Below are 68,398 nucleotides of genomic sequence, written 5' to 3'. Positions count from 1 at the left end.
AACATGGGCGTGTCACACAGTCTGAGAAGACTTTTCTAAGCTCCCTTTTAAGCTATAGGAAAATAAATCGGAGTCACCCGCAGCAGCCTGATCACCACGCCTTCCAGACCTCAGTCAGCCTCTGGAATTCTCGTGAGGAAGGAGACTTTCAAATCTGGGATGTGAGTTTGGATCCCACCAGTGGTGGTTCACTTTGCAAAGACATGCATGAGGTTAAAGACATACATGAGGTTAAGACACAGGCTTTCGGGTCAAGCAGGCAGAGGCATGGATAACGGGCCTTTCTCTTAATGGTCTTGTGAACCTGTAGGATTCATAGAGCTTCCTTTTTTTCTTTTTGGTGCAGCTTGTAGGATCTTCGTTCTGTGACCAGGGATTAAACCCAGGCTCCGGCAGTGAAAGCGCCACACCCTAAACCACTGGACCACCAGGGAAGTCCCCATATAGCTTATTTTTTTTTTTAATATATTTATTTATTTTGGCTGCGTTGGGTCTTTGTTGCTGCGCATGGGCTTTCTCTGGTTGCGGCGAGTGGGGGCTGCTCTTCGTTGTGGTGTGCCGGCTTCTCGTTGTGGTGGCTTCTCTTGTTGTGGAGCACAGGCTCTAGACACACGGGCTTCAGTAGTTGCAGCACGTGGGCTCAGTAGTCGTGGCTCGCGGGCTCTAGAGCGCAGGCTCTGTAGTTGTGGCGCACGGGCTTAGCTGCTCCGCGGCATGTGGGATCATCCCGGACCAGGGCTTGAACCCGTGTTTCCTGTGTTGGCAGGCGGATTCTTAACCACTGTGCCACCAGGGAAGTCCCTTCCCTGACCATGTTGCTCTTTCTCTGCAAACCAACCTCCTCCTCTGGTCCACGTGGTGAGAAATGTGGCCCTTATATCGTGGGCTGTCCTTAGCCGCCAGAGCTGTGGGCTGTCTCTCCGTCCCAAGCCCAAACATTCTCTGGCCCTGCCAGGGACAAGTGCCATCCCATTAGCCATGGTCAGGGTCACCCGGGTCTGGAGGCTGACCTATGAACTAATGACAGATAGGGAATTGGTGGGCAAATTCCCGAGCTTCCCTGGCTGCAGGTTAGGACAACGCTGATGCAAAACTGAGGAAGCAGTTTACAGGGAAAGGGGACAGGGAGGGTTACACTGGTACATAACATGTTATTGGCAATAGGTAATACGTTCCTGAGTTGGGTGAAAGGTACACGGGTATTCATTATATTGGAATCATTTATAACTAACATATATTTCATATAACCCTGTGAATGTATCAAATGTTCTTTTTCAAAAGGTAATTAAAAGTAGTCCAACAGCATCTCCTCAAGAAAGGAAATATAATGTTAGTGATTACTAGCTCTGCAATGAAAGATATTTATACAGTCACAGTATGTAAGGTAAACACTCTTCATCGAGTTTCAGTTTTTAGAATCAACAGATGGACAAAGCACGGAAAACTTAACTACAGCTATGAAAGTAAACATAGCTGTTATCAACCTTGATGTTGCCACAGTAAAAGCCTAGAAGAGGTAAACTAGAAGGCGGAAGGAAGAGAAAGAGCCGAAGGGAAATGTGGGCGACCTGACAACAGAGTCTCCACGTAAGGTTGTGCAGGATGGGCACTGCACAAGAGCACGCAGCAAAGGAGGTGAGTGAGAACTGAACTCCAGCCAGCATTCTGCTCAACAAGCCGAGCCCCGCCAAGGGGGCTCCAGGGGCCTGGAGGAAGAGGCGCCTTGTTCTGTATCTCATAAAAGTGCTGTTCTCTGCCAAGTCAACTACCCCTCCATCTATTCAGAAAGGCTGCCTTTTATTAAAGTGGGGATTTTTTGTTTTGTTTTTTTGTGGTACGTGGGCCTCTCACTGTTGTGGTCTCTCCCCTTGCAGAGCACAGGCTCCGGACACGCAGGCTCAGCGGCCATGGCTCACAGGCCCAGCCGCGCCGCGGCATGTGGGATCTTCCCAGACCGGGGCACGAACCCGTGTCCCCTGCATCGGCAGGCGGACTCTCAACCACTGCGCCACCAGGGAAGCCCAGAAGAGCTGCCTTTTAACAACAAGGTTAAAGGCACAAAGACCCCTTATGAGCTAGCAGCCGTGCTAGCCAATTATCTTTTTTTTTTAACTTAAATTAAATTAAATTATTTTTTGGCAGCACCGCGAAGCATGAGTGATCTTTCCCTACCAGGGATCGAACCCGTACACCCTGCAGTGGAACCGCAGAATCTTAACCACTGGACCGCAGGGAAGTCCTGGCCAATTATCTTGCAAGGTTTTGTATCAGTGAGAGTTCTTTGGTTGCAAGCGCAAACCCAGACGAAGTTAAGAAAAAAGGAATGTATTGAGGTGATACTGAATAAACACAGACTTGGGGCGGGGCGGGGGGGAAGCAGAACATCCAGGCCTAGAACTAAACAGAGACCAGGGGAGCATGGACGTATCATTAGCATGAGCTGGTCTCTCTTCCCGCTGTTTCCCTCCTGTTCCCCCCAAACCTCCATCCTTGTCTCTTCCTGGGCAGGGTTCCAAATCCCAAGAGTCTGATTGGCCAGGATGCCTTGACTGACAGCCCATCAGAACCACATGGATTTGGGGAGGGATCGTTCCCCAAAAGAAAGGAAGCTGAGTGGTCAGCAAATAATGATCACTTGCTCACACAGGTACAGAGATGCAGCCAGAATGGAGTGCAAGGCTGGGAGCTTTCTGAGAAGGACGGTGCCCCACTGTTCCATCCGTAAGGGCAGGTGCTTAGACATCCTTAGGGGACAATAGCCTCTCAGTGCCCATGGGCAAAGCCGACCTGGAGAACATGGACTTGGGCTTAGAACATGGACTCGAGAACACAGGCTTATTGGTCACTCCTTGACTGTCCACGTGGACGTGCTTTGCTACCTGCATTACATTCAGAAACAGTCCTACCCCAGGCCAGCTCATCCCGGTACAAACACCAGCATGAATCTCCTTTGTGGTGAGCTCCCAGACCCGTGGCATTGCTAGGACATTTCAGTGGCCAGAATTCATTTCAGTGGCTGCAATGTTCCCTCCCTTTCACATCTATGAAATATGCATCCTTCCTTCACGTGGGCCTGTCGTTGCTGGTGTTCCTCAAACTCTAATGTGTGTACTCCTGGCCTGGGCATCTCATTAAAATGCAGACGCCACCCTTCGGACGGGCTCCCAGGTGGTGCCCATGCTGCCAGCCCAAGGATAACACACTGAGTAAAGAATGAGACTGTAAAAGATCTGAGTTGCTAGGTCCACTCTCCTCCCAGGATGCCCTTTGACCTTGAGGCTTTGGGCACATGGGAGAATGATGGGCAGACCCACTTGCCAGTGTGTGTCCTGCTTGCTTGGTTCTGCCCCTGTGGGACATTCCTTTCCTTCTATATACCAACTAAACAGAAGTAGGAAGAAAAAAATGGCGGCTTAAAACAAAGCAAGAAGTGACTGCAGGGACTTCCTTGGTGGTCCTGTGTCTAAGACTCCATGCTCCCAATGCAGGGGGCCTGGGTTTGATCCCTGGTCAGGGACCTAGATCCCGCATGCCACAACTAAAGATTCCATGTGCCACAATGAAGATCCCACATGCTGCAACTAAGACCCAGCACAGACAAATAAATAAATATATTGTTTTAAAAATGACTGCAAAATTAAGAATTTCTGCTCTTGGAAAAATGCAGTTAGAAGAATGAAAATATAAGTAAGCCACAGACTGGGAGAAAATATTTTCAAATCACATATCTGATAAAGGACTTATATCTAGAATATTTAAAGAACTCTTAAAACACAATAATAAGAAAATAAACCCACCCAGTTTTTAAAAGGCCAAGATATTTGAACAGACACTTCACCAAAGAAGATATGTGAATGGCCAAGAAGCACATGAAAAGATACTCAGCATCATTAGTCATTAGGGAAACACAAATTAAAACCACAGTGAGATAGCACCACACAACCTAATGGACCGGCACGCAAAACAAAAACGACAAAACTGACAACACCAAGTACTGGCCAAGACACAGAGCAGGATACCAACCAGAACTCTCATACATCGCTGGTGGGAATGCAAAATGGTACAGACACTTTGGAAAACAAACGGCCAGTTTCTAATTTTTCTTTTTTTAATTAATTTATTATTTATTTATTTATTTTTGGCCGCATTGGGTCTTTGTTGTTGCACACAGGCTTTCTCTAGTTGCGGCGAGCGGGGGCTACTCTTCGTTGTGGTGTGCGGGCTTCTCATTGCAGTGGCTTCTCTTGTTGCGGAGCACAGGCTCTAGGCGTGTGGGCTTCAGTAGCTGTGCCGTGCGGGCTCAGTAGTTGTGGCGCATGGGCTTAGTTGCTCCACGGCATGTGGGATCTTCCCCCACCAGGTATCGAACCACGGCTAAGGTTACAGACCTAATAAGTGGTAGAGCCAGCATTTGAATCTGGACAGTCTCACTCGAGAGTTTTGGGTATATTCAAAGCATCCTAGAAAAAAATCAGCAATATTAGCTTTATGGAAAATCAGTCTCTGGTCCTGCTCCTGAATCCAAGGCCTCTTTGCCTTTGCAGGCCAGAATCTGACCCCTGCATTACTAAGCCCTCCCTCCTACGTTTCTTCTCTCTCTCTCTCTCTAACCCACTTTGTCTTCCTCTTTCTCCATTCCATCCTTCTTTTGACTTGGGCACTTAGCTGAGATTCAGGAAATGTTTATTGGTTTTAATTGACATTTCCCCAACACCTGTCAGCACTTCTCTCTGATTCTCACCTCTTCTCATCTTACTTTGTTTCTTTTCACCCTAAATATGAATAGAAAACAAATTTTCAGAAATGAATCCCCAAGAGAAAATGCTTCTGAGCTCAGGGTAGTTCTGTGGCCTGGGCAATAAACTGAAGGACACAGACAGGCTGCCTCTATGCATTCTTAGTTTAGAGTCGGCTAAACTCAGGGTTGCCTCCCTTTGTGAATCTGGAAAAGCATCAAGGCAAGGCTGAGTTCCCAGTGACAGAGGTGCGTGCAGGGACCGATGGAAAATGCCAACCCGGCCTCCGATTATCGATGCTCGGGAGCTGAGCGCCCAGGTGACCAACAGGGTCCGAAGTTGATAATCTGCTAAACGCCTGCCCTGGGAAGGTGGGGCGACAGCAAGAGTTCGGCGGGTCAGCGCGGGGAGGGGGCGTCGGCGTGCGGTTGACTGCAGACGAAGAGCTTGCGCCTCAACTTCGTGAGGATTCCTCCGTGGGGGCGGAAGCAGGAGACCGAGCCTGGCCAGATGTCCTGCTAAGGCCGGGTGCGGGAAGCTCTCCTCGTCCAGTAGGTCTGGGTCCACCGCAGGGAGAGGGAGAGCTCAGCCTCACGGGGAGAGGCGGAGCTCGGCCTGGAGGCGGGGCCAATCCAGGGGGCGGGGCCGTGGAGGGTCCTGGCCACGCCCGGGGGTGAGGGGAGTACGGGTTGGGTCCCAGTGAATCCTCGGGGAGTTCTGCCCCTCTGCTTCCCTTGTTCTGGCCTGGGACGCTCTCGGGCCGCTGGAGGGTGCAGAGCGGGTAGTTTGGAGAGGGCGTACTGGGGAGCCAGGACGGGGCGGCCTCCGGGAGTTCTCTGGAGACGCTGTCGGAGGAGAGGTATTCCTGCACGGGGATGCTATGCCTGCCTGGGCGACTGGCCAACACGGAGGACAGGAACCAGCAGATACCACTGTAGCTGACGAGATGCGAGCCCTGCGAGGAAGGAGGGAGAGAGAAAAGCTTTCAGGGATGGACAGAGAGCCAGGTTGAAGGGCTGTGGAATGGATCGCAGGAAGTGGGCTGGAGGGGTCGGTGGGGCTAAAAGGAGAGGAGAGAACGCTAATGAGCAGGCTGTGGGGAGAAGCGGGCTCCTCTCAAACACCTGTTGCTTGAGGTCATGATTGCAACCAGCCTCACCTGCGACAATGGCCACAAGGATGTTGGCCCAGAGCCCATAGAAGGGCCAGTGCAAAGGGAGGTCGGAGCCCTATCCTATCTGCATTATCATCGACTCCCCAAATATGGAGGCCACAGATATGAGGAGCAGGGCTGTGAGTGCAGAGAGCACGTACTGATTCAGAGGAAGCCTCGCAACCAGAGCCCGGCTTCCCCAATCTGTCTCCCCAGTCACCTCCGCCACCTCACGTGAGCCTTTCCTAAGCCTGTGAAAATGTTTGTTTCTTCCACCTCCCCAGAATGATAGAATATGAAGGAATGGGGCAATGGCAGCTCCAGGATGCCCCAAGCCAGTCAGTGTACCTCTCTACCACCTGGGATGTTAGTAACACCACCGTGCCTGGAATGCCAGACAGGGCAGCACTGAGAGAGACTTCTCCCATGGGTCTTCATGCCACACCTACAAGGAAATTGCTGAAGGCAGCCAGAGGGGCAAGAAAGGGGAGGAGCAACACAGGATGGAGCGGATGATGGACATCAGGAGGAGGCTGTATACACAGAGAAGTTGATGCCTGGCAGAGGGTGTTCAGGAAAGGGAGCGAGAGAGCTTAGGGGAACTAATACTAAGTTACTTACTGCCACCTGTACCCCCTCCCTTTTTTTTTTTTTTTTTTTTGCCACGCTGCGAGGCGTGCTGGATCTTGGTTCCCCAACAGGGATCAGACCCACGGTCCCTGCAGTGGAAGCACGGACTCTTAACCTCTGACTGCCAGGGACATCCCAAACCTTCCCCCGCCCCCACCATCCATTATTCCATTTTCTCTGTCTTTCTTACCAGGGCCCCATTCCTTCTCCCATCCACTTTCTCCATGCTACTGGTGGTCCTCGCTCCCTCACATCTGCCTCTTTCATGCCCCTCTACCCTCTCCAACAGGCTTGCAGAATGCAGACCCCTCCAGGACCACACACACACACTCAGGTCACCCCAAAATGGAAAGGGGCCTCTGAGATAACAGAAACATGACAGTCCCCTTCACTCCCTGTCTTTCCATCCCTTTGGAACAATGTGGTTATATTTTGTGTCTTTACTTCCCCCAAACAATTCTTAACTGGTCTCCATCTCCCCATCATCCCAATATTAGAACCTCTGACTTGGAGCCTGGAGGCTGCCTTAAGTGGCAGGACTCGGGGAGAGAGTGAGGAGTTGAGATGGAACATACATGGGGCACATGTGCAGCTTTGTGTCTGCCTCTGGATGTGTGTCTGTCTCTCTATGTCGGGGGAAGAGGGGAGTTTGTGTGGAGGGACTCCCGCACTAGGAAAGGAAGGAGCCTGTAGGCCAGCTCCCTCCCCATGCCCTCTGCCTTCTCTTCCTGGACTTCAATCCCCTTGAGACCACCCCTAGAGTGCCATTTGCCCAGATCTTCCCAGATGCTCCCTTCTTGTCTCAGCTCAGTGTTACCTCCTCCAGGGTCTTCCCCAAAGCCACACACACACACACACACACACACCCACGGCACTCTGTATCATAGCCTTTGCTATATTTTCTTCATAGCATTCACTGCTACCTGATCTTTTCTTATTTACTAACTTGTTTACTTAGTAACTTCCCCCCACCTGCTCCCCCAGAATGTAGGCTCCTTGAGGTCGAGGCCTTTGTCTGTTTCATCTCTGTGTCCCCAGATCCTAGAAGAGTGCCTGGCACACAGAAGGCACTCAATAAATAGGTGTAGAATTGAAATAAATTAGACACAGAGATGCTTGGCTGGTCAGTAAAGGATCTTTATTGCTGACTGATTGCCCTTTGTGTCCTTCCTGCTGCATCTTCATCCCCTACCAGAGCCCCATCCATATCTGGCTCTGCCAGTCCTCTTCCCCAACCCGCAGCAGCTCTCTGCTTCGGCATCTGCAACCCTCCTCCCATCACACCGCCATAGATCCCTCAGGAGCTATGAGTGCGCCAACACACCTTGCACCTGGTCTCCAAGCCCCAGTTCCCAGCAGAGCTAACCCCTGCTCTCAAAGGATCCCTTTTCAACCAGCCCCTCCCCCCTAATAAAGTCACATTTGGAAGCCACTGCTCCTTTAAGCACATGCTCCCAGGAGAGCCTCAATGCAGCTCCACCATTTATTGAGGGTTTCTCATATGTCAGGCACTGTGCTAGGTGAATCCCCAAAGTCATGGACATGCCAAAATGCCAGTGCCTTTCTCCCTCTCAGTCTCCCAGAGTCCTTGCACCTCCAGTGGTCGGCGTGGCAGTTTCTGTCCTGGGCAAGTTGCCATGCATGAGCTGAAGGGAAGGTGTGATGGCTTAGCTCAGGGATGACCTTGTGCCAGGCCCGGGCCCCCACTTGCCAGCAACTGTCTGCTCCGCTCTGTCTCCATTCCTCACCTCCTTCTGGCATTGTGCGGGGGCAGTCTCTCATCTGGAAGCAGATGCTCTGGGTGGGATTAGGCAGTAATGCTGGTTCTCTGTTCTCTCCCCACTGCTTGGCCCAGTGTTTCTGTGAAAGGACCGGGATGAAGGCAAGAAAGCCCTAGAGGCTCAGCTGGCCCGAGATCCACGGCTCCCGTTTCTTCACTCAACCCTGGGACCCAGAGCCGGTCTGAAGCCCGAGGCTGAGCCTAATGGCTGGTTATAGTTCAGGTTGGAGGATCTGCAGGTAGGGATTATGGAGGCCGAACCCAGGCCTCTCATCCCCAGCTCTGGCCTCTGGCTGCCAACCACACCCAGCACATTCTCCTCTGGGGCTCAGACCTAGTGTCTTTCCTGAGGAGACTAATAGGAAAAATGGGGAGTGAGGGGAGAAATCGAGGATCCAATCATCTGGGAAGGGGGCAAGACCACACACACACCATGTTCGGCAGAATCACCTTCCTTGATACAGACATATGCACACACACACAGATTCTCTGAGACACACACTCTGGATTCTTCTAGAAGAGAGGCAGTGGCTTAAGAGGACACAGGAGGCACCCCAGGAATGGAATCTAATACTTCCCAGACTCAAAAGGCAAGACGGTCGTTGCTATAGCACCAAGCAGGGTTCCTACTGGTCTCTTGGGCCCAGATCACCATCTTCTTTGGCTGGATGTGTCCCTGCTGTTGGCTATTTTATCCTAGGACTTTATCTCCAGTGCAGCCCTCTTTTAGCTGCACTGACCTAGCTTCCTCTTTCTTGGATGTGAGCATAGCAGGGATACTCATTGGCCAGAGGCTCAGCCAGCTCAGCACCCACTGGCCACTCTGCACTGAGCCTCTGTCTCCACTGGCAATCCACTCAAGCCATCTTCATTCTCCCTCATGCGTGGGCTCAGACGGCCCTGTTTTCATTGGCTGCCCAGTCCTGAAGCTCGGTCCCTATTGGTTGCCACTGAGGTAGCGTTTCCACTGACAGCAAATCCAATGGATGGATGGGCTCTGTCTCCTCTGTGCCAGGCTGCCAGCTGTCCCAACTTGTGCCGCCACCCCGTCCCCCCAGCCTGCATTAGGGCTGCGGGGCACTGGGGGAGCCTGAAGAGGACCCAACAGCCTCCAGGAGCCTCTGGTGCTGACGAAGGTGCTTCCTCCTTTCGTGTTCCCCCGTGACTTCACACACCAACTGGGCAGGGAAGGCCCCAGGAAGCCCCTTCAGCCAGCCTGGGGAAAGAGAGACAAGGGCCTAAGTGGGACCGGGGCAGGGGGCAGGTCAGGACGGAGAGGAGTCCCAGTGGGGTCTAATGCCTGAAGGTCATGGCGGGTGCGGGGATTAGTGGAGAAGCCTTGGAGAATTGGTAAAAAGGCCATTAGAGGTGGAGGAAACATCAACATCAAAGAGGGTCGGGGTCCTTCTGCTCAGTGTTATGTGGCAGCCTGGATGGGAGGGGAGTCTGGGGGAGAATGGATACATGGATATGTATGGCCGAGTCGCTTTGCTGTGTACCTGAAACTATCACAACATCGTTAATAGGCTCTACTCCAGTAACAAGTCAAAGAAAAAAAAGAAAAGAGGATCAGGCTCCCTCCTCTGTCAAGCCCTGCGTTGACTGCCCATCTCACGCAGTGTGAGAGCCAGACTCCTTACAGGAACCTACGAGGACCCACGTGATCTGGTCCCCGTTACCCCTATGATGTCATCTGCTTCTCCCCGTTTTCCTCACTCCCTCTAGCCACACTGGCTTCCTTACTGCTCCTCAAACACACCGGCCTGACTCCTGCCTCCCTCTGGGACACTCTTCCCCCAGACACCATGTGCCTAAATTCCTCACCTCCACCAAGTCACTGCTCACACGGTGCCTCCTCGACAAGGTCCCCCTTGACCTCTCTACTTAAACATGTAAGCCTACCCAACCCCGGGACTCCTGACTCCCCTTGACTCTGCTCCACTTTCGTTTTCCCACAGCACTTACCACCTTCAGACAGTATAATTTACTTACTTTTTTTTTTTTAACATCTTTATTGGAGTATAATTGCTTTACCATGTGGTGTTAGTTTCTGCTGTACAACAAAGTGAATCAGCTCTATGTATTCATATATCCCCATATCCCCTCCCTCTTGTGTCTCCCACCCTCCCTATCCCACCCCTCTAGGTGGTCCCAAAGCACCGAGCTGATCTCCCTGTGCTATGCGGCTGCTTCCCACTAGCTATCTATTTTACATTTGGTAGCGTATATATGTCAATGCTACTCTCTCACTTCATCCCAGCTTACCCTTCCCCCTCCCCTTGTCCTCAAGTCCATTCTCTATGTCTCTGTCTTTATTCCTGTCCTGCCCCTAGGTTCCTCAGAACCTTTTTTTTTTTTTAGATTCCATATATATACGTTAGCATACGGTATTTGTTTTCCTCTTTCTGACTTACTTCACTCTGTATGACAGACTCTAGGTCCATCCACCTCACTACAAATAACTCAATTTTGTTTGTTTTTATGGCTGAGTAATATTCCATTGTATATATGTTACTTATTTATCTTGTTTATTCTTTATTGTTTCTCCTCCACTAGAATGTATAGTCCAGCAGGGCAGGAATATCTGCGTGTTTGGTTCACTGGTGCCGAGAACAGCGAGTGGCACCTCATAGGTGCTTAATAAATACTTATTGAATGAATAAGTAAAAGAATCTCTCACCTTCGGGGCTCTTGTATAGGTGCTTGTGGGGAGCCCTGGACTCCAGATTCCGTCCCTCAGTCTTGGCAGGTGTGGAAGTCTCTGAACAGAGTTCCTGGGAACAATCTGGTCAGGGTGGGTGACATTACAGTGGGATCCAGACTCTTTTTAGCTTCTCCCCATTTTCCCCTGAAGACTCACTTTTCCTTCCCTCCTCCCCTCTAGGGAACACTCACCACAGTCCTCATAGATGGTGCCTGGGGAGCAGGGAAGGGGGCCTGGGGTAGGGAAGGCTCCCAGCCAGCGCTGCATGTCTGATCTGGTGGGAATATAGGGAAGGGTCACAGTTGGCCCCGGAGATCCTCCTGGGGGTTAGTTAGGCACGGGCTTCGGAGAAGAGAGATTAGGGAGGAGGGTGGTGGACTCGGAGAGGTCAAGTGAGGGTCCCCAGGGTGTTTTCTGAAAGAGACACAACTCACAGGGATGAAGCTTGGAGTAGCCGGTGGGTGGGACGGCCCTGGTGGTTGCTGAGAAGGGAGAGGCGGAACGTAGGTGGTCCAGATGGGTCCGGGACCTGCTGGGCCTGGACCAGGGAGCGATGGGCATAGTCCAGAACCTGTAGCCGCTGCCCACTGCCCAGGGAAGAGGAAGTTCAGAGGGAGAGCAGGGGTCCAGCTGGAATCCTGCCTGGGCTGCCTCCCTCCCTGAGACCCACCTCTTGGGCTGAGTGATGAGCAGCAAGTCACTGAAGAGCAGCAGGCAGAGGGGGGTGAAGCGGGGGCGGGAGGCGAAGAGCACGCCCCCCCTTCTGCATCCTAACTCAGTCAGCTCCCCCTGCAGCTCCAGGCGCCTGGACCAGGAGACCAGGGGCAGGGCCTGTGAGGAAGCAGGGAAAAGGTTCTGACTTCCCTGCAGCGCGAGCACCACCACGGGGGAAAGGGAAGCAGGGAGCCCGGGCAGGATCCGACCTTGACTTTGTGGAAGCGCAGCCTCTGCGTGAGCCGGATCAGCTCCTCTGTCTGCTTCATGCGCCCCACCTCGGCGCTGCACCGCTCGATGATCTGGGTAAGGGGAGCCAAGTCACCCACCCCCACTCCCTTCCACCCCTTCCATCCCTCCCTATCGCCTCCTCACCACCTCCAGCCCCAGCATCCCCCTCCAACCTTGCTGACAGCACCCAGAGCCTTCTGGGCATTCTCCTGGCGGTTGGACCCCTCCTCTGTCTGGCGCAGGATATTCTGGGGATGAGGAAGAAGGGTAACTGGGCCCCTGCTCTGTGGCTCTGGGATTCAGAGGGGCTGCAGCTCAGAGGACCCTGCCTGGCTTGGCATTTGGGGGTTCACAGGGCTGGGGGACCAGCCTCACCACTCGCTGTCTGCATAACCCTGAGCAAGTCAGGTTACCCCTCTGAGTCTCAGTTACCCCATCTGTAAAATGGGGAGAACTCCCACCTTCCATACCATTAGCATTGTTGTGAGGATTCTGCAAGCAAATATACGTAAAGTACGTAGCATAGTCTTTGGGACATGGTAAATGCTGAAAAGAGGGTTGCTATTATTTTAATAATTATTGACCACAGCTATTAGTACAAACAATATAGCGTGGGGTTAAGAGTGCCTGGATTTAAAGTTTGTCTCCATCAATTATTATCTGTGTGACCTGTGGCAAGTTATTTAACCTCTCTGAGCCTCAGTTTCCTCATCTATAAAGTGGAGTCAATAATAGTTCCTACCCTCACATAGTTGTTGGTAAGGTTAAACGAGCGTATTGCACTTAGAACCATGTCTAGAACAGACACCCAACAGTTGTTTAGCTATTATGATTAATATCATCATCACTATTATGTTGTTGTTGTCTACACTGGGGATATATAAAGCTGAATAAGGCAAGCGCACTGATGATCTAGTTGGGGACTCTTCATATTGAGATCCCCACATCAGGAGACCTAGTTTAGGGAGAAGCTTCTACTCTGCAACAGAAGAGTGTTTCTCACCCCTTTTTTCAGAATCAACCCACTAAGGAATCTTTTTAGACATTTTTTCCCTAATCGTTCCCCCCGCCCCCATCAAATTTTAATACCACAAATATACTGTATATCTATTTATACACCCTGGCCCTTTGGAGTACCACAAACCATTGGAATATTTAAGATTTTTTCGCCCCCCAAAGAACGAGTTTTTGCCTCCTTGAGGGTGATATCACCCCACTGGGAAGTCGAACGGTCAAAGACAGGACTGAGAGGACCTCAAAGACCACTCATCACATTCCCCCCGAGACCTGGAGAGAGAAAGGGACTTGCCCAAGGTCGCTCAGCCAGTTAGTGGCAGAGCTAAATCTAGAATTCAGGTCTCTAGCCAGAGGCTCTTTGCCTGCACCCAGACGGCTCCTTGAAACGTTTGGGTAGCTCCAGGTAGGGCTTGGTGGGTCCTGGATGGAGAGGCCCCGATTAGGAGTCCTGACTTAGGGGATTCTTGTGTTTGTGGTGGCGTGAGAAATGGTGATGGTGGGGCAGGAGGCCCCTGGGGTGAGCTCTCCAACGGGGTTGGTGGGGCCGAAAAGGGCCCAAGCCAGGACGGGTACCTGCAGCAGCATACGGAGCCGCGTGATGCGCTGAAAGGGCAGCAGCAGGAAGGACGGCAGCGGGAGCCGCTGGCATTTGGGGAGGCTCTGCAGCCGCCGCAGCTCCGCAGAGAAGCGCACGTTCGTGTCCCTGTAGAAGCAGGCGCAGGCTGGCATCTGCCTCGAGGCCCCGATCTCCCCGCAACCCGCCCTGGCCTGGACCCCGACCCTGCTCCCCATCTCCCGCCAGCACGGGTGACGTGGCCCCGCCCCTGGGACGCTCACATCAGGCGGCTGTACGTCTCCTCCTGATACTGCTGGTTCCGCACGTAATCCACGTACACGGAGAAAGGCCCCACGGCGTGGGCGTGCACCACGTCGCACAGGTCGCTGATGTGGGGGGAAGAGCGCACACGGGACAGTAACTTCCCTAGAAACCTGGGGGAGTGGGCGACAAGTAAGGGAGGGGGTCAGAGAGCCAGGTGTCCCGGCTTCTCGAGGGAAGAGCTGGGCACTAAGTGGGCCCTGGAGGGGAGGCCCGGGGACAGGAGAGCGCTGAGGAGTGCTTCCTCCCGAGGCCCGCTTGCGGAGAGGTGGCGGCCCCACTGACCGCTCACTGACTCCCTGGACGCGCTGCACGTTGGAGAAGAGGGTGTGGTGATCCCGGGGGGTGAGCGTGTCCCGGAGCGCCTGGCTCAGCACAAAGGTGTCGGTCAGCAGCCGCAGGGAGCGCAGGTACGAGGCCTCGGATGTCACCACCTCGAACAGGCTCTGAGGAGGAACAGCAGGGCCTTAGCGGAAAGCCCAGCTCCCAGGCAGCCCAGGCGCCGGGTGCCAGGCTCCTCCCCCACACCCCACCCCACCCCACCCCCGCCGCGCCCGACCCCAGGTGCATCCACCTCCTGCATGCGCCTCTCCTGGGGGCTGAGGGTGTCCAGGAGGCCGCTGGCTCGCACAGCCGGAAGCTCCTGCCACAGCGTGTTGCGAGGTCCGGGGGGCCGGGCGAAGGGGGGAGCTTCCCCAGGATTTGCTGAAGAGGGTCCCCCATCCTCACTGACCCCCCACAGCTCCTCTGACAGCACGGCTGCTCGATAGGTCTGGTACAGGGGTTCTGGAGAGCAGATGTCGCACATCAGCGAAGTCCAGTGCCCCGGAACCCTTGCCCACTGCTTGACGGTCTCAGCAGGGACGCCCCAGGTGCAGAGGCCCTCACCGTCCTGCAGGGGCAGCTCCCAGTTCTGCCCCTTCAGCTCCTCCAGCTCCTCAGCCTCCCTGTGGAAAGAGAAAAGGATGGAATGCTCCTCACGTGACAGTGTAAGGGGGTACACGGCCTGCATGCAGGTTGTGTGCAGGGACTGTGACCAAAGCCCGGATCGTTTTATGTGCCTGTTGTATGTGAGGCCCTGTACTAAGTGGGCCCCATCCATTCCTGCAGTCTCAACTACTGTGCACCGGTGACTTCCAAGCCTCCATCTCCAGGGCTCTCATGGAATGACCATTGTCTGGAATGTCCTATGGGTGCCTCGGTACAACTCAACATGGGCAAACCCAGCTCTTATACCTCCCCGCTCTGCTCTGGTCATCGGCACCACCATGCACCCTTTCACCCAAAGTAAAAGCCCGGGAGAATAAACTCCAGTGAATGTTTGTTGAATAAATGGATGGCCTCAGATTAACTCTGATAATGGTGGTGAAATGATTAACAGGCCCAGATAACACAGGAGAGATGTTCCCGGTTGACACATGGATTCGCAGGCAATAATTTCGATAGAAGCTCAAAGTGGGGGAACTAAAATGGTTTCTTATGGCCCTGGCTCGTCACCGATATCAGACCCCAACAACTTTATGAAGTATTTGGTATGTTTACCCCCATTTCACAGGTGAGGAGGCTGAGACCCAGAAAGGTTAAGTGACTTGTATAAGGTCACACAGCTGATAAGGGACAGAGCTGGGATTAGAAACCGGCACTGCTTGTCCCTAGAGGCCTAGGCCTTCTTCACTCCACACTTGTGGGGGTGGTATTCAGGTGGACCCGAAGGTTAGTCTGCTCTCAGGTAGGAATAAGGGTGGGAGTGTTTGGTACCTGCCCTCCGTGGTGGCTGGAGGATCGTTCTGAGGGGCGCCATCGGGACTGTTCCCTAGAGAGAGAATCCAGAGAGGAGAGAGAAAGCCTCCAGGATCCCCAGCCCAGGACTCCTGACTCCCGCCCAGCAGAGACTGTTACTGTAAAAACTACAACTCCGGTCAGTCCCAGAGCAGCAGCTGGTGAAGGAACAAGAAGCCCAGGGCCTGCTGGGGGCTGTAGTGAGTTTGTGTTCAGAATGCTCCACCTCCACCCAGTGGAGCCCAGAGGCTCCTTCCCAGCCCAGAGGTCCACTCCCTGGGGACCCTGTACCTGTCTGGATTCCATCTTCGGAGGGCAGATCGAGATCTGGCTGTGGGGCGTCCCCGGAGCTGGTGACGTCCTGTCTGACCCGAGTTGGTTTGGGGGGCTTGAGGGGTGGCAGGAGTTTGCGCTCGGCTGTGGAGCGGTAGGACGTGAGGACGACTGGGGGCTGGCTGAGGCTTGGAGGGCTGGGGCGGGAGCGGGAGGTCCGCAGTGGGGAGGCCCGGCAGGGGACCCTGGGGCCGTCCTCATAGCCCCCCAGTGGCACCCATCGGAGCTCCAGGCCGGGCCGGGCTACGTGGCAGACACAAGGGCAGCAGGGAGGGCAGGCCAGCGCAGCATCTGTGGGAGACAGGGGCGTCCTCCCTTAACCTGCCCAGCAGCAGGAACGTGGAGGTCAGCCCTAAGCATCTATCCCCTCTACCCTGATTCTCTTCAAACCCCCCGAAATCTGAAAACCAGATTTTCCAAACATGGAATCCAGTTTTTAAAAAGTAGCCCCTTCAAGTACCCAATCTTAAAGCCCTGAAAACAAAGAAGAGGAGCTGGATTGAGCCAGCCCGGGCTTACCTGGAGTGCCGTTCTCCTGGGACCCACTTCCAGCGAGGATGCCCTGCGTGGTCTCTCTCTCCCCATTCACATCCAGTCCCCCAGGAGGACCCGGCTCCAGGGCATCTGGAGCCTGGACCTTGCCTTCAACCCCCCATTCGAACCTGCCAGCCAGTCTCCGCACGGTGCCTGCGGCCGAGGCAGAGCCATCCTGGCCAGGGGCCCGGTTCGAATGGAGCAGGGGCAGGGCCGTTCGGGGTGACCCGGAGGGTTTGGGTGGGGGCACTGGAGACCGGGGAGCGGGTTCTGGGGAGATGGAGCGCCGGGACACTGGGCTGGGGGTGCCGGAAGGCGAGTCTGGGGAAGTCTGGGAGTCGAGGCTGGCTTTAGAAGCTGACGGGGGCAGAAGGGCTGGGGGCTTGAGGGACGAGGCTGGGGGCTCCCAGAAGATGGGGGTGCACATCAGCGTTGGTGCCTCGTTGGCAGTGAGGGGAGGTTCTTGTGGAGAGGAGCCGTTGTGGTGGGCCCCCGGGGACTGGGCAGCCCGGGGGCGAGAAGGGGGGCGGGGCCGGATGATCCGAGGGGGCTTCTGGGTAGGGGGTGTTGCTGCAGGAAGAGACTGAGCTGACATCTTCCTCTGAGCTCTTCCAAGGAGTGGGGTACACTGCTGGAGTCATCCCCTGAGGAAGAGGGGCAGAAAGAGAGACCCTTAGTGCCCACGAGGAGACTGAGGCCTGCGAGCAGAAATGTTTGCAAGTAAATGAGCCGAGATTTCAGAGTCAGGAGGGAAGGCGGGTGGGTACACTTCCTCTCTTCCCATTTCCACTGTCTTCTCCCTTTACCTCTCACCCCTCCTTATTCCATTCCCTGAGGACTCTGAACCCTCCCTGGCACCCCCAGCCTCCATTGCGCTCTGTCTTTCAGCCTCTGCTGCCCCAGTCAGGCCAGAGGAGACAGTGAGGCCAGAGTTGGGGCACCTGGGTAGAGACCCAGGCTGGGGGAGGGGCGCAAGAGAACTGGATCCGTAAGGGCAGTGGGGTGTGCCGGTAGAGCCGCTATGTGTCTACCTGATTTATTGTGTTTTGTGTCTGTAGTGTGTGCTGTGGAGGTTTGTGTGTGTGGTTTAAGCGTGAGTGGACATGGTGTGTTTCTAGTGCTACATGACCGGGGTGCTGGATGCTGTGTTTCAGAGTGTATCTGTTACACGCGAGTATGCAGTGGGAGAGTGGAGTACACAGTGTGTCTAGCGCGTTGTGTGAGACGGGGCTGCAAGGGTGTGTGTGTTCCGTGCTGTCGTGTGGGGCGTATGTGCGGTGTGCGTCTGCCTGCGCGCCCGCCCGTGCCTGGGCCGTGAGGGATGCATCACTATTTCCCTGCTCCAACGGGCCCTCCGCCCCCATTTCCCAGTTCCTCTCTCTGGACTCTCCCTTTCCGGATTATTTTTAGTCTCCTTTTCCTGCCATGAAGGTTCCTGGAGCCTCTGACCCCAAGAGACCAGGAGGCCCCCCGCATGGTCTCTCCTGCCCCATCCTCACCCCTGCCTGTCTCCCAGCCCCCCACCTGGTCCCGGAGAGATGCCCCGGTGGAAGCCTGGGTCCCGCCAGGATGCCTAGAGGGTGGTCAGGAGGCCAGACTAAAGGTGAGGACCAATGGTGCCAAGACGCTGGGGCCTGGGCTCACTTCCTCCCGCCAGGAAGGCGCTGTAATCCTGAGAAGGCAGCAAGGTCCGGGCTGGGAGACCTGGCGCCCCCAAACTCCCCTGTGGAGTCAGCAGGAGAGTCAGATCCCTCCAGGCCCCAGATTGGTTTTTGAGAAATGATGCAGGGTGGGGGCTGGGAGCTGTAGGCTGGGAGTCTTGCAGCTCAATGGCCTCTGTGTTCTGGCAGGAAGCTCCTTAGGTGACCCAGGGCAGTAGCCTCGCCAGCTGGCCAGCTCCTCCCCAGCCTTGCCCCCCTCAGAGATCCCTGCCCCCCTCAGGTACCTGCCCTAACTTCCTTCCCCCGCCCCCCACTCAGGCCTCTTGTAGGGATCCAGGTACTCGGCCCAAGCACTCACCCTCGAGGCCTCTCCACTCTCGGTCACCTCCCGGGGCGAGTGAGTAGGGGCAGGAAACAGGAATCGGATCCTCCTCCCAACCGGACACCCCCCCCTCAAACCACACCACACTCCACATGCGCACACTGGGGCTCTGGAAGATGTGAGGGACCCCGAATGCCGGGTTTCAGAGGATAACAGAGTCTGGGGAAAGGATGAAACTCAGCCGTGGAGAGTGGACTGTTTGTGCACGTTGTATGTGCACGTTCTGTCCTGGGTCCGCATGGCTGTGTGGACAGCGGCCGGGGGTGGACAGGGGTGGGGGTGAGGACAGGGTGGCAATGGCACTGGCTGGGCTGGCGGGAGGGCGTGGGCTCCAGACACCTCTGGATCGCTGAGGGATGGGGTGTGTGTCCCTCGACGGCGTGTCTGACCATCTCTTCCACACCTCGCATGACAGCCTGTCCCTTTCGCATCCAACCTGTCCCCGGGGGATGAGTCGGCCCGTTATCTCACACCAAGGGACCCCACCGCCCACCCCGGTTTCCCCCTCCCTAAATTTACCTTTATCTTTTTGGAAGCGGTTTCTGTTTTCAGCCCGTCCTGCCTGCCCCTTGGAACAAGGAACGCAGGGCCAGGTCTCTGATGGTCTGTTCCTGTGTTTCTGGGGCGGGAACTGAGGGCCCAGATTGAGATCTCCGCAGAGGAAGCCAGTTCCTCAGCCCCACCCGGCCATTGTGTCAGGCGAGTGTGTGTGTGTAGTGGACCAAGGGGTCGGTGTGAGATCTCAGTGCACCCCAGGTGGATATGCCCTTTGTTGAGCCCCCTGCCTGCTCCCCATTCTCAGTCCCTGTCTCTCAGGGTCCCAGCCCCTGACTCTCCCTGTCCCCCTGGGAGGCTTTGATGTTGATTGGCTGGGAGCCAGTACCCTGGGGGCGGGGGCAGTGGGCAGGGGTCCCTCTCACCTCTAATTTGCTCTGTGATTGAAGAGCTGAGTTCTCAGGGCTCAGAGTGTGTCATAAAAACAACTGAGGGGGCGGAATGAGCCACACCCCAGCCTGGGAAGTAGGGTAATGAGAGGAAGATGCAAGGGCAGTTAGGAACTCAGGGGGCCTTTGCCCACGCCCAGGTGCCTGCTTTTGCCAGACTTTCTCACACACACACACACACACACACAAACACACACTCCAAACAAGACACTAAGAAGAAAAGCCAGAAAACTGGGTTAGAACATATATTTTAACTCATTTTTCCTCAGAGTAAAAGACAAAGTCCACAGTAAAAGACAAGGTCCAACAATGAACCTAAACCTCTCCTCTGAGGCACATTCCTGCCGCAGGGCCTTTGCACTGGCTGTGTCTTCTGCCTGGAGACCCCCTTCCCAAGACATCCCCATGAAAGATTCCCTCACCTTATTTCTCAAATATCGCCTTCTCAGTGAGGCTGCCCTACCACTCTTTAGAATTGCGTCACATTCCTGACCTGCCTTTTTTCCCATAGCAATCATGCCTTATAGCATATAGTGTATTTCTATTAAATTGACATAGTATGTTTATAGCTACATACACATTAGAAAGTAAGCTTCCTGTCAATAAATAAATGATGACATTTTAAAAAGAAGAAAGTAAGCTTCCTGGAGGCGTGATCTTTATCTTTTTTGTTCACTGATATACCCTAAAATTATGGAACAAATTCAGGCACATAATAAGAGGTGCTTAATTTTTTTTTTTTTTTTTTTTTTTTTTTTGTGGTACGCGGGCCTCTCACTGTTGTGGCCTCTCCCGTTGCGGAGCACAGGCTCGGGACGCGCAGGCCCAGCGGCCATGGCTCACGGGCCCAGCCGCTCCGTGGCATGTGGGATCTTCCCGGACCGGGGCACAAACCCGTGTCCCCTGCATCGGCAGGCGGACTCTCAACCACTGCACCACCAGGGAAGCCCGGTGCTTAATATTTTTGTTTTTGTTTTTGTTTTTCGGTACGCGGGGCTCTTACTGCTGTGGCCTCTCCCGTTGTGGAGCAACAGGCTCCGGACGCGCAGGCTCAGCAGCCATGGCTCACGGGCCCAGCCGCCCCGCGGCATGTGGGATCTTCCCAGACCGGGGCACGAACCCACGTCCCCTGCATCGACAGGCGGACTCGCAACCACTGCGCCACCAGGGAAGCCCGGTGCTTAATATTTTGATGAATTGAACAAACTGAGTTGAATCCTCCCCACAGCACTACTCCCCTGGCTCTCCTTTCCTCTCTCTCTCTCTCTCTCTCTGTCTCTCTCTCTCTCTCCCCCCCCCCCCAGATTCCAGGGAGACAAAATCTCTACAAGAGTGCCTCAGAGACCCTATCAAGAAAGCTACATACATGTGTGTAGCAAAACAAATCCTGTTTTTTGTTTTTACTAAAATAGGAGTGTCTTTATTCGTTTTACTACTTACAAAAATAACATTTAAAAAGATAACTGGGACTTCCCTGGCGGTTCAGTGGTTAGGACTCCACGCTTTCACTGCCTAGGGCACGGGTTCCATCTCTGGTTGGGGAAGGAAGATCCAGCAAGCTACACAGCATGGCCAAAAAAAAAAAAAAAAAGATAACTAACCCCAAAATGCTGGTTGTCGGCTGCAGACATCTTGGCACTTGGTACTACATGAACCACCCCAGCTCTGCATGGGGGTATGGGCACAAAAAGGGGAATTAGGTGGGCTGGGCCGCCCATGCACCTTTACCTGTCCTTCCTGGCTCGTCTGAGCTTACTTCCTTGTCCTCTCTCTGTCCTTATCAGAGACCCACCTGAAGGCTTTTCACCTGCCTGCCTGGTGGGGAGAGACTTCCTCTGCTCCCAAAGGCAGGATAGCATGTTTTGGGGAACTAAAGTTCGCTGGAGCTACACTGAGAATGTTCTAACACTCCTGACAAAGAGGTTCCATTTGGCCCCCTGCTCAAAGCAACCACAAAGATGAAAAGCATGACATTTCAGATCTATACAAATCACCATCTATTTATGCCCCATCTCATTCCAAAAAGAAACTTAGCTCTGAAAATCGTATCATGTGATATGTGCCAGATTATTTTTGCACAAACACCTTTTATTTATTGTACAAATATTTTTGCAAAGGTACTGAAGATTTTTATTTTATTTATTTATTTATATAAATTTATTTATGGCTGCGTTGGGTCTTCGTTGCTGCGCACACTCTTTCTCTAGTTGTAGTGAGCGGGCACTACTCTTCATTGAGGTGTGCGGGCTTCTCACTGTGGTGGCTTCTCTTGTTGCAGAGCACGGGCTCGAGGTGCGCAGGCTTCAGTAGTTGTGGCACTCGGGCTCAGTAGTTGTGGTGCACGGGCTTAGTTGCTCCGTGGCATGTGGGATCTTCCCGGACCAGAGCTCGAACCACCCATGTCCCCTGCATTGGCAGGTGGATTCTTAACCACTGCACCACCAGGGAAGTCCCAGAAGATTTTTAATATAATGATACATTCTTCCACCACCCCAACAAAGCAAAAGTTTTCTCTTTTTCTACCTTCCAAACGTGCCATCATAGTTTCAATTCTGTTTTCTGCTTCATAACTATTTGCCATGTCACTACATACATGGACTTTGTAATTATAATTTTTCCTGGAATGTAATATTGCATCAACTAGATTTTGTCACCCTGGTAACAGCAGTAAAAGTCTTCTGGGAAACTCTTCATTCACCACCCCACTCCATGTGGTTCCGGTGCAACCGTCAGTCACAGCAACCTCCTCCTGCCCCCCGGAACCAGATTCAGCCAATCACAGGATCCCATTCCTCTGGCCACAGAGACTGGCCCAGGAATGAGCAAATCACCCATGCCAGGATGTCCTGCCCTTGGTCTCTGGGAAAGGGCATCTTTCTCTTTCTTCCAAGGTCACAAAGCAGGAATAATATAAGTCTGGAGCAATCCGTGTCTTGGCCTCCCTTTCCCCACAATGGAGGAAACTAGTCAATAGTGAGAGAAAATGAGCCCCACACCGGAGGGAAGCAGAACCAAGAGATGGAGGGGGCCTGACATCATTTAAGCCCCTTGGACTGCTCGGTTTCCGGGGCCACTGAATTCCCTTTTGTGCTTAAGCTAGTTTGAGCTGAGCTTCTGTCACTTACTGTTGAAAGAATCTTAAACGCTATAATTCATTCTCGAGTGCAGGGCATTTGGGCAGCTTCCAGTTTTTGGCATTACAATTAATGCTGCAGTAAACATCTTTGTGAAAAACAAAATACTTTCAATTTAAAAATGATTAAGGGGAGTTCCCTGGTGGCCTAGTGGTTAGGATTCCGGGCTTGCACTGCCGTGGCCTGGGTTCAATCCCTGGTTGGGGAACTGAGATCCTGCAAGCTGTGAGATGCAGCCAAAAAATAAATAAACATCTTAAAAAATAAAAATGATTAACAAAGTAGCCCCAGAAGCTTCAAGGTGGTTGGTCTTGATTTTGCCCAAAGATTCTTTGCTGGAAGGTTGGAGGAGTCCTTAGGTCTTTCTATCTCACCCCTTTACCTCCACATCAGGTGGCTTCGACCCTCCTTCAGTCCTCCTTACGTCACTCACCTGGTTGTTAGGAAAATCAGGTAAAGTTTGGCCAGGCCAAGAGGCAAGGCATGGGTGACCATCTGGGGAGACCACAGAAGTGGAGAAGCAGTGAAGAGGAGAGTAGGCCCATCTGGAGAACTGTGAGAGGGTAGCTTAGCTGATATGAAAAGAGGGGTATGAGGCTGGAGGAACATGTAGAGGCCACCCCACAGGCAACCGGACAGGGCAGTAGAGGCACTGAGGTTTCTGAGCAGGCGGAGGAGTGGATGGCAGGAGTTTTAACCAGTTCCCCACCCATTCCCCCTCTTCTGGTACCAGCACCCAGTTTTCTTTTGGGAACCCGCCCTTCCATCATTCTAGGTCCACATGGCCCATTCTGGGGGGAATGTATGGCCCAGAAGCAGCCAGTCCGCGCATTTCTTCTTCCCTAGCTACCGAGATTGGTTCAGGGGTGAGCATGTGACCCAAGCAGGGACAAAGCTTAATTCATGCAAAAAAAATCCCTTCCAATGGGAGAGGAGCTCATGATGAAAGAAGTGCTGAGTCCCACTGGCCTCTGATAGGGCCAGGACATTGAACTCCAACAGAATCCTTCATGGAGTACAAAACACCTAGGCCCTCTTTTCTGTCTAGAAAGCTATTAGGGGTAGGTAGCCTGCCTGTGGTGTGGGATAAATCAGGAAGCGGGCAGTGAGGAAACGCTGGCCTGCTCTGGGAATCCATGCAGGTTCTAATCTGTGCGAGGACAGAGGATGCTGTCCAACTGCCACCAGGTGGAGGATGAGCACATCAGGTATGGGGCCTGGCAGCCAATATGAAGCTATGGGTGTCTAGGCCACCCCAGGTAGAGGTGCAGAAGAGGCACAGCTCCGTGCCTTCCAGGCCTCTGCATTGTTCACTCTACCCTCTCTGTGGTTTCACCCCTTCTCTCAGACCTGGGGCCATCTTTGTGCTTCCCCTCCACTCCTCTCACACGTGTCTCAGGACATTCATACCCAGGGGGAAAAAAATGATAACAGCCTATGATAATCAACACAGCATGGTATTGGTGAAAAAACAGACACATAGATCAATGGAAATGGGCCAACACAAATATAGTCAACCGATATTTTTAAAAAATTGAGGTATAGTTGATTTACCATATTATATTAGTTTTGGGTGTACAACATAGTGATTCAAAATTTTTATAGATTATATTCCGTTTATAGTTATGATAAAATATTGGCTCTATTCCCTGAGTCAACTGATTTTTGACAAAGGAGCAAAAGCAATTCAATGGAGAAAGGATAGAATTTTCAACAAAACTTCCTGGAACAACTGATATCCATATGTAAAAAAGACACAGACCGGGCTTCCCTGGTGGCACAGTGGCTGAGAGTCCGCCTGTCGATGCAGGGGACACGGGTTTGTGCCCCGGTCTGGGAAGATCCCACATCTCGCAGAGCGGCTGGGCCCGTGAGCCCTGGCCGCTGAGCCTGCACGTCCAGGCTCTCTGTGCTCCACAGCGGAAGAGGCCACAACACTGAGAGGCCCACGTACCGCAAAAAAAAGAAAAAAAAGACACAGACCTTACATCATTCACACTCAAAAAAGATCATGGACCTAAATGTAAAATACAAAACTATGAAATTTCTAAAAGAAAGTATAGGAGATAATCTAGGTGACCTTGGGTTTGGCAATAAGTTTTTAGATACAACACCAAAAACATGATCCATGAAAGAAAAAAAAATTGATGTTAGACTTTATTATAATTTAAAACTTCTGCTCTGTAAAAGACACTATTAAGAGAACGAAAAGACAAGTCATAGACTGGGAGTAAATATTTGCAAAACACTTATCTGATAAAGGACTCTTATCCAAAATACACAAATAACTCAAACTCAACAACAAACAACCCAGTTAAAAGAAAAAACAGGGAAAAGGACTTCCCTGGTGGTGCAGTGGTTAAGAATCCACCTGCCAATGCAGGGGACACGGGTTCAACCCCTGGCCCGGGAAGATCCCACATGCCACGGAGCAACTAGGCCCGTGAGCCACAACTACTGAGCCTGTGCTCTAGAGCCCAAGAGCCATAACTACTGAGCCCACATGCCACAGCTACTGGATCCCGCACGCCTAGTGCCCATGCTCCACAACAAGAGAAGCCACCGAAACAACAGAGTAGCCCCTGCTCACCACAACTAGAGAAAGCCCGCGCACAGCAACGAAGACCCAACACAGCCAAAAATAAATAAAATTTTTAAGAAATAAAAATTAAGCTTATTTTTTTAAAAAAATAACACTTTACAAGTTGTCTATCTGGGGCTTCCCTGGTGGCGCAGTGGTTGGGAGTCCGCCTGCCGATGCAGGGGACACGGGTTCCTGCCCCGGTCCGGGAGGATCCCACATGCCGCGGAGCGGCTGGGCCCGTGAGCCATGGCCGCTGAGCCTGAGCGTCTGGAGCCTGTGCTCCGCAACGGGAGGGGCCGCAACGGTGAGAGGCCCGCGTACCGCAAAAAAAAAAAAAAAAAGTTGTCTATCTGTAGGACATCTGGATATTAAAAATGAAAGACTTCAGCAGTGGTTCTAAAACTTTAGCACATATCAGAATAACCTAGACGGTTTGTTAAGCCCCTGTCAGGCCCCCGCCTTCAGTGCAGGAGGTCTAGGATGGGCCTAGAGAATCTGCATTTCTAGTAAGTCCGCAGGTGCTGCTGCTGTTGCTCCAGGGACTGCACTTGGAGAATCACTGGTATAAACTCAAAGATTAAAACAATGATGAACTCTCATCCTATAAGCAGATAGGGTAGGGGGTCCCGGAGAAAGAGAACCTCGCATGGCTTTCTTGACGTAAGAGAAGCCATTTTAGGTCTAAGCCATTTTGTGATCTCAGCCTGGCCACAATGCTTGCCCTAGAGCAGGTCTCAGTAATTAATGATCTTAGGGGAACAAAAGAATGCAGGAACAAAGGCAAAGCATTCAAGAAGCAACAATTCAGCGATAAAACAGTCCTAGGTCCTCCTCAAGGGATATGCATAACAATCTGATCTTTTCAGTTGTTCTACCGGAACCAAGGTCCCCCATGCAGGTGGAGGATGGTAAGTAACTAGGGCCTAAAACCGCAGACTGGTGGGAACTTAATGATGTTAACCTTCTTCAGATGCTTTAGACTTCAATCAACTAAAGCTTGGACTCCAGCAACCTTCGCCCCTATTCTATGTTGATTCCTCTTCTGCTCAAGCCCCTTCCCGAATAAGCATACACCACCCAAACCCATTCACCAATATGCATGTATCCTTAGCTTAAAATGTCTCCAATTTTGCTGTTCGGGAGACACTGCTTTGGGAAAGATCCCCTGTGTTCTCCTTACTTATAAATCCTTCCTCCTCCCGCTCTTTGGCTTGGTTGAGTCTTTTGACTCGACACTCACCAAGAGATGAATTCAGTTTTCTGAGTGTCAATCCCAGCCAGCAGGTGGAGGCATTTGGGAAGCATTCCTTGGAAATTTTCAGGGGACCCTTTCAGAGCCTCTCCTGAGAAGCCCCGTTATCTGCTCCACCCCTCGTGCCTAGCCCAGAGGCTCAATGATTTAGCAGTACACTGGGGAGATAAGACCCAGACTCAGCCCCTCAGCCCCGGGCGGGGGTGGGGGGGCATCCAAGAACTCCCAGAGTACTGGAGGGCTCAGAGTAAACAACTGCTAATCAAATGAGAAACAAGGGTAAATGCCTGAGGAGCAAAGCAGGATGGAAGTGGCTAAAAAGCTTCAAGGATCAGGAGATGAAGTTCAAGATGAAGAGTGATTTGGAGGTCACCAAAATAAGGGTGCAAGGACTTTCACCGGCAGTGGGAACAGGATACACACGGGCACAGGGCGACTGATAATTGAGCATCTAGAGAAAATGCAACACTTTCACTCAGGTTTGTGCAATAAATAATTATCATTCCCATTTTTACAAAGGAGGCTCTGAGATGTTAAGTAGCTTGCCCAAGGCTACCCAGCTGGTAAGCAGGAAGACCCAAACTGGAACTCCAAAGGCCTCTGAGTCTATGGTGGCTGCCTCACACACAGCTGTGCCCCCTTGCCTCCTCCTCCCGCCCCAGAAGACATCCCCTATCCTCCTGCCACCTTTCTCCAAGCCTTCCCCCCTCAACCCCTTCCCAGCTAGTTTCCCTAGTCTCTTTTCTCAGAAGTTCCTGCGTAATTAACCATTACCAGGTTTAGGAACTAGGACAGGAAGGAGTCCAGAGTCTCAGGACCTCTCCCACCACTTGCTGGCCCTGTGTAACCTAAGCCCAGGGATCAAAATCCCGCCTTACTTAGCCTGTCTGGCCTTCTCCCTGGGTTGCTGTCAGGATCAAAAGAACGTAGGGATGTGACTATGTTCCCTCGCCACCCTTCGGGACCCCTTCCTCCGCGCCCGCAGCCACCACACCCCCGCGCTGGAACCTACAAATATTTTACCAAGCCTAAGGAGATCTGTCCCGTCCAGTAGGTGTGTCCCACCTGCCTCGCGGGAGGAGCCGCAGTTTCCGGGCTCTCCTGGCGCCTGAACCGAGAGGGAGTGGACCTACAGTTTGGCAACCGCACCCGGCGATGACCCGGGATACAAGGCGAAGGAGGGGAGCCCTCCGCCCGCAAGAGCAGCAGCCCAAAACATGCAGGTGAGGGACTGCTGCCTCCGTACTCGGCCTCTGCGCCCGTCCAGTAACCCAGGGTCCAACCTCTCCTCCCCGCCAGTGATAAAACCTCTGCTCCCCGGGGACCCTTCCCAGCACTCCGAGTCCGCAGCCCAGGCACTGGTACCGGGGTGGGGAGAGTTAATTCCAATCGCCTCTCTGGGGATTCCGGAGGCCGTGTCGCCTAGAGCACCTCACATTGGCCGCAGAGCCGGCTCGGCGCTGATTGGCTGAGGCTCTCGGCTACGGCTCCCCGTTGGGCGTCGCTCTCCAGTGATTGGAGTGTGGCGGCCCGGCCTCCGCAGGCTCCCTGGGGTGAAGCTGCTGCGGGCTCCGGCAGCTGCCCGAGGGCGCTCATACCCGGCCGGAGCCTCGACTTCCTTCCCCGATCCAGACCTCGTTGCTGTCCGGGGACGCCACTGGATCTTCTCCTGGATCCTTTCCCTCCTTAACCTGCAGATTTTCTTTTTCCTTCCTCCCTGGCTCCGGTCTCCCAGCTCCGCGTTTCCCTCACCTACTCCCGGCCCCCATAGCCGGCCATCCTCAGCATCCCACCTTACGCCCTCCTGGCTTCTGCCCCTCCTTGACCTCAAATCCCTTGATTAACAAGTCCCCGTCATAACCCTCTCGCCAGACTCTCCTAAACTCATACTTCTTCTCTCTTTGCCATCTCCTGACTCCCAAATTCCAGCTAATCCTTGACCTCTTGACATTTGACCCTGACACTCTTGACTCCAGACTTCTGCATTTCTACCTCCTGCAGCCTGGACTGCTGGAACTGAGGCTTTCCCCTGATTTTCTGACTCCGTTTCTGAAGCTCATTTTAACTTTCTTACCCCTGGGCCAGTTCCTGCTACTGCTGTCCCACCATGGACTTCTTGATGAGCGGCCTGGCAGCCTGTGGGGCCTGTTTGTTCACCAATCCCCTGGAGGTGGTGAAGACCAGAATGCAGCTGCAGGGAGAACTGCAGGCCCCCGGGACCTACCGACGACACTACCGAAACGTCTTCCATGCCTTCATCACCATCGGCAAGGTGGACGGCCTGGCAGCCCTGCAGAAGGGCCTGGCCCCTGCCCTCTTATACCAGTTCCTGATGAACGGCATCCGGCTGGGCACCTACGGGCTGGCTGAAGCTGGGGGCTGCCTGCACACAGCTGAAGGCACCCTGAGCCCTGTCCGCAGCGCAGCAGCTGGGGCCCTGGCTGGGGTCATGGGAGCCTACTTGGGGAGCCCCATCTACATGGTGAGAAGAACGGTCTTGCTTGGGGCCTTCAGGGCAGACTTTTGGTGTAGGGTGGGTGCCTGGGCCTTCACAACCTGATACTGAGGTTGGAAATGGATTTGTGTAGGGGAGGGTGAGGAATTTGATTAACATACATCGACGGGTGTGGGGATCAGGGGAAGTCCTGGGCGTTACAGAATTACTACCCCACAGTCTGCCCCTTTGAGTTAATCTGGTATCGGTGAAGGGTCAGGAACCTGAGCCCAGAAAGGGGAAGCGACTAGCTCAAGGTCACCACAGCTGCTTGTTGCTAGGACTTGGCCCTGCTTAGCGCTCTTTCTAGAACGTTGGGAGGCAATGAGTTCTGTAGAAGGAGAGGCAGTCTGGTCTCACTCCCAGGGTATGAGATTCGGGGACAGTGACTTCTCCAAAGTCAGCTGGACACGTGCCCCCCACAGGGCTTGGGGGCCAGAGAGCAAGTTTTGCCGATGACCCCTCACAACCTGCCCCAGAGTCTGATGGGGAGCCTGGTCATGATGGTGGCTGAAGATCCTGTCTGCCGGTGTGGGAGTAGGAGCTGGCATGAGAGGCTGAACACCAGGTCTTGCCTAACATGAACAGTCTTAGGAATTGTTGCCATTCTCCAACCTCTCCATCCCCGCCCCTTCCCCCAAGGGAAGAAGGATGTAGAGGGGGTGGGGTGTCTTGCAGTGCTAGGAGAGCCATCCCCCGGGACTGGAGCCAAGGGACACAGTCTCATGACCAATTTATTAGGTGGGAACGACAATAATTATCAGATTAGAAGGATATTCATTGCCGAACACCCAGAGGAAGTGTGAAGGGGTCAGGCATTTGGCTGTCTGAGGTGGGGGGCTGGCCGCTGGGCCACAGGCTGTGATACTCTCTCGTCTCCAGGTGAAGACACACCTACAGGCACAGGCAGCCACAGAAATTGCTGTGGGGCACCAGTATAACCATCAGGTGAGGGTTTTCCAACCCGCTGGTGTCCCTGCCCATTCTCTTCCATTTTCCCCAGGTTTCTGCCTGCACCCAACAGCCGCAACCCAGCCACGGCTCTGCCCAGCCCATCAGTTCGGCCCTACTCTGCCCCTGGAGTCCACCCAGACCCTCTTATCCCCATGTTCCCTGTTCCTCTAGCTTCTGCACCTATTTCTCTTGCCCCATTCTCCTGACCTGCTAATGTCCTCACGTGCACATACCCTGCCCTGTTCTGGGGTGGCGAGGGAGGGAAGGTGGGTTGGCAGACAAGTGAGGGCCACATTCATGCTCAAAGCCCACATGGCACTGGTTGTCTAGACATCGGGTGCCTTTTTTGGACCCATCCTTGGCACTGTTAGGGGGTGGCAGCCCCTGATGCCTGGGTGACTGACTGAACCCCGCCCCCATGGTTTTTTCTCTGCCCTCCCCCTCCCCCAACCAGGGCATGTTTCAGGCGCTAATCAAGATTGGCCAGAAATATGGTCTGGTGGGGTTGTGGCGTGGGGCCCTGGGTGGCCTGCCCCGAGTTATCGTCGGTTCCGCCACCCAGCTGTGCACCTTCTCGTCCACCAAGGACCTCCTGACCCAGCGGGAGGTACTGCCTGGGAAGGGGGTGGGGCCACCCTGGGAATGTGGGCAGGGGGAGGGCAAGCTGAAGTGGGCTCAGCTTGAAGAGGGACAGTGCCAACATTCAATGTGAGGGAGTGGCAGGAGGGCTTGGGGGGATCACTGTCTCTTTACAACCTTCCCACAGTTCTCTTGTCACTTCCTCCCAGGTGTACCTGAGTCCTCAGTGCCTTCCACTCTTCCTCCTTCAGAGTGTTATCACCGGTGGGGTGGAAGCTCCCTGGGTTACCAGCTCTCCACTGTACCCGCAGCACAGGGCCTGGGCTTTCCGAGGGGTTGAATGATTGGCTGACTGACAGAGCTCTTCCTCCCTCCCCCCCTTAGATATTTCCACCCCAGAGCTGGAAGGTGGCTCTGGTGGCCGCCATGGTGAGTGGCATTGCGGTGGTCCTGGCCATGACACCCTTTGACGTGGTCAGCACAAGGCTCTACAACCAGCCCACAGATGCTCAGGGCAAGGTAAGGGAGTGCTCTGGGGTACAGGACAGCAGGGAAAGCCAGGGGGTGAGGGAAGCAGATTGTGGGTGCAGGTAGGAAGCCTAAAATGCAGCCTGCTGCGGTGAGGCCCCTGGCGGGCTCTGACAAACTCTGTTCTTCCTCTTCAACCTTTCAGGGCCTCATGTACCGGGGCTTGCTGGATGCTCTGCTGCAGACAGCTCGGATAGAGGGCATCTGGGGCATGTACAAGGGCATAGGTGCCTCCTACTTCCGCCTCGGCCCCCACACCATCCTCTCCCTCTTCTTCTGGGACCAGCTGCGCACACTTTACTACGTGTATACCAAATAACAACAGCCACTCTTCCAACACTCCACCAAGTCGGCACTCCTTGGACTCTTCTGACTCCATTGTTATGACCTGGTGACTTCTGACCAGATGATCTTTCATCCATCAGAGGGGGACCACCAACCCCACTCCCCATCTGTTTTCTCAGGGTTGAATCACTACAAGGCATCGTTTCCCTCCCTTCCTTGGGTGTTGCTTTAAACCTTCCCTACCCGTACCCCTGTGAATTTCATACCCCTCTCTCAGGGCTGAAGCAGTCACTGCAAAGTGTATTTCCTCCCTTCCTCCACTGCCGGCCTTGGGTCCCTTCTGATCCCATGCACAATTTTAAACTCCACCGTCCAAGACCAAAGGGAATTGGGGGGACCCAGGTGTTCTGTTGGATTCAAAGGCGCAGAGATTATATTGGTTATAAAGCAAGTTTATTTCTGCAGAGAGGAGGTGTCTTATGTTTATGCCCTGGGAAGGAATTAAGGGAATATATCTAACCCTTTGATCCCCTTGCAGAACAGAGGCCCCAAGTCTTCAGAAGCAGCATGCAGCATCTCAGCGTCCTTACTGGGGACCAAAGATGTTGGGATCGTGAAGGGTCAGACTGGTCACCAACTGTTCAAAGTCACCCAGGCTCCAGGGCGGAAGCGACAGATTTTCAGGGCCAAGAGATGACCTATTCTCAGGGCTTGGGGTGAGGAACAGATAGAGAGAGAACATCATCTGGGCCTTGGGCTTGTAAATTCCCATTTCCTGTTTCCCAGAGGACCTGGTTATCTGTGACCCCAAACCCCTGGCCCACTCCCACTTCCTTGGAGGACCCCACCAGCCAGTCTCCCTACTCTGCCCCTCCAAGCCAGTTCTCCTGGGGACCCAGTCATGAGCGAGGTGCCCTTTCCGTTCTCCTTACGGGGGTTGATTGAAGGTGAGCAGGAAATCAGTCTGGTACTGGGGCAGCCGCAGCAAGGCCTGGTACAGTGTCACATACTTTGCTACCTAAAGTGATCAGAGTCAGGATGCTTACCTGATTCCCTAGAGCCACCCCCTTCACCCCTCGAAGACGTCTCACACTCCCCTGGCCCTCACCTGCTGGTTTTCTTTAGCTACCTGCTGCTTGCCAGAGAGGATCCAGGCTTCTTGACAGCAGCCCCTCAGGGCCAGGTTCTCCAAAAGGAGGGGCTGCACAGCCTCCACTTGCACAACCCTAGCCTCCTGCACCCCGCCAACGTCCTCAAAATGGTACCTGGAGTTGGGGGAGCAGGGTCAGGGAGGGGCATTTCTCACTGCCCCTTACAAGCACCTCATCCTAAACTTCGCTCATTTCTGGTGACGTGGTGTTACCCTTGGAGTTCTCATTGTCCAGATTAACCGTCCCGCCACAGGCCCCGCCCACTCTTTCGGTTCTGGTCCTCCCATTGGCCAGCCGCGGGCCCGCCTCCCTCACCGCGCTGCCTCTTCGCCCTGCACGTGGGCCTGCAGCTCCAGAAGTTCCACGATCAGGCTCTGGTCTGTTACGCGATGACAGAAAACTTCTTGATTGTCCGGGACCGGTCGAAGGTCGCTGAAGAGAGGCGAGGCAGGCCCTGGTTGACCCCAGCTACTTCCCGCAACCCACCTGGTCAGCCTCCTTTGGTGCCCGGGCCTTCTTACCTTACGTCGATGGCCCCCGGAGGGAGAGTGGCGGAGAAGGCGCCCCCGAACAGTGGGTAGTCTCGCGTGGGCTCCATGGGCCTGAGACTAGGTTATAGGCATTAAAGATTTAAAAGAAACCCACATGGGGCCACTTGGCATCACCTCCGTTTCGCAGCAGCCCCGGCCCCCTTCAGGTCTTCCTCGGCTCCTGACCCTTTAGGATTTGGTCCCGCCCCGCGATCACGCTGGCCAATTGGCGCCCGCGCCTTGGGGGGGCGGTGCCCCAGCGGAGCTCCTCCCGGAAGTCAAGCTCTTAGAAGGGCGCGCGGCGGGACTGAGGGGTCCGCCAGGAGCTGAGACTTCGGTTTAGGTTTTGTGACACTCTCGTGGTCACTAGACCGCGCCCGCCGGTCTCCTCCTTCTAAAGGGGTCGCACTTTATAAGAGTGTTGCCTGAGACCCACCTTAGGGGCCGTTGCTCGTCCAAGGGACCGATGTCTTGTGGGGTCTCCTGAGTTGGTGGGGATAGTTTCAGGGTCTCCCGTATCACTCTCTCCCGGGCCTCTTGACAGGGAGTGAGCTGCCAGCCAGTTAGCTAATTCCCGGATGCATGGAATTAGGGGAACAGTGGGGCAAGGTGTCCGGGGCCGGGTTAGGATTCAGGCCTCACGCCTTCCTGAAAGCAAGACCCAAACCGGTGATTATACATCTAATCCCCCTCAAATCTTCACCTTGGGAACTGAGGTGAGGCGAGGGGATGGAGGGGTGGGGAGGGAGGCGTTGCCCACCCCTTACACACACGCCTGGACGAAAGCACAGAATAAACTTTTTCTTTTATAGATTTTTAGAGTGTTCTTAAAGTTTCAGCTCAAGTGTATCCTCACAGCTAATTGCGCCATTCATCTTTGATCCCCAGCACCTGGCAGAGCGTTTAGAGCATAACAGACCCATGATGTACTGTTGAGTGACTGAATAAACCCAACAGGGTGAATTTTGGAACCCAGGGGACCACCCGTACCCTCAGGGGTTCTAGATGTCATCTACTTCACAGCCAAAAACTGAGCAAGAGGATTTTCATCCTGAGGCCATCCTGTTACTGACCAGGGTTCTTGGCCTCCTTAATTAATAGAAATTGATCAGAGGCCAGACAAGAAATTCAGGCAAGGCTTTATTGGGGCCCCTGCTGCAGCAGGGGGAAGTGAGAGCAAACAACAGTTTCCCTTGCTTGCTGGCTCCCTGAGGGTGTTCTTTATGTGGGTGAGGGTAGGGGTGTGTCCAGGGGTCAGGCCGGAGGAAGGCTTTGGTGGTTTTCCCACCCCATAGGTGGTGTGTGCAGGAGGCACGCGCAGTACCCTGCTTTGGCTCCGGGCTCTTCAAGAGTGGCAGTTGGGTTTTTTGGTCTCTTTGTATCTTTTATCCAGGATTTGCCCCGACTGCGCATGCGTGCAGTTATTTTTAGTCCCATACAATTTCTTTGTATTTTGTTGCTGGAGGAGAGGTGTGTCCAGGTGCAAGCACTGCAGCAAAAGGTCCCATGTTGCAGCCTGTATCACTAGAGCTGGCTATTTCTGAATGGGAAAAGAATACGGGACAAAGTATGGGCTCAGAAGGCTTGCGGAACAGGAACAGTGAGAAAAGAATTTTGTATGAGATCAGGATTTTCTAAGGTTGAATTGACTTTAATTAGGGAAATAGACTTTATGAAGATCAAGCTGATGCAAGACTGGATTTGGTTTCTGTCTCTCATAAGAGAACAAAGTTGTCCTGGAATGCTTTTGATAACAGATCGTGTGAGTTCCTGTGCCTTTAAATGATCTATATTTACTTTTGACTTTTTTTCCCTACCTTGGCTCAAGGCATCAATATTGTTTGACAGCAACCTATCATCCTGTCCAACCGGGTGTTTTAAAACCTTTTAAAATTTTTGACAGACTTGCCAAATACATCATGGCTATTCTAACCCACTGTTGTACCCTGGATGAAAAGGAGCGTATACTGAGGAAGTCCGGGGAACACGCAGATGGCCTACTGGCCACCAATCCACACCACCAGATTTTTCAGGTAGATGGGGATGCAATCCCAGAACATGATCCACACTGGGACTATGAATACCGTGTAGGCCAGGCTAGGATGAGACATTCTATTACTCATTTATCAGAAGGAATGAAAAGGTGTATGGTGAAGCCTGTAAATTATGATAAGGTCTGAGAGGTTACACAGGAAAAAGATGAAAACCTGGCAGTCTTCCTGAGCCGGTTGACAGAAGCATTCAGGAAGGACACCAATACAGATCCTGAGTCTGCAGAAGGGAGGACACTGTCGGCCATGCATTTTATCACCCAGGCTACTCCTGATATCTGGAGAAAATTACAAAAGCTTGAGGTTGGGCCCCAAATCCCATTGTCAACCCTGGCAGAGGAGGCCTTCAAGGTCAAGAACAACCGAGACTTAACGGAGGAGGGCCAATAGGATGAGAGGCTAATAAAGAAAACGCAGCTTTCGGCTGCTCGGATCCACCCACCACCTCGAGGGGACACTGGAGGGCCGAGAAGGCGGGACAGACCACCAAGAAACCACCTGGGCCCAAACCAGTGTGCCTTTTGTCTGAAGGAGGGGCACTGGAAAGGGGAATGCCCTGAGCGCCCTCCTGCGGGATGCCGGAGGGGCAAACCCGACTGGCCCCAGTTCCTTGTGAATCTCTCAGATGAGAAATTCCCACACACTGACTGACAGCCTGGATCGATCGCCTGCCCAGCTCCAGATCCAACTCGATCCATCCTCATTTCTCCAATGGAGCCTCGGGTCACCCTCCATGTGGCAGGTAGGAGAACTGAATTTCTTGTAGACACTGGAGCTGCCTGCTCTGTTCTGACTTGGCCAGCCGGCCCCTTCTCCAGCCATGATTGTACTGTGACACAAGTTGATGGACAGCTAAAGGTAAGGCGATTTACGTCTCCCCTTGCCTGCGGAATCGGGTCTGTTATTATTACTCATTTTTGTACATGCCAGAATGCCCTGTCCCTCTCCTCAGGAGAGATTTGCTAAATAAGTTAGAAGCTAGTGTATTCTTAGGACAGGGTGAAGTCCAAGGAGGTAAAGAATTCAAACAGAGAGTGCATCTATTAGTAGCCCCAGATGACCCACCTGTTGGGCATCAAAATATTCCCCAAGACATCCCTCAAGAAATTAAAGAACAAGTAGATCCTGCAGTTTGGGATACCTCGGTGCCAGGAAGGGCAAAATGTGTTCCCCAAATACAAATAAGGTTAAGGCCTAGGGAAAAATACCCCTGGAAGAGATAATATCCTTTAAAGCCTGAGGCCCTGAGGGGAATCCAACCTAAAACACAAACTCATTAGGCCCTGCCAATTGCCTTGCACCACCCTGATATCCCCCCCCACCCCCCCCCACCCCCCGCCCCGGCTCAGAAGCATCCTGAATGTGGGAGTCATCCCTATTCACCCTCTGGTGCCAAACCCATACATACACCCTCCTCACCCAGGTGTCAGGGAGCGCCCAGTATTTCTCTGTTATGGACCTCAAATATGCATTTTTCTGTATTCCCCTACACCCAGACTCTCAATACCTTTTTGCCTTTGTTTTTTTTTTTTTTTTTTTTTTGCGTTACGTGGGCCTCTCACTGTGTGGCCTCTCCCGTTGCGGACCACAGGCTCTGGATGCGCAGGCTCAGCGGCCATGGCTCACGGGCCCAGCCGCTCCGCGGCATGTGGGATCCTCCTGGACTGGGGCACGAACCCATGTCCCCTGCATCGGCAGGCGGACTCTCAACCACTGCGCCACCAGGGAAGCCCCCCTTTTTGCCTTTGAATGGAGGGACCCTGACCCCCTGGAAGTTACCCAATATACGTGGATGGTGCGTCCGCAGGGTTTTCGGGACAGCCCGCATCTTTTTGGAAATGCGTTGCAAGGGAACTGGAGGAACTGAGCTTTGAGAAGGGAACTCTGTTACAATATGTTGATGAGTTATTGATAAGTAGTGAGGCCAAAGAAGATTCAGATCAAAATACTGTTAGGGTCCTAAATTTTCTGGCGAAAAGGGGATATAAAGTCTCTCCAACCAAGGCTCAGATCTCATAGCAAGGGGTTCAATGTTTAGGATTTGTTTTGACCCCAGGGGCATGAGTCCTGGCCATAGATCGAAAAATAGCAATTAGTACATTACCGTCTCCAACCACAAAGAGGCAACTCGGAGGCTTTCTCCGGATGGCTGGGTTCCGACGTATCTGGATTCCAAATTATGGCCTTGTAGCAAAACCTCTATATGACGCTCTAAAGGGAGGAGAAAGGGAATGCCTTCAATGGAATAAGGACCGCCAGCAGGCCTTTGAGACTCTAAAGCCTGAGTTTATCAGAGTACCAGCACGGGGGCTTCCACGTTTGGACAAGCCCTTCACCCTATACGTTCACGACAGGTCAGGGAGAGCACCAGGAGTCCTGACCCAAAAGCTGGGACCAGATCACAGACCAGTGGCTTTCTTTTCAAAACAACTGGACTCAGTGGGCCTGGGATGGCCACGCTGCCTGCGGGCAGTAGCAGCTGCAGCCCTGTTGGCTAATGAGGCTTCCAAGCTTACCCTGGAACAACACTTAGATGTGTTGACCCCTCATCAGGTACAGTCTGTGCTGGAGATCAAAGGACATCATTGGTTGACTAGAGGAGGGTTAACAAGATATCTGTCCCTCCTAGTGGACACCCCCAACATTACCTTAAAGGTGTGCCAAACCCTGAACCCAGCAACTCTGCTTCCAGCATTGGAGAGTGGAGACTTACTGCACCAGTGTATAGAGATCAGAGAACAAACTTACTTACTCCAGCAGGCCTGATCTTCTAGATGAGCCTCTTGACAGCCCTAAGGTCGAATGGTTTACTGATGGGAGCAGTTTTCTAGAAATAGGAGACCGAAAGGCAGGGTATGCCACAGTTAGTCTAGATGAAGTCATAGAAGCCAAGGCCCTGCCACTCCCTGCTTTTGCTCCAGGCTCCTCAAAAGTGGCAGTTGGGTTTTTTGGTCTCTTTGTATCTTTAGTCCAGAATTTACCCCAACTGTGCATGCACACATAGTTATTTTTAGTCCCATACCATTTCTTTGTATTTGGTTGCTGGAGGAGAGGTGTGCCCAGGTGCAAGCATTGCAGCACTGCAGCAAAAGGTCCCAGGTCCCAGCCTGTCTACCCACTGGGTTCCAAGTGCCGATCATACCTCTGGACCGTAATCATTTTGTGACCCTGGGGCCAAGGGGCACATATTCTTTGGTCCCTCACCTTACCAGGCCTTAAGCAAAAGGCTGGAGATATAAAGGCTATTAGGACAGAGCCCCTGCCTCACCAGGAGTATACAAAGAACAGTAGAGGACACTCTGAGTCTTAAAGGTTGACTCAGAATTCACCAGGGCAACCTAGGGGTATTCTAGCCAAGGGGAACGTCGGGAGCAAAGACTGGGAAATGAGAGGGCCCTGTTTTGGGGAGTGTGAGTATATCAGTTTGGCGGGTGCCCTGGGGAATGGACGGTAGGGAGCTGTGAGGCTGGAGGGTTGGCCACGGTCAGGCTGTGCTGAGAAGCGTGGACCCCTCACTTCTGACAGCCAGCATCAGACTTCTCTCGGAGCTTCATTTCCTCAACTCTAAAACATTGTTAGGAGTAAAGGAAGTACGGATGTAGTTGAATTGAATCTGTTTCGGGGCAAAGAGAGTGGACTAAGTTTGATCCATGAGCAATTAGAAAGAAGAGGGGTGTGTTATAGACCCCCAAGGGAGAGAAGGCGCCTGGACGTGGGGAACCAAGGGAGCCAGGTCACAGGGGTCAACCCCATGCTGCAATCCCTCACCTAGGGGGTGATGTACCTCTCTATCCCTCCCTCCCCATTTCTGCTGGCTTGCATTCTGCTCCCACCTGGCCCCCTCTGGCAATACTGGCTCTGGCTGCTTGGTGAGCAAACAGGTAGGGAACCCTTGGAAAGGGACCTGCAAGGACATAGAAATTAACAGGGCCCTGGCACCGGGCACAAGTGGTGGGGGCCTATTCGTGGGCCAGGAGGAGGTTGGACTAGATTAGGGACACTGAAGAGAATCCCCCCAGCTTCCTCGTTTTGGGTCTCTGGCACATTAGGCGTCATGCTCTGCTGTGAGCCTCTTGTGCATCTCGCGATGCCTGGCCCTCCACCGCTCTGGAGCTCTTGGGGCACAGGTTAGGTGGGCTCTTCCAGATAGTAGGAAGCAGACCTCCAGGAAGTGACAGAGGTGCAGGGCGGGACCTCCTCTGGGAGAGTGGGATGGAAGGAAACCCTAACTTGGCAAGTTCCTGCTCTTGACTCCACTTTTGTCTCCCTCACCTTTCACCTTTTTCTCCGTGTCTGTCACTTCTTCTGGCCTTCCCAACCGCTGACTCCCCCTGCGTGTTCAAGTTCAAACTTCCCAAGAGACAGGATCAAATTGGGTCAGTTAGTCACCATCCAATCTGAAAGCGCCTATTTGGCCAGCTCTCCTGCCTGTGCACTTGCCAGACACGGATGAGATCCCTTCCTTGTCCAGCTGGCTGTGGCTAGGATGACCAGTGTCATGGGAGAGATCTCAGAAGGCTGAGATGGCCCGAAGCTACGTTTCTCAAGAGGGTGTGAGGGTGTGTCCAGCTCTCAACTCACTGGTTTGAAGTAGGCCTGCAACTGATTGATTCTGTACCCCTGGGACTTGCCCCTCTTCCAATGCCCTGCATGCAGTTGATGCACTTTTTTTGCTTTGGGGACAGTTTTCTCAGAGCCCCCACCTCCCTCACCCCATCACCTTTGAGGGCACCAAGGGGTGAAGTGATGGACTTGGACCAGAGAGGTAACTCAGTGCACAAAGTCAAGCATCCCTTTGGGAAGAGTAAGGACAATATATATTTCTACCAAGCAGGGTTTTTAGCTTTTTTGCTTCCATACACCCGCTTGGCAGTATGGTGAAGCCCATGGACCGCCCCCCTACTCAGAATAATGTTCTTAAATTCATAAGATAAAATATATAGGGGACTTCCCTGGCGGTCCAGTAGTTAAGACTCCACGCTTCCACTGCAGGGGGTGTGGGTTCAATCCCTGGTCTGGGAATTAAGATCCCACATGCTGTGTGGCCAAAAATAAATAAATTAATTTAATTAGATGGATAAGCAACAAGGATAATATGTACAGGGAAATATAACCATTATAAAAAGATAAAATATATAGGAATACAAAGAAAATTAAACTATTTAAATACAGTTATCAAAATTAAAAAACAAAATTGTAAATGGAGTGTAACCTTAAAAAACTCTGTGTGTGTATAAATTGATACACATATATATATATATATACACATATATTGGACTAAACGTAGATGTCTTCAGTATACTTTGTATGTTTTTAATATTTGAAGAGAATATTTTGAATCTGTGCATTTTATTTTTTCAATCTTATTTTACAAATTCCTGTTCTATAAATAATACGGTATTTCAGATAGAGAAACTGAAGGCACTTTGCCATTTGGTGATGAAGTGAAGGGCAGAAGATTTAGAAAAGTACATGTACCCAAACCCACAACAAACCAAAGTTATAAACTCATGTCTAATGTGTCCAGTGGTCAAAGGCTTTATACGGCTGCCAGAATTGCCAAATAATTTTAATAAAAGTGGATTTGAACATAAAAAATTGGTATATATGTATATACATGTGTTGGTGTGTATATATATATATGTATGTGTGTGTTGTGTGTGTGTATATATATATGTCTGTATATATATATATATATATATATATATACACACACACATATACACAATTGGTAATTGTGTGTGTGGGTATATATATATATATATATATATATATATATATATATATATATATACCAGAATTGTATTATAGTACATTCAGTTGGTGTTAGACCAGTTAGGGGTGAAATAGAAGAGGTCATTGTAATATCCCAAGTTTGGGGTGATGAGGGTCTGCACTAAGCTGGCAGAGGTGGGAGAGGAGGAGATGAAGCCAGATACGCAGAAAGCAGGGGCAGTAATAATGTGGATGATCCACAAAGTATGGAGCAGAAAGAGCAGGTTCAAAGGTGGAGACTTTGCCAAGAGGAACGGAGACACCAATGACGGAAATAGGGCTTCTGATGAAGGGTTTGATGGTGGACAGGGCAAAGAGGAGAGAGGGCTTCCGTTCTTGCCCCCAGGTCACAATTTGGGCACTTTACCCTCTGTCCCCCACTCGCCAACAGTGGAATTCTGCGATGCATCGCTTTTCACTATGGGATTGTCATTGGCCAGCAAAGCAGGGATGCCTGCGCCGTATGTCAGTGCTCTGTACCATTTCTTCATAAGGCCCCTGTGTCTGGAGGTAGTGAGCTACACACGTCCCCACCACCCTCAGAATGAGTTATGTATTCTTCCGACTAAGTTCTGGCAACTCCCAGTGTTGACTCCTTAACCTGCCCTCCTGCATCTCACACCTGTTTCTCAGCATTTATTCCAGAAGAGGGAGGAGGAGGCAACTTGGACGTGGTCAGATGGGACAGGTGGTGTGTGGTGGTGGACATCCCCCTGGTGACCTGCTTAGAGTCTGAGGGAGGTGGGGGTGAGGGGCTTGGGGGTTGGTCCCATCACTGCGTTTCATAATCTGGTGGGTCCTCATGGAGAGGGGGATGCCCATCACATCCTCAAGGGTAAGGAGAGGTTTCCTCGGGCTGTGGCCCAGGCCAGGATCCTTGTGTCCTTAACCCAGTGGGGATGCCCCCTGTTCCTTCCCTTGGAACCTCCTATAAGGTGCCATTGGGAGTCCACGGGGCTGCAGCCTCCAAAGTGCCACATAACTTAGCTCTTTTCACCTGCTTTGCTTAGCCAAGCCATTTCCTTGTAACCTTCTGCAGGGGAGGTGTTTGGGAGTGGGGAGGGCTGTCTGTACTACGTTGGGAAAGGACCTAGGGGAGAGAAGGGTTTGCCTCGCTGTGAAGGTGGGGTCAGCAGAGCTAGGACTCAGTGGTGAGGAGAACAGGCTGACTCCCTAGTCCCTTCTGTTGCCCTGGATACCTTCCCAGGGGCATCCCAGGATGCTCCAGTGACTTGGGCAGTGGGAAGCCACTCAGCCTGTTAGACTGTAAGGTTAGTGGTGCCATTCCTTCTCAGCCTCCTCTTTTTTTTTTTTTTTTTTTTTTTTTTGCGGTATGCGGGGCTCTCACTGTTGTGGCCTCTCCCATTGCGGAGCACAGACTCCGGACGCGCAGGCTCAACGGCCATGGCTCACGGGCCCAGCCGCTATGCGGCATGTGGGATCTTCCTGGACTGGGGCACGAACCCGTGTCCCCTGCATCGGCAGGCAGACTCTCAACCACTGCGCCACCAGGGAAGCCCTCAGCCTCCTCTTTTGCTGCTGACCCCTTCAATGTTGGGTTACCGGGCTCTACTCAGTCCTCCCAGATCACCTTCCCCACGCATAGGCCAGTGCCTCCCAAACCTTCATCTCCATCCCAGATCTCTTCTGACTACCTGGGGGACACCTCCATTTTTGTGTCCCACCGACACCTCAAACTCAACACGTCCTAAGCAGAGCACATCATCTTCCTCCCATATATGTGCCATCTCCCGTGTTCCTATCACAGTTAATGAAATTATCACCTACCCAGTGGTCCAAGCAAACAGTCTGGGCTTCATCATCAGCTCATCTCTCTCCTCCCTTCACATCCAGTGCCTGGTGATTCTACCTCCTGATGTCTCTTTTTTATATATATATAAATTTATTTATTTTTGGCTGCATTGGGTCTTCGTTGCTGCATGTGGGCTTTCTTTAGTTGCAGCGAGCAGGAGCTACTCTTTGTTGCGGTGCGCGGGCTTCTCATTGCTGTGGCTTCTCTTGTTGTGGAGCACGGGCTCTAGGCGCGTGGGCTTCAGGAGTTGTGGCTCGAGGGCTCTAGAGCGCAGGCTCAGCAGTTGTGGTGCACGGGCTCAGTTTCTCCGTGGCATGTGGGATCTTCCTGGACCAGGGCTCGAACCCGTGTCCCCTGCATTGGCAGGCAGGTTCTGAACCACTGCACCACCAGGGAAGTCCCTCCTGACATCTCTTGAGTCCTTTCATCCCTGTCCATCTCCACCGCCGCCACCCTAGTCCTGGCCAGCACTATTTCTGTCTGGAGCGTGCAAAGCCCTCTTATGGGACTCCCCACATCCTCTCCTGTCTTCCTCCTCTGCAGCTGAAGTGATCATGTCTCTCCCTAATATAAACCCATTTGGGTGGTTTCCCATTGCTCTTAGGATAAAATGCAGATTCCTTGACATGCTCTGTTAGGCCTTTAACTGTGCCTGTTCTGTTTCCCATTGTACTTAATGTTCCAGACAGACTCATCTTTGTTCAGTTCCTTAACTTGCTTTATTGCTCGCCTCTGAGGCTTTGCACATATCTTCGGCTTTCCCTCCCTCCCCTCTCCTGTGACCAGCCGCTAGTCATCCCTCAGGTGTCAGCGAATCCTTCCCTGATCCAGAGAGTCTGGGCTGCATCCCCTGCTGTGAGCTCCCACCTGTACCCTGAGCTTCCTCTCAAAGATGTTTCATTGAAATTGTCTGCTTCACGGCCCTCTCCCACTGTGTGTGCACCTGCCCAGGGAGGAGGCCCTTGACAGTTTTCTTACCTGAGTGACAGATGGGGCGGGGCTCCCTGTTTCACACCCTTTGTCCCATTCTCTAGCCAAGGGCTTCTCCTCTAGCCTGAGCAGACAGAGGAAGCTGCACAAAGCCACCCGTCCTGGGGGAAATCGGCCCACAGTCGCTGGCACTCCTAGTGGACTGCTCACATAGGAAGGTCTTTCCTGAAGCCCAAGAGAGGTCTCTAACCCAGGCCCCACCGCAGCAGTGCCCGAGGCTCCACCATCTGGCTGTTTGCTTCTCCCAAATGTCTAATGACAGGCTGAGGATTTCTTTGATTTCCGCCCCAGGGTCTTGCATGCAGAAGGTGCTGGGGAAATAAATACAGCTTGTGGGACCCCGGGGCCTCTGAAGGCTCAGCTGCTTTGGGGGACACCCTCCTCCCACAGGCTCACAACTGTCTGGCGTCCACCTCCTTTTTTCCTTTCTACCCCTGTTGTCCACACCTGGGTTTGAGCGGTGTGTCCCAGGTGCTATTTGGAGGGACGCCCAGGGGTGCGCTGGCCTGTTAAGAGAGCCTGGGAGCCTCTCTGGAGAAAGCGGCCTTCTCCAGGGGTCCCATCCAGACCCCTGCACACACGTCCCCCACTCTGTGCCTGGCCCTCCTGGAGCCCTCCTTCAGCACATATCAGGCTGAAAGGGATGAACGCATGCTCGGTTCAGTGCCGTGTCTTTTTCCGTGAAATTGAAGGCCCTGTTTGCTGCCAGGCAGGTGTTAAGACAGAGACAAGACTTACTGGTTCTCCCTGTCTCTCCACGCCGCCCCCACCCGCCCCAACACATGCATACACTGTCCTTCATTTGACATGAGGACAAGAGCTTGCAACTTTGAATGACTGGAGGAATGAAGTCAAAAAGGAAAATGCTTGAGGACTTGCAAAGCAAAGCCACCCATAAGCCCAATTCACTAAGTTCACTCTTCTATTAAGGAAAAAAATGTGTATCAACCTTTACTAACTTTAACATTCACATTTATTCCTTTGTTCAACATATATTTATTGAGCACCTTGTAGGTGACAGGCATCGTGCTAGGTGGTAGGATACAGTGGAGGGCAGAAATGGAGTTCCTGCTCTCGTGGAGTTTACGCTCTACTGGGGAGACGACTCGTTGAGCAAAGAAACACATCGTTCAACGTAAGATCACAGTGGTAAAAAAAAAAACAAAACCCAAAACAAAACAACAACAACGAAAGATCGCAATGCTGAAAAAGAAATTACAACAGTGACTTGGGCTAGAAAAGGAGGTGTGTGATGCTACCGTAGGAGCCTCCAGTATCTAACGAAGAATTTGGTCAGAGAGCTGTTGACTGATGAGACCCCCAAAAAAGACAAGACTTAGGTTTGGACATTATCGTTAACAGTCTTGTTTCAGACCTCGGGTGTAGTGAGCTGAGGTCACCATACTCCTTCTGTTCACGGTACATTATTATCATTGCTCCACTTGGATGCCCGCTCTTATTACCTTTGGTCTCTGTTTCTCATTCTGATTCCCCGTTTCCCTCATAGGTGGGTAATGCTGAATTTCCAATGGGACAATCTGCCCTGTTGTCTGGCTTTCTCTGGGAAAGCTGATGGGTTGGGATTTTGTCAAATGGGAATGATGAAAAGATACTGGGTCAAGTTGAAGGGCACTGGAAAAGCTGTTACTGGAAGTTGGATAAGGAGGGGAAAAGAGGGAAGAAATGGATTGGGGGAAAGATGTGATTGAGCCGGAGGTCCTGATGACTTTGAGATCCGAGTACTGAAGAGGAAAATGCATGATGGAGGGAAAGGAGGTTATGGTCAGAGGTAGGGTGCTTGAGTGAGTGTGGAAATGAAGCACATCTGAGTGATGACAAAATTCCATGGCCGAGGTAGAATGGAGGAAGTCATTGGAAAAAAGTTCAGGTTGCACCCCTGCCTTTAAGAACACGTAGAAGTTGTATACATCATTTTCTCTCCTACCAATCAGAATTTAGTCACAGGGAATTCCCTGGTGGTCCAGTGGTTAGGACTCCATGCTTCTACTGCAGGGGTCACAGGTTCAATCCCTGGTCAGGGAACTAAGATCTCACATGCCACGTGGCATGGCCAAAAACAAAACAGAATTTAGTCACAGCTGTAAGGGACACTGGGAGATGTCATCTTTATTTTGGGCAGCCACAACCCCTGCTAAAATACTGGAGGGTCCTATTTCTAGAAAGGGGAATCAGATATCAGGGAACAGCTGGCATCCCCTTCTACAGGGAGTGATGGGGAAGTCAGCAGAACACAAAGTAGGGGGTGAAGGTGATATAGAATGGCATGAACCTAAAATGGGCAAGATTTTCTTCGAAGGGGGTGGAGAATTATCTGGGAGTGGTACAGAGAGGACCCAAACCCCAACTCCCTGGCCGGAGGAAGGTGAGATGAGGTTTGAGAATAAACGCCACCACATGGAGGGGCTGTGGAGTGGCTTTCAGAGCAGTTGGTTTCCCAGGAAGGCAAAGAGAGGCAGAAAAGAGCTAGCCGGTAGTTTGCTAGACGGCCTTTGGGAGAGGTGGGGAGATAGAAGCTGGGTTGGGACCAGCAAGGACAGGGTTGTGAGGCTTCTGGATAAAAACAGAAGCTGAGCTAACTTGGTTTTGGTAGTGTCCGAGGGTGCGTCTTGCTTGGCCAGGGTAATCTAAACCAGAAACCTCTCCAACTCCAAAATGCATGAATTTACCTATCACAGCCAATCAGCAGGGTACCTCACATACCATCCTTCTACTTTTGCGTCAAGCGCTTGTAAACCTGACATCCAAGACTTGGTATCAGCCCTCAAAATTGTGCATTTGAGATTACACACACACACACACACACACACACACACACACGGCTTCCTAGCATCAGGGAGAAATACTGAAATGCCAAAAATGATCCCTACTCCCACAGACTGCTCAGGGTAGGTCAGTTTGCAAAGCAATGAGAAAAAGACCTGAAACAGTTATTTTCTCCATAGCCGTGATTCAACACTGTTTCATCAGTCTCTCCTTAGGCTACTCTACTAGGAGTGCACTGCTCAGCCTGCCCTCAGGGATCTGAGAGTCCAGTCTCCATTCTCAGGGAAATTTCTTTAACCAAGATGTTGAGCTATTCAGGGGGAAAAATGACTTGAGCTGTACGACAGGACAGTCACAGCGGTCACAAGGAAGTGGCCTTTACACACACTCCTGTGAGCAAAGGGAGCAAGGACAGCTGTCAGCAAGAAGTCTTGACAGTGCTGCCTCCGGAAATGTGATTGCAGGGCAGTAGGAAGCAAATGCTGCAATTTGTTTAACCTTAATTCTTCCTTTGTTTTCAAAAGGGAGGGTGGCTATCAAGTACTTTGCTGAACTCTTATGAAAAATAATTTAGTTACATATAAAATGCCTAGCATATGCTTGGTTCATGGTAGGTGCCATATACAGATACTATTTTTTTTCAGCTTTATTGAGATATAGTTGACATATAACATTATGTGAGTTTAAGGTGTACAAAGTGTTGATCTGATACACTAGCAAGTGATCACCACCATACCGTACACCTGCATCACACCTTACACCTGCATCACATCGCATAATTCCTACTTCTTTTTCCTGGTAAGAACATTTCAGATCTACTCTGGTAGCAACTTTCAAGTATATGATACAGTATCATTAGCTATAATCACCATGCTGTACCTTAGATCCCCAGAGCTTGTTCATCTAACATCTGGAAGTTTGTACCCTTTGACCAACATCCCCCTTTCCCCCATCCACCATTCTAGTCTCTGTTTCTGAGTTCAGCTTTTTTTAGATTCTACATATAAGTGAGATCATATTGTACTTGTCTATCTCTGTCTGACTTACTTCACTGAGCATAATGCCTTCAAGGTCCATCCATGTTGTCGCACACAGCAGGATTTCCTTCTTTCTTGTGGCTGAATATTATTCTGTTGTGTATATATATATATATATATATATATACACATCGCATACAGGTATTATTTTATTTATTATTATTTATTTATCTATTTATGGCTGCGTTGCGTTGGGTCTTCGTTGTTGCGCACAGGCTTTCTCTAGTTGTGGAGAGCAGGGGCTACTCTTCGTTGTGGTGTGTGGGCTTCTCGTTGCGGTGGCTTCTCGATGCGTAGCACAGGCTTTAGGCACATGGGCTTCAGTAGTCGTGGCTCATGGGCTCAGTAATTGTGGCTCACGGGCTCTAGAGCACAGGCTCAGTAGTTGTGGCGCACGGGCTTAGCTGCTCCGCGGCATGTGGGATCTTCCTGGACCAGGGCTCAAACCCGTGTCCCCTGCATTGGCAGGCGGATTTTTAATTTTTATTTATTTATTTTTGGCTGTGTTGGGTCTTTGTTGCGGAGCACGGGCTCTAGGTGCGTTGGCTTCAGTAGTTGTGGCACACAGGCTCAGTAGTTGTGGCTTGTGGGCTCTAGAGCACAGGCTCAGTAGTTGTGGCACACGGGCTTAGTTGCTCCACGGCGTATGGGATCTTCCCGGACTAGGGCTCGAACCCGTGTCCCCCGCATTGGCAGGCGGATTCTTAACCACTGCGCCACCAGGAAGTCCCACAGATATTATTTTAAAGCCTATTAGACCATAAACTCCCTGGTGGCAGCGACAGTGCTTGGCACTGTAGCAAACCATCGAAAATTAATGGAATGAATGAATGAACGACTGAAAGAATAAATGCATACTAAAGGCTCAGTGCTAGGGATAAGGAAGGGAGCTGCTAAACTAGGAGAAGCAAAGATCAGGAATATTGAGTTCAGAGGCCAGCACCAGGGCAGTCCTATGACTCAGCTGGAGACACTGTCACAGAAGCTGCCAACGACTGCTTACACTTAGCACAGCACTGCATTTAAAAAGAAGAACCAAGGGCTCCCCTGGTGGCGCAGTGGTTGAGAGTCTGCCTGCTGATGCAGGAGACAAGGGTTCGTGCCCCGGTCCGGGAAGATCCCACATGCTGCGGAGCGGCTAGGCCCGTGAGCCACGGCCGCTGAACGTGCGCATCCAGAGCCTGTGCTCCGCAATGGGAGAGGCCACAACAGTGAGAGGCCCACGTACCACAAAAGAAAAAAAAGAAGGGAGAAAGGGCAGACTTGATAGCTTATCTCAAAAAAGCTACTAATGAGTAATAGTTGGCCACTGCCTTTTTATTATGAAACAAATGTCTCATGACTTCTTATGTGTACCATATTTAAATTGATCTCATATAGCAGAATTCAGATCATGAACGGATGATGTAGTATTTCTGTCCTGATTTGAATAAGATTGGCTTGTGGCTAAATGAATATGGTCAACTTTTTGAATTTTGATAGTAATTCTGGCTCAACGAGTACTATCACTGTTTTCCCCTTCTAAAGAGATGATTAAACTTGAATAAGGAATGTTAAACTTTTCAGGGATATGGTGAATGCCTTCTCAAACCCTATAGGAGATTGGTTTTAGATTTAGATTTCTGTAACTGGTTATATTAATATATTTAAATACTGAGAAGCTCCCTTCACTGTCTCATAGATGAGCAAAATTCACCTGTGTTTCAAGTCGTGTTCATTTGCCTGTTAAAGTAAGGGCTGAAGATACACTGACAATGTCCATTTTATCTTTTTGGTCTTAACTATGCCAATTTAATTAAAATTCTCTACCTAAAGTTTAAAAAATAAAATAAAAATAGAAAGAAGAATCCAGAAAGCTTCTGCTGTTTTCCAGATGAGCACGCTGAGTTCCTGAGTTGCTTTGCTTTTGTCCGCCCCCATCCCCTTAAACCCCGACGAGGAAGGGGGGCATAGGACATCCCTCCGAGCTCAGGTAAGTGACATAAGTGATGTGGGGCAATGGAACCCCTCCCCCCATGCATCCTAACTTCCCACCGCAGGCTCTTTTCTCTGAACCGCATGTTGCTTCCCAGGCCCACAAAGGATAAAACGTGTTAGAACAGAACTGAAAACAAATCCAACAGCGTAAGGCATAGACAGATTCATAAAATTAGCCAAGGTTTCTTGGGGCATTTTGGTCCTTGTCTGTCCAAGACACACAGAAATAATATGAGGTACTTCTAAAGACACCGTGGGTGAAAACCACAGGGCCCAGGGGAGTCTCCCCGGCCTGCTCAACAACCTCCTTCCCGGGTCCAGTTTCGGGCATTGATGAAGAGCTGGAGCCAGGGGGAGGTGGTCATAGTGTCAAACGGAGGGGGTCGCCACGCCCACTGCCAAGGCCTCACAGACCGCTCAGGGTGAGGCATGAGAGCCAGGTGGCGGCCATCGGGGGAGCAGATGCCAGCCATGCCCCCTGGGGACCCGTTGGGATTCAGGGGGTACTGTTCCGTGGGGTTGCCGTCATCGTCTGCCCAGTGCAGCGGAGCCAAGCCCCTGGCCTCAATCTGGGCTTGGAGTTCCGGGGAAGAAAATGCCATGTAACCTGGGGCAGAAGGAGGGAAGGAGGGACGTGAGAGCAGAGCTCCCTGGCGTCCTCCCCGACCCTTGCCCTCAGGCCCTCCCCGACTCCCCGGAGCCTGACCTTCCCCGTGGGCGCTCCAGACGGGCAGCACGGCACCCTCCATCCCTCGCAGCATCAGGGCCGGCCCGGGCCCCACTCGCACGCTGGCCCAGCGCGACTCGAAGCGCCCAGACCGGTTGTGGCGCAGCAGGAGGCCGGGCCGGGCCGGCCAGGACTCGTGGCCCATCTCTGCCGCCTCGTCACCAGGACTGCCTCCCACCCAGCCCAGCAGGGCCAGCAGCTGGCAGCCGTTACACACGCCCAGGCTGAAGGCGTCTGGCCGCTGCCGGAAGCGCCTCAGCTCAGCCCCGGCCTGGGGGTTAAAGGTCACAGCGGCTGCCCACCCTAGGAGGGAACAGGAGGCTGGGGTGAGCCCCGGAATGAGGGGGGCCCGTCGCCTTTCCATCCCAGCGTGCCCCATTACACTCGCCCAGGACCTCCCTCCTTTGCAGAGCTCAGGGCAAACGCCGGGGAAAGAAATCAGGTTTAACTGATTGAAACAGATGTTGCCAACTCCTGGGCCTGAGACGGCCCATGACGAGTTTTCTGCTTAGGCCGCAGAGCATTTTCAAAATTTTTTATTCAGTTGCCTAACATTTAATCAGGATTTCTGGCTTGTCTTGAGAAACAGAAAGATCTGGCTGTGCCAAGCCTGCTTTCCGACAGGACAGCCTGCTGGAGCTGAGTAGCAGCTGCCGCTTCTGACAGGGCACAGGCCCCCGGGCTTGGCACAGTGCCACCCAGCCCACCTGCCTCACAAGCTACCTGCAGAGGGCTTCCCTGGTGGTGCAGTGGTTAAGAATCCACCTGCCTACTGGCACAAAAACAGAAAGATAGATCAGTGGAACAGGATAGAAAGCCCAGAGATAAACCCACGCACATATGGACACCTTATCTTTGATAAAGGAGGCAGGAATGTACAGTGGAGAAAGGACAGCCTCTTCAATAAATGGTGCTGGGAAAACTGGACAGGTACATGTAAAAGTATGAGATTAGATCACTCCCTAACACCATACACAAAAATAAGCTCAAAATGGATTAAAGACCTAAATGTAAGGCCAGAAACTATCAAACTCTTAGAAGAAAACATAGGAAGAACACTCTATGACATAAATCACAGCAAGATCCTTTCTGACCCACCTCCTAGAGTAATGGAAATAAAAACAAAAATAAACAAATGGGACCTAATGAAACTGCAAAGCTTTTGCACAGCAAAGGAAACCATAACCAAGACCAAAAGACAACCCTCAGAATGGGAGAAAACATTTGCAAATGAAGCAACTGACAAAGGATTAATCTCCAAAATTTACAAGCAGCTCATGCAGCTCAATAACAAAAAAACAAACAACCCCATCCAAAAATGGGCAGAAGACCTAAATAGACATTTCTCCAAAGAAGATATACAGAATGCCAACAAACACATGAAAGAATGCTCAACATCATTAATCATTAGAGAAATGCAAATCAAAACTACAATGAGATATCATCTCACACCAGTCAGAATGGCCATCATCAAAAAATCTAGAAACAATAAATGCTGGAGAGGGTGTGGAGAAAAGGGGACACTCTTGCACTGCTGGTGGGAATGTGAATTGGTTCAGCCACTGTGGAGAACAGTATGGAGGTTCCTTAAAAAACTACAAATAGAATTACCATATGACCCAGCAATCCCACTACTTGGCATATACCCTGAGAAAACCAAAATTCAAAGAGAGTCATGTACCAAAATGTTCATTGCAGCTCTATTTACAATAGCCAGGACATGGAAACAACCTAAGCGCCCATCATCGGATGAATGGATAAAGAAGATGTGGCACATATACACAATGGAATATTACTCAGCCTTAAAAAGAAATGAAATTGAGCTATTTGTAATGAGATGGATAGACCTAGAATCTGTCATACAGAGTGAAGTAAGTCAGAAAGAAAAAGACAAATACCGTATGCTAACACATATATATGGAATTTAAGGGAAAAAAATGTCATGAAGAACCTAGGGGTAAGATAGGAATAAAGACGCAGACCTACTGGAGAACGGACTTGAGGATATGGGGAGGGGGAAGGGTGAGTTTTGACAGGGCGAGAGAGAGTCATGGACATATACACACTAACAAACGTAGTAAGGTAGATAGCTGGGGGGAAGCAGCCGCAAGGCACAGGGATATTAGCTCGGTGCTTTGTGACAGCTTGGAAGGGTGGGATGGGGAGAGTGGGAGGGAGGGAGACGCAAGAGGGAAGACATATGGGAACATATGTATATGTATGGCTGATTCGCTTTGTTGTAGAGCAGAAACTAACACACCATTGTAAAGCAGTTATACCCCAATAAAGATGTTTAAAAAAAAAAAAAAAAAAAAAAAAAGAATCCACCTGCCAATGCAGGGGACACGGGTTCGAGCCCTGGTCCGGGAAGATCCCACATGCCACGGAGCAACTAAGCCCGTGTGCCACAACTACTGACCCTGCGCTCTAGAGCCCGCGAGCCACAAATACTGAGCCCGTGTGCCACAACTACTGAAGCCCGCGTGCCTAGAGCCCGTGCTCCGCAACAAGAGAAGCCACCACAACAAGAAGCCTGCGCAATGCAATGAAAGGTGGTCCCCGTTCGCTTCAACTGGAGAAAGCCCGCGTGCAGCAACGAAGACTCAATGCAGTCAATGAATGAATGAATGAAAAAAAAAAAGGCTACCTGCAGGCCTGCTGGCGGCTGGCCCAGAATGAATGCGCTCACGCTCCCCCAGCCAGCCTTATGGAGGCGAGAGGCCAGTTCTCAGTCAAGGTAGAAGGGGGCTAAGGCAGCTCTTCAGGAACGTGCGGGGAGCGAGTGGGCAGGGCCGCACACCCACCTTTGGCAGAGCCCAGGACGTCCGCGTAGCTGAAGCCGCCCACGAAGGCCATGCCTTGGAACGTGTCCAGCCTGACGGCTCCAGAGCAGAGGTCCTGCATGGTCACGTCCCAAACCTGGCAGGAGGGGGAGGGCAAGTGTCAGACGGCCCATGGCCCAAAGCCCAGCCCCGGCTCTGCCGGGCAAGCTGCTCACCTCAAACCCAGCCAAGTGGAAGGCATCGGCCATCTCCCGGTCTCCGTTACTGCCTTCTTCTCGAAAGATGGCAACGCGGGGGGCGGGGCCACCTGGGGGGAGGAGTGTCCTTGTGCCAGAGGGTTACTTCCGCACCCCAGCGCCCCAGACACCTTGTCCAGGGCAGGTCCCGCATCCAAGCCTTGGGCTCCTCCCCAAAGTGCCCAGGCAGCCAAGCCACTACACACATTTCCTCACCAGGCTCATGAGGCACGGAAGCTGTGGGAAAGGTGGGGGGCAGGCAGTAGGTGGGCCCCGTCCGCTCCCTCAGCCCCCCTTCTTCCTGGGCCACACAGTGGGGCTCTGCCTGCAGCCGATCCAGCTGGAAACTGGTCTCCTCCCAGAGGGCTCGTAGCTGCCCAACGGGCTCCTCCAGAACGACAGCCCCGTTCACTGATACCCGGACCTAGAGAGGGGGGCAGATCTTTCAGGGGCTGAGAGCAAAGATGTCCACGTTGGGCCCCCTCCAAGCCTGGCAAACCACGACCTTCCCTCTGCAGGCCTGCCATTCCTCACTTCCTCACCATGGCGTGGGGCCCGGTGCTGCCCGTGCGGCCCAGCTCCAGGCAGTGGAGGCCAGCCTCCCGGTAACGTGTCAGCACTTGGGCCAGGTCTGGCTCTTGCACCTCCAGCACCAAGCCTGGCTCCTCAGCGAACAGTACAGGCAGCGCTGGGAGAGTAACAGAGGGGTCAAGGTGACTAGGGTATTGCCAGGGACTCAAGAGGTGGAGTCAGGTGGCTATGGCTAAAGGAACGAAGGCAGGGGTCAGGGATGGGGTGAGGCCTGGGAAAGCAGGACCAAGGATGTGGCCTCAGGGTCTGCAGGAGGTTTCAGAGGTGCCACCTGGCTCAGTGGTCAGAAAAGACAGCAAGGGACTCAGGGGAAAAGGAGTTGGAGATACTCTACTCTTTAATAGGACATGGGGTCCGCAGGATGGGGCAGGCAGCCCAGGCTGGAACCTAGACCTCAGGCTCCTCACCATTGACCCCAGTGGCAGGGACGGCCACCTCTATCCCACAATTCCCAGCAAAGGCCATCTCTAGCAGGCAGGTGATGAGACCTCCGTCACTGACATCGTGGCCTGAGCAGAGGAGGCGGTCTGGAGGAAGGAATAAAATGCTCGGCAGCCTTGGGACCCAAACCTGGCGGCCCCGCCTCCCTTCTGACAGTCGGGAGGGGGCGGGGGCGAGAGTGTGGGCTCGCTCAGAGAACCAGAGAGAAGGGCGTCAGACCCCTCTTGGCCCCCCCGCACATGCTCAGCTGGTCAGTGCCTGCCCCATGTCAGCCACAGGCACCGTCTCCTTCAGGGCCTCACTCACCTTTCAGCAGCCCCTGGGTGATGCCGAAGGCTCGCACCAAGTTCTCGGGAAGGTCCAGATCGGGAGGCTGCTCGCCGAGCTGGGAGAAGCACTGGGCCAGAGCTGTGCCCCCGAGCCGATGGCGCCCAGGACTCAGAGGCACGTAGAGCAGGTGGCCTGGGGAGACAGGGGCGCGGTGAGGGGAGATGGCTGGCTCAGGAGAAGCCCTCCCGCCGTGCTCACTGAAGTTCCCAGGACGTGGTGAGGCACCCAGACCACCAGCCCCAGAAGGCACCATGCCCCAGTGCTGAACGAGGGGGCCCAGCACTCACGAAGCAGACCCCAAACAAAGGACCAGGCTGTGAATCCACAGTGCACCGAGGAGAGGGAAGAACCCATACCTCTCCCTCCGGGACACTTGAGGTCTGGGGTCACAGTGGCTGTAATGTCTGGACAGACAGCATAGGCTGAGATGACCAGCGACCCTGCAGAGCAAGGAGTGGAGAGTGAGGCGCAGCCTGGCCCACAGACCCGCCCCTCGCCCTTGGGCGCCCAGAGCTCACCAGGAGCCCGCACGGTCTCAGTGCCAACCCGGGCGGCCATGCTGAGGGAGTCCTTGCCACCATCCACTGCCACACCCAGGGCCGCCATCACGGCTGCCACAGCCCCACAGGCGTCGGCCAGAGCCGCGCCCTCCCCCGGGAGCTTGGCCGCCCACATCCAGTTCCCGCTGCATTTCACGTCCTGGGAAGTGGCAGAGACTCGTGTTAGGGAGGGAGGGCGGTGTGGCGAGGCTGCGGGCAGAGGGTGAGCAGGCGGAGGTCGCGCCTGCGTCCCAGAGGCCGAGGGCTCCAGGGCAGAGGCTGCAGGGGACTCACCCGGAGGTCGGTGACCAGAGCAAACACCAGGTTGGTGAGGGCTTCGGCCACAGCCAGCCGGGCAGCAACCTTGGGGTCCAGCAGGCTCTTGACGGGCTGCTCTCCCAGGGCTGTGGCAGCCCCTACGAGCTCCTGGTGACTCAGTGCCACCACCGCCACGTCTGCCAGAGGGGTCTGCAGGGGTCCCACACACTGCTGCTGTGCCACCAGGCCGCCCACGGAGCGGTCCACCTGCGGAACCAGGTGGAGTTAGCAAGAGGCCAAGGGACAGGGACAAGGGGGTGGAAGGAGGCCTGGCTCACCCTGGACACAACAAGGCTCGGGGTGGACAGCAGGGGCTCAGGCCATCGGGGTAGCTGCCCTACCCCTGCCACGTCCCCCTCGGGCCCGGTGGGCTCCCACAGCCGTCCCCTGGGCTGGGCGAGCACAGGGAAGGGCGCAGAGGGCTGAGAGGGCGGAGCAAGGGTGCGGGGCAGACCTTGCTGGTGAGGTAGCGCTTGCTGGCCACCGCAGGCAGCCTGAGGACCCGCGCCAGGGCCTGGCGCACGCTCAGCCCTGGGGGCAAGGCCAGGGGCCGCAGCACGGGGAGACTCCTCTGGAGGAAGAACTCCTGCAACACAGGTGGCAACAGTGGTGTGAGCACCTGGGGAGGCGCTGGGCACACAGGTGACAGAGCACGTGTAGGGCAGATGATGGTCTGAAGGGCTGGGCCAGAGAAGGAGAAACCTCCCGCCCCCCACATACCTTCCGGGGCATCTTGCCCAGCACCCAGTCCAGATCCAGGTCCACAGGGGTCGGGGGAGGTGTTGGGGGGGCATCCCCCTGGCCATCTCTTCCCATAGGACACTCCCGATCATCCACCAGCACTATCTGTAGACCACAGGGACACCGCCCAGAGAGAACGAGACAATGACCACCAGCAGGGAATAAACACTTCTGGAAAGCCGGGCAGAGGTGCTCTGTCCACCCCACTTGGCTTCTCCTGTTGAGCCCCCCGGCCCCACGCTGGTCCCCACGGCGCCCATGCTCTCGTCTCTTTCCTGAGACACTCTCCCTCCTGGGCAAGCCCACGCACAGCATCTGTTACCAACTCCCTGAGCCAACTCACCCTCCTGTCTCCCGTGATGGTGCCCACAAAGCAAACTGGGCAGCGTTCCCGGGCGCTGACACGACTCAGGAAGTCCCGGTCGGGGAGCCTCAGCAGAAGTGCATTTGACTCCTGGTACTCTGCCCCCCAGATTTCCAGGGCGTTCAGGGTCGGGTCCCCAAGCTGCACATCCATGGGGGAGGACGAAAGGGAAGGGTCAGCGGGTGCTCCCAAGTCTCATGTTCTCGCTGGGAGTGGGGGACAGATGGGTGGGGCCGGCTGGGACTGACAGGGGCAGGGAGACAATCAGACTTCAGGGAGGAGACCCACCTGGAAGCGGCTGGTATAAATGATGGCTCCGGCTGGGTCACTCAGCTCCTTCAGGACGTTGCCTGGTGAGAGGGTTTCCGGGAGAGGCTCTCATCTGGCCCTGGTCAGTACCGGGCAAACAAAAGGCCGTTCCCAGCCTCCAAAGGAGCCCCTAATTCTGTGCATCCCTGTTTGAACCGCTACTGCACCCTCTCCAGCGACTAAGCCTGAGCCTGTCCAGAACGTGTAGTGGGTGCAGAGTGGGGCCCAGAGCTAGCTGGTTGGTTGCAGATCCGCGATACCTCTCCCCAGACTGAACCTGGCAGGAGACCAGGTAGGCCTGGTCCTCCGTCCCAACCCCTCCTCTCACCGTTGCCGCCGGCGCCCTGGTCATGAAGGCTGCAGATGGGGTTTCCTCCGGGGGCCTCCACACAAGCCCGGATCACACGGTTCATCTTCTGTTCCATCTCCGGGTCTCCCCGCTGCACAGCCCCAAAGTCCAGGTCGCTGGCATTGTCTCCCTGCACCTGGGAGGACAGATGGCACATCTCAGCTCAGGGGGGCTGGGAGCTCACACCCCACCCATGCATGGGGCCCAGAGATGTCATGGAGTTGGCACCTGAGCTATTTGCACTTGCCTGCACGGACGAAGCAGCTCCGCCCCCGACTCCAATCCTGTAGACAGGACCCCCAACCTTCACAACATCCATGCCTGCGAGGAAGGAGGGCTGAATCAGAACACCCGGGAAGTGACCAGACGTGTGAGAACGAAGCAGTGTGAGGATAAAGGGAAGCTGGTATTAGAGGACAGCAATCAAAATTCTTTGATTGGGTAAATACACTTTGAGGAATTTACCCTCCAGATTTATTCGCACAGGTACAAAGCACCTACGTACAAAATTAAATACCGCAGCATTATTTGTATTACCAAACACAAGAAATAATCTAAATGCTAACAACAGGGAACTGGTTAAATAAATTATGGTATAAGCCATATAATGAAAAACTAAGCCACCGAAACAGAGAATTTTTTTTTTTGGCTATGTCGCACGGCTTGCAGGATCTTAGTTCCTCAGCCAGAGATTGAATCCAAGCCCTCAGCAGTGAAAGCACAGAGCCCTAACCGCTAGAACGCCAGGGACTACCCCCGAAAAAGAGAGTTACATATGAATATAATGAAGTAATCTGATCTCATCAGTATGAAATGATGTCCAAGTACATTGCTAAGCTGAAATAAAGCAAGGTGCAGAAGTACGCCTACCCACTTGGAACAGCATCAACAAGAATAAAATACTTAAGACTTACACACTGAAAATGATGAAATATCTTAGGAGGCCGAAACAGATTGAAAGAGATCTCATGCTTATAGATCGGAAGACTTCATATTGTTACAATGGCAATACTCCCCGCAGCGAACTGCAGAGTTAACACAATCAGCCACCTTTTTCAAAGAAACTGACCGGCTGACCCGAAAATTTATATGGAAATTCGAGGGACCTAGAACAAAGCCAAAACAATCTTGAAAACGAAGAACAAAATTGAAGGACTCATACTTTCTGCTTTTAAACTTACTGCAAAGCTACAGTAATCAAGACAGTGTGTTACTAGCAGAAGGAGACAGGTCGATAGATAGATAGGTCATTGGAATAGAACTGTGAGTCCATAAATGAGCCCAAACATTTATAGCCAACTGATTTTTGGCAAGAGTCCCAAGACAATTCAATGGGGGTAATAAGAACAGTTTTTTTCAAAAAGGATTTTGTTAGAACAACTGGATATCCACATGTGAAAGAAGGAAGTTGGATCCCTACTTCATACCATATACAAAAAATTCAAAATGTATCAGAGACCTAAACGTGAAAGCTAAAAGCTATAAAAGTATTACAAGAGAATATATGAGTCAATCTCGGTGACCTTGGCTTAGGCAGTGGTTTCTTAGTCATGACACTATAAGCCAGAAGCCACAAAGAAAAAATATACAGATAAATTATACTTTACCAAAATTAAAAACATTTGTGCTTCAGGGGACACCATGAAGAAAGTAAAAAGACAACCCACAGAATGGAAGAAAATATTTGCAAATCATTTACCTATCAGATAAGGGGCTAGTACCCAGAATATGCAAAGAACTCTAACTTACACTCCAAAAAAAAAAAAGACAAACCAATTTAAAATTGGCCAAGGACACGAACAGATATTTCTCCAAGGAAGCTATACAGATAGCCAAGAAACAGGAAAAGATGCTTAACGTCCTGAGTCACTAGGGAAATGCAAACCCAAACCACCATAAGATACTACTTCACATCCACTATGATGGCTATAATCAAAGAGACAGATAAGCGTTGGCAAGGATCTGGAGAAATCGGAACCTTCACGCACTGCTGAGGGGAATGTAAAATGGTGCAGCTGCTTCAAAGACTGAGTACAGTTATCATGTGACCTAGCAAGTCCACTCCTCGTTACCTACCCAAAAGAATTCAGAACGTAAGTACATAGGAAAACTGGTACACAAATGTTTATAGCAGGGCTTCCCTGGTGGCACAGTGGTTAAGAATCCGCCTGCCGATGCAGGAGCCCTGGTCCGGGAAGATCCCACATGCCTCGGAGCAACCAAGCCCGTGCACCGCAACTACTGAGCCTGGGCTCTAGAGCCGGCGAGCCACAGCTACTGAAGCCCGTGCGCTTAGAGCCCGTGCTCCGCAACAAGAGAAGCCACTGCGATGAGAAGCCCGCGCACCACAATGAAGAGTAGCCCCCGCTCGCCACAACTAGAGAAAGCCTGCGCGCAGCAACGAAGACCCAGCGCGGGCAAAATTAAATAAATAAATAAAATGTTTATAGCAGCATGATTCATAATAGCCAAAAAGCAGAAACAACCTAAATGTCCACCAACCGATGAATGGAGATACAAAATGATATAGCAACATGATGGAATATTATTCAGCCATAAAAAGCAATGAAGTACCGATACGTACTATAATATGGATGAACCTTTAAGACACCATGCAAAGTGAAAGAAGCCAAACACAACATTTATAACAGGGAAATTCATCGAGACAGAAAGTAGATTATTGGTTTCCAGAGGCCGAGGAAGGGGGCATGGGGAGTGACTGCTCATGGGTGCAGGGTTTCTTTCTGGGATGATGAAAATGTTCTGGAATTAGTGGTGATTGATGTACAACTTTGTGAATATGCTAAAACCACTGATTTGTACACTTTACAAGGGTAAACTTTATGTTACGTGAATTACATCTTAATAAAATGGTTATTAGAAAAATGGGTGGGGAATTCCCTGGCGGTCCAGTGGTTAGGACTCAGCGCTCTCACTGCTGGGGCCCTGGGTTCGATCCCTGGTCGGGGAACTAAAATCCCATAAGCTGCGCAGCGAGGCCAAAAAGAAAAAAAAAGGTGTGCACACGTGCTATTTGTTTAAACAAGGTGGGGCAAATATACACATGGGTCTGTTTATGTATGCAGGAAAAACCTCTGGTAGCATACAAAAGTAACCAATTAACATTGGTTATCTCTAGGGAGGGAAACTGGGTGGCTGAAGGTCAGGGGAAGGAGAGTTTCCACTGTATAACCTTCCTTTGCTTTTTAAATTCTGAGCCATGTGACAGGTCACCCATTCAATAAATGGTACCTGGCCTTTATCTTGATTCCACCACAGGTCCTAGCACGGTGCCCAGCACCCAATGGGTGCTCAGTAAATGTCCACCGATTGAACTGAGCTTGCAGATAAAAACAGGCCCTGGATAAACACTGGCTGCCTTGACTTAGCAGGGTGGGCCTCTGCCATGCAGAAGTCAACCCAGGAAGAAACAGGCCACACAGACTGAGCCTGCCCCACTGGCATAAAGCCCTGCCCTGCCTTGAAAGCCTGTACCGGGGAGAGGAGACATGAGCTGGGAGATAAAGAACAAACCACTGAAGTTCCTCTAAATTCCACTCCTGCGGCTGCCACGTGCTGGGGAGAAAGCTGGCTGGACCTGGTAGAGAGGTGGTGGGCTCTTACCTGGCTCTGGGGGCTCCTTGCTCACATGCTCAGCTTCCATGGACCCAATGCCTCCACTAAACATGATGGGCTTGATCCACTCACGCCGCTGGCCATCTGGGAGCTGGAGGCCCAAGGAACGGGCAAAGCCTGGAGCGTGGACGGCACAGGGACAGGGGACAGGGTCTAGTCGGCCAGGCTCCTCAGCGCTCACTGGGTCACACAACTCACCCCACCCCGCCTCTGGGACTGTTATCCCCCACGCCCCGGCAAGCCTCACCAGCCAGAACTGGTTCTCCAAACTTGTTGCCGTAGTCAGAAGCCCCATTACTGGCCTCTATGGCAATCTCCAGGGGTCGGGCAAAGTTCCCAGGATACTGGAAGCTTGGATCCTCCCAGGGCATACTGTAACCTGGGCAGGAAGGAGAAAGATGGGTGGACTGTAAAGACGGAAGATGGAGGAGTCACGGCCCTTCAGGAAGAGTCTGACTCTTGGGACCAGAGTTCTTAACACTTTCCAAGCAACTGGACTTTGGGACTTCCCTGGCTGTCCAGTGGTTAAGACTTCCCCTTCCAGTTCGGGGGGTGGGGGACGGAGGGTGTGGGTTCGATCCCTGGTCGGGGAGCTAGGATCCCGCGTGCCTCGCAGTCAGAAAACCAAAGCATAAAAGCAGAAGCAATAAACAAATTCAACAGAGACTTTAAAAACAGTCCACATCAAAACAAAACAAAACAAAACAATTGGATTTGGGGGGCAGTTGATGGCCGTAAGTCCAACCCAGTACCACAATTGTTTTTGGCTAAGTAGATACTGGTTTATAAAGAAAATTGTGGTTCTGCAAAGCCAGATCTGGGTCTTCCTTGGCCTACTGTCCTCACAACCATTGTTGGCGAAAGGCCAGCTATTCTAGAGCCCTCCCTCCCAAGAAAAGGTACCCATGATGACCCTTTGACCTAAGAGATAACAGTGTCCAGTGCCTGCCAGGACAAGGGATCTGGAAGGGGAGATGGGTAGAGAGGAAAGAGACGGGACCTGGGATGTGCAGGTTTCCAAAGCAATAGCCAGCAGTGCCAGCCACCACGTGGGCCCCGCGGCCTGTGCACTGGACATCTCGGATCCGGCCCCCTGTGCCAGTGGTCGCACCGCTGAAGGGGGCTACTCCTGTACAGAGAGAGGGAGGGTACGGGTACTGAAAAGGCAAACTCCACCTCTGACCACCGCACTGAAAGTAAGGACATGCAGCCAACCTGCTGGTCCCCAGGTGGGCCTGGGGCCTTTGCCCTACCCTATACTCTGACCCTGCCTATCCCTCCTGGGGACCCATCTCACCCGTGGGGAAGTTGTGGGTCTCTGCCGTGAAGACGACATGTCTCAGCCCCTGACGTTGCCGGAAGCAGCTTGGCCGTGAGGGGTCCTCGGGACGCAGGAATTGGACTTCCTTCCCCTGGATTGCACTGTGGACACATCCGTTCTGAGTCTCACTTCCTTCCTGACATCTGCACCTACCCCACCAGAGCCTGGGGCCTCCCATTCCCTGGGTCTGAGGTCACCCCAGCTGAGGGCACAGCCCACCTGCTGTTGTCACAGAACTTGAGGACGTTGTTGGGGTGCGAGGATGCCTGGGTGCTCATGATGGACTCAAACAGCGAGTGTGCCAGCTCCTGCCCATCCACGTGGAGTCGGCCTTTGAAGAACCAGTGTCGGCTGTGCTCACTGCAGGGGGTGACGTGGGGAGGGAAAGGCAGGGTGGAAACATGGGTCATTTCTCAGGCCTCGCCATGTCTTCTCATCAGCATAAACGGCAGAGTTACGGCCACAGGTCAAAACAGATTCCAGAAGTCATAAGCTTCCAACAGTCTGTCATTGTGGATGGTCCAGATCCAGCGTGAAGATAAAACCAAGATGTGAATGCAGACTACGGGATGGATGGGGAACCCAGGTACTCAGACAGACTCAGGGAGGCCCCTAGGCCAAGAGAGAGCCATGCAGAGTCCCTGCGGTCTTCCCTTCCAACCTCCCCGGGCTCAGACATCAGAATGTCCCCATTCCTCCCCACCTATTGGACTGAGCCAAGTCGAAGGCCTCCACAGTGCTGGGGTTCCGCTGCAGCTCCTGGAAGCGCTTGGTGTAGAAATCCAGGTCCCAGGAGTCTAGGGCCAGACCTAGGAGACAACCACCAGAAGAGCTGACTGTGGGACTCAGCACCCCTACTAGCCTGGCCTGGGCCTTCCTCCAGGGACCCCTGCGCACCTAGCTCCTGGTTGGCTTTCTCCAGGGCAGACCGGCCCTCAGCCAGTATGTCAATTGGGCTGCCGAGGGGTGCTGGGGTGCACCCCAGGGAGAAGCTCTGGATGGGACAGGGGAAGTGCTGCTCCGTCATCCGGTCATGCAGGGTAGCCAGGGCGATGGCCTCCAGCTCAGCCGAAGGCGGGTGGGCAAACTAGGGGTGGAGACACACACAGAAGGCGAGGGGTGCAGGGTTGAAGAATGGACAAGATGGTCCACCCTCGTCCTCCAAGCCACACAGGACCAGCCCACTGCTAGCCTCTCTGGCACCTTTGTTCAGATTAGAAAAAGACGCTCCTTCCAGGCATGAGTCCCTGTCAGCACGCACAGATTAGTAAGGGGAGCACAGGCTGGGTTTCTGTCCTATTCACTGCTTGACCAGGTGGCCTCAGGCAGTGAACAACCTGCAAACAGGGCAGGCGTCAAAGCAGGAACGCCTCCCCCTGCTTCTCAGCGTTTCCTTAGAGTTTAGGACCCAAAATCTCTTCCGCTTCCTCCTCCTGATGCCCACCTGGCTGCCTACAAGCTCACCGAGAGCAGGTAGCGCCGGGTCGGCTCCACGCGGTCCACGGCCCCCAGCCCCACAGCCTGGCACACTGACACGATGTTGCTGGATGTTGGCGTGGAGAAGTTCAGCCTGTGAATTGGTTAGGACCAGATGGTTAGAGCCCCAGCTGAGAAGGTGGATCCTGCCCACTGCTGTCCAGGCAATCTCCCACCTCTACCTACCACCCCCCCCGCACCTGCCCACACCGCTGGCCTCCAGCCTCAGACCTGGGCACCAAGAAACCTGCTTTCAAAGGTCATTCAAATCAAACCGTAACTGTTCCTGTAGCAACAAAATGCTTCAATTTCAACTTCTCAGGATACAACGTGTCATATTTCCAGAACATGCCTGGCAGCTGGCTCAGTCTTCAAAGGTATCTTCCCACATGGGGAAAGCATGTGCCCAGCTTTCTAGGCGGGGAGTAGGATGAAGGGAAAACAAGTCTCCCAAGGACCGCAAAAGGAGGAAGAGGAATGAAAGTGGAAGGGGTGGCAGTGTGTCTGGAAAGGCTGACGGGCTCTGGACCAGGGAACGAGCTACCCGAGGCTGAGACACGTGCCTGGGCCCGACCTCCAGCAGCAGGTCAGTGGGGCCGGGAAGGAGCCAGGACTCCTGAGCGACATCGTCCAGTAACAAGGGGCAGCCAAACAGCCACGTCAGCTTCTTCATCTCCTCGGCGCTTGGGGAGGACTCAGCTGCAGGGATACAGGGCAAGGACACCTTGAGACACTGCCCCTGGCACTTGGCACCTCTCCCAAAGAATCCAGTAAGTGGCCCAACCTGTCCAGTTCACGTTGTAGCACAGCTCGGTCTTGACACCCTGCAGCTCTGGCAGTTCCCCTTGCAGCTTCCTTTGAGTATATTCAGAGGCTGCCCTCTCGTGGCCAGAGGGACGGACATAGAAGTGAAGGACTGAGGACATCTCTGTAGGTGTCCTCTGCTGGCGAGATGAGTTAGAAAAAATAACATTCACTAGAGCCTATCTGTTGAACTGATTTCAAGTTTCAAGGACAGCTGAGGCTGTGGAAGCATTAGGGATGTGGTGGGGGAAAGCAGTGGGGGCACTGAGGCATAAATGTATCCAGACATTTCCCGTCCAGTGTAGTCAAGGCCACAGGACTGTGGGTACCAACCTAGCACTTTAGGAGTGGGAAAGCCTTCCTAAGGGAAATGGCATCTAAGCGTGAAGGATGAGCTGGACGGGGCTGGCCAGTGAAGTCAAGTGATAGTTCCTCTACTTCACTGTTTCAAAATATTATCTCCCTGCTCAAGGTAAATCCAAAGCCTTTAGCCTGACAGTTAAAGGCTCTCCACATCTATTCCCCAACTACTTTTCAACTTCTGATCCCACTGCTTCTCGATAGGACCCTGGCTTTACTCACTAAACCCTGCCTAGCCTCCTCGCCATTCCTTTGCCCCATCCTAGAATGCCTATGCCTATCCCTATCCTGTCCAAAGCTTTCCCATTTGTCAAGGTGAGTACAGGTCTCACCAACTCTGGGAGGCCTTCTTCACTGCTCCAGTGCTCAGGGACATCTCCCTCCTAGCAGAGCTGAGGGCTTCTGATCTGCACCATTCATTCAGCTCTGATCTCTCTCTCTCTCTCTCCCTCTCTCCCCCTCCCCCCCCCTCACACTCACACACACACACACACACACACAGGTCTCCCAGGTGTACATGCCCTCTTCCCAAGGAAGTGGGAGGAAAGGAAGCTCATTGCCTTGCTTCTTCACTTGGACAACTCATAGGCATCTCAAATCTAACTTACTCAAGGCTGACTTTGACTATTCTGTCAAGGTCACCAAAGACCGCAACGTTGCCAATCTAGAGGTCACTTAACTTCTTGCCTTATTCGACCTCTCAGCAGCATTTGACTTATGCATTCTCTACTTCCTGAAGCGCCCTCCTCTCTTGGCTTCTCGACACCACTCTCCTGATAGTCCTCTTCCTTCTGGTTGCTCCTTCTCGGTCACCTGTGCTGGCTCCTACTCTTCTGCTCCACCTCTAAATGGTGGGTGCCCAAGACTGTGCCCTTTGTTCTCTTCCCTCTAAATGTTCCTCCTAAGAGACTTCATCCGGACCTGTGGCTTTAAATACAATCTATTAGACTGAACCAATGAAACTGCCAGCATTCAAACATGTTTGGCTCAAAATGGCAACTTCACATGACTCGAGTTACTATCTGCCAACAGATTCCATAACTTTATCCAACTCTGACTCTCCCTGAAACTCCAGACTAGTACATTCAAATGCTTAGATGACACTGCCATATAGATGTCTCATAAACACAGATAGCCTGTTCTGGCCAAAACAGAAATTTTGATTTATCGTTTCTCCAGACCTGTGGTTTCCCCCCATTTTCCCCACCTCGGTTAACACCACCATCATCCAATCTGTTGCTCAAGTCAAAAACACAGGAGTCGATCTTAATTCTTCTTTCCCTGAGCCCTCTCTATACCCAATCTGCCAGCGAATCCATTTCCAAACATATCCCAAATCTGTCCATGTCCTTTCCTCTCTGCTACCGTCACTCCAGTTCAAGTCAGTACCAGGACTCACTTGGACTAATGCACCAGTAGCCCTCCTGACCAGGACCCCTGATCCCACCGCTGCCCCAACCACAATCCACTCGCCACAAGTTAGCATAAATGAGATCATGGCTTCTCATCACACACGGTATAACATTCCAACTCAGTACCCTGCTTTATGTTGTCTGGCCATTGCCTACCTCTCCAACCCTATCTCACACCACTCTCCTTCTCGCCAACAGTGCACCAATCACACTGGCTTCTTTTCTATTAGTTTTCTAACTTGCCAAGCTCAGTTCCGAAAGGCATTTTTCTCACCCTGCTATTTGCATGGCTAGCTTTCTTGTTATTTAAATTTCAGGTAAAATTCACCTCCCTGAAAAGGCCTTCCTTGACCAACTGCTCTGAAGTAGCCATTATGAGATGGTCTTATATTAATCTCCTATATGGTATTTATCACTATCTGACATTTTATTTTTAGCTCTGCCTTCCCCACTAGAACAAAATCTCGATGAGGGCATGAACTGTAGCTATTTTACCTCCATCGGATTACCAAGGCTTAGAATACGTGGGGCTTAAAAACCAAAAAATCTCAAACTTGTAGACTGACAAGTTCCAAGCCAGGTCTCATTTCAGCAACCAATGTTCCTGCCAGATCGTGATTCCTCCCATTCTCAGCGCCCCCACCCAATGCTTATGACCCCCTTTATTTGTTTTTATTTTATTTTTTCCTTTGGCCACACTTCGTGGCTTGTGGGATCCTAGTTCCCGGACCAGGGATTGAACCCGGCCCTCGGTAGTGAAAGCGCTGAGTCCTAACCACTAGACTGCCAGGGAATTCCCCTTATGACCCTTTTTTAAAGTTAGGCGCCTCAGTTGTCCTCCATACCATAATTCCTTCACAGGAATTATCACAACCCGAAATCATTTTGTTTATTATACCAGTTGATTTTCGTCTATCATTCCCAGTGAAACAAAAGCTCCAAGAGCACAAAGACAGGATTGTCTACATCAGAACTGTCTCCCCAAAGACCAGCATGGTACTTGACATAAAACAGGCTGTCAACGGATTTTTTCTTGGTTGAATGAATGGTCACAGAGGTGATGAGTTTACGTGGGGTCTCCCCTGCCAGGCGTCCAACAAACGCGAACGGACACCTGCACTAACGCGGGCACCCAGGCGCCCGCTGGGCGCAGCTCGGCCTGGTGGGGATCCTGCAGCGGCTTGGATCAGGTTTTGGGTGGGTGGCTACGGGGTGAAGCATATAGGGGTATCCGGGTTTGCGCGCGGTAACCATACGCACGTGGCAGCCGTTCTCGCAGTCCCTGAGCTCCTGGAATCCTGGCGCGCCCATTTTACGTCATCCGCGTGCGCCTCAGGAAGAGGCGAAGCATGAGAACGCCCCCGCCCCCTCCTGCCCGCCGGGGTCTTTTAACTTTTGTGAAAATACAGTCAGATCCGTGCAGCCAGCTTGAGCTCTGACGGAGAGAGCACCTTACCTGTCCAGGACTCGGTTTCCCTCCCCCTACTCCCTTGGCTTTCTTTCACTTTTATTTTTTCTGAATGAATTCATTTATTTAATTCTTAGCAGGGTGGGAGGCATATTTTTTTTTTTTTAATTTTTTTTTTGTAGGGGGCAGGGCGCACCCCGATCGCTATGTGGAACCTCCCCGACCAGGGATCGAACCCATGACCCTTGCATTGGAAGCACTAAGGCTTAACCGCTGGACCACCAGGGAAGTCGGGGAGGGATATGTTTTTAACTTCTGTATTCTGGCTAGTTACGGTGACAATAATAATGATCGGAAGAATTTATTGAGCACCCATTAAGGTACTTTACATGATCTCGTCCATCCTCACAAAAACCCTGCTTTACAGATGTGGAAGCTGAGGCTCATTGCCATGCTCTCGTTCCTTAGTTTTGTAAGTCAAACACTTAGCAGCTTTGTACTGTTTTTTGGCACATTTTTTTAAACTCTCATACTATATACATATACGATTGTGATAGGAACAGAGTAAAGGGACAAATTAGGTAATTAAGTAGTTAATCCCACTAGGGGATTGCAAGTAAAGAAAAAAGTATGGGAGACCCCTGTAAGTTAATGATCACTCAAGAAAACAGGTTTGCTTAACCACAAAACCAAGCAGGCCTGCTTAGCAACAAACCATGCAACAGAAGCATGAGACATGCCCTCCCAAAATAAAACCCTGGTGGCATGAGACCCACATCCTGCCCAGTGAACTCAGTAAGTTAATGACCCCTAGGACATGCTCTCTGCACACATAAAAAACAATAATTTATGGAAAGATG

The 68,398-nt window shown here is 52.4% G+C and overlaps 4 protein-coding genes across 7 annotated transcripts; 1 reads left to right on the top strand and 3 right to left on the bottom strand.

The window, feature by feature from the left end:
• Positions 1 to 8,977: 8,977 nt before the first annotated feature.
• On the bottom strand, positions 8,978 to 18,763 carry ARHGEF15 (Rho guanine nucleotide exchange factor 15). The gene is made up of 16 exons (XM_065896348.1): positions 18,508 to 18,763; positions 16,474 to 17,132; positions 15,913 to 16,245; positions 15,601 to 15,655; positions 14,731 to 14,789; positions 14,417 to 14,628; positions 14,128 to 14,288; positions 13,803 to 13,955; positions 13,539 to 13,668; positions 12,122 to 12,196; positions 11,927 to 12,019; positions 11,674 to 11,834; positions 11,438 to 11,590; positions 11,195 to 11,277; positions 10,980 to 11,084; positions 8,978 to 9,515 (listed from the first exon to the last, which is right to left on the bottom strand). Exons 2-16 carry the CDS (start codon positions 17,081 to 17,083, stop codon positions 9,364 to 9,366), a joined length of 2,535 nt encoding a protein of 844 aa, XP_065752420.1. The 5' UTR covers positions 17,084 to 17,132; positions 18,508 to 18,763; the 3' UTR covers positions 8,978 to 9,363.
• Positions 18,764 to 28,540: 9,777 nt separating this feature from the next.
• On the top strand, positions 28,541 to 31,319 carry SLC25A35 (solute carrier family 25 member 35). Of its 3 annotated transcripts, XM_065896351.1 has the most exons (5): positions 28,541 to 28,927; positions 29,822 to 29,887; positions 30,348 to 30,500; positions 30,857 to 30,991; positions 31,146 to 31,319. In XM_065896351.1, exons 1-5 carry the CDS (start codon positions 28,553 to 28,555, stop codon positions 31,317 to 31,319), a joined length of 903 nt encoding a protein of 300 aa, XP_065752423.1. In that variant the 5' UTR covers positions 28,541 to 28,552. The 3 variants fall into 3 exon arrangements, with proteins under 3 accessions (XP_065752423.1, XP_065752421.1, XP_065752422.1); XM_065896349.1 differs by lacking the exon at positions 29,822 to 29,887 and having other exon boundaries at positions 28,553 to 28,927; XM_065896350.1 differs by lacking the exon at positions 30,348 to 30,500 and having other exon boundaries at positions 28,553 to 28,927.
• A 402-nt stretch (positions 31,320 to 31,721) lies between these two features.
• On the bottom strand, positions 31,722 to 33,148 carry RANGRF (RAN guanine nucleotide release factor). Of its 2 annotated transcripts, none has more exons than XM_065896353.1 (5): positions 32,958 to 33,148; positions 32,752 to 32,868; positions 32,394 to 32,550; positions 32,218 to 32,303; positions 31,722 to 31,983 (listed from the first exon to the last, which is right to left on the bottom strand). In XM_065896353.1, the coding sequence occupies exons 1-5, from the start codon at positions 33,032 to 33,034 to the stop codon at positions 31,872 to 31,874; spliced, it is 549 nt and encodes a 182-aa protein (XP_065752425.1). In that variant the 5' UTR covers positions 33,035 to 33,148; the 3' UTR covers positions 31,722 to 31,871. The 2 variants fall into 2 exon arrangements, with proteins under 2 accessions (XP_065752425.1, XP_065752424.1); XM_065896352.1 differs by having other exon boundaries at positions 31,722 to 31,995; positions 32,958 to 33,146.
• Positions 33,149 to 49,689: 16,541 nt separating this feature from the next.
• Positions 49,690 to 64,480, bottom strand: PFAS (phosphoribosylformylglycinamidine synthase). Its single transcript, XM_065896871.1, has 27 exons — positions 64,339 to 64,480; positions 64,118 to 64,253; positions 63,543 to 63,648; positions 62,976 to 63,165; positions 62,782 to 62,887; positions 62,298 to 62,438; positions 62,055 to 62,179; positions 61,758 to 61,886; positions 61,005 to 61,136; positions 60,746 to 60,874; positions 57,369 to 57,442; positions 57,101 to 57,257; positions 56,752 to 56,813; positions 56,443 to 56,604; positions 56,079 to 56,204; positions 55,813 to 55,944; positions 55,335 to 55,565; positions 55,020 to 55,200; positions 54,858 to 54,941; positions 54,478 to 54,633; positions 54,138 to 54,257; positions 53,682 to 53,827; positions 53,356 to 53,563; positions 53,119 to 53,210; positions 52,925 to 53,039; positions 50,100 to 50,423; positions 49,690 to 50,000 (listed from the first exon to the last, which is right to left on the bottom strand). Exons 1-27 carry the CDS (start codon positions 64,478 to 64,480, stop codon positions 49,690 to 49,692), a joined length of 4,017 nt encoding a protein of 1,338 aa, XP_065752943.1.
• Positions 64,481 to 68,398: the final 3,918 nt, after the last annotated feature.

The sequence above is a fragment of the Phocoena phocoena genome, chromosome 19, assembly GCF_963924675.1.
Source record: "Phocoena phocoena chromosome 19, mPhoPho1.1, whole genome shotgun sequence".
Classification (NCBI taxonomy): domain Eukaryota; kingdom Metazoa; phylum Chordata; class Mammalia; order Artiodactyla; family Phocoenidae; genus Phocoena; species Phocoena phocoena.
The sequence above is the reverse complement of the archived record's forward strand: the minus strand, read 5'-3'. Positions and strand labels throughout refer to the sequence as shown.

Coding starts and splice junctions, on each gene's coding strand:
- ARHGEF15 (XM_065896348.1), bottom strand. CDS start 17,083: ATGTCAGCTCAGTCTCTTCCTGCAGCAACACCCCCTACCCAGAAGCCC. Junction 14,289..14,416: donor AGGAGAGGCGCATGCAGGAG/GTGGATGCACCT, acceptor GTTCCTCCTCAG/AGCCTGTTCGAGGTGGTGAC. Junction 13,956..14,127: donor GTCCAGGGAGTCAGTGAGCG/GTCAGTGGGGCC, acceptor CCACTCCCCCAG/GTTTCTAGGGAAGTTACTGT.
- SLC25A35 (XM_065896351.1), top strand. CDS start 28,553: ATGGACTTCTTGATGAGCGGCCTGGCAGCCTGTGGGGCCTGTTTGTTC. Junction 29,888..30,347: donor GGCACCAGTATAACCATCAG/GTGAGGGTTTTC, acceptor TCCCCCAACCAG/GGCATGTTTCAGGCGCTAAT. Junction 30,501..30,856: donor ACCTCCTGACCCAGCGGGAG/GTACTGCCTGGG, acceptor TCCCCCCCTTAG/ATATTTCCACCCCAGAGCTG.
- RANGRF (XM_065896352.1), bottom strand. CDS start 33,034: ATGGAGCCCACGCGAGACTACCCACTGTTCGGGGGCGCCTTCTCCGCC. Junction 32,304..32,393: donor TAGCTAAAGAAAACCAGCAG/GTGAGGGCCAGG, acceptor TGATCACTTTAG/GTAGCAAAGTATGTGACACT. Junction 31,996..32,217: donor CTCACCTTCAATCAACCCCC/GTAAGGAGAACG, acceptor CCTCACCCCAAG/CCCTGAGAATAGGTCATCTC.
- PFAS (XM_065896871.1), bottom strand. CDS start 64,480: ATGTCCTCAGTCCTTCACTTCTATGTCCGTCCCTCTGGCCACGAGAGG. Junction 54,942..55,019: donor TGAGACCGTGCGGGCTCCTG/GTGAGCTCTGGG, acceptor CTTGCTCTGCAG/GGTCGCTGGTCATCTCAGCC. Junction 53,828..54,137: donor CCCTGCCACTGGGGTCAATG/GTGAGGAGCCTG, acceptor TTACTCTCCCAG/CGCTGCCTGTACTGTTCGCT.